This window comes from Agelaius phoeniceus, chromosome 8, assembly GCF_051311805.1.
Source record: "Agelaius phoeniceus isolate bAgePho1 chromosome 8, bAgePho1.hap1, whole genome shotgun sequence".
Classification (NCBI taxonomy): Eukaryota; Metazoa; Chordata; class Aves; order Passeriformes; family Icteridae; genus Agelaius; species Agelaius phoeniceus.
Genome location: NC_135272.1, coordinates 18,122,325 through 18,185,956, shown reverse-complemented (window position 1 = coordinate 18,185,956; position 63,632 = coordinate 18,122,325). Strand labels below are relative to the sequence as shown.

At 37.0% G+C, this 63,632-nt stretch overlaps 1 long non-coding RNA gene across 1 annotated transcript; it reads right to left on the bottom strand.

The window, feature by feature from the left end:
* Window positions 1–29,147: 29,147 nt before the first annotated feature.
* Window positions 29,148–60,647, bottom strand: LOC143694612 (uncharacterized). The gene is made up of 4 exons (XR_013183182.1): window positions 60,551–60,647; window positions 44,388–44,522; window positions 41,441–41,504; window positions 29,148–29,204 (listed from the first exon to the last, which is right to left on the bottom strand). It is a non-coding gene; the product is annotated as an uncharacterized LOC143694612 (long non-coding RNA).
* Between the last annotated feature and the right edge of the window lie 2,985 nt (window positions 60,648–63,632).

Below are 63,632 nucleotides of genomic sequence, written 5' to 3'. Positions count from 1 at the left end.
GCTGTTTGCTGGAAGGTTATCTAGAGACAGTTTGGAACATTTCATTTGGAGAGTAGCTCTTTCTCATAAAGACACATCTCAGAAATATTATAGCAGTTCCAAAATTATCAAATCAGACTCTTAGTAAACAAAAAGAACAAATCAGAAATAGTAAACAAAAAGAACTGGTTTTATCATATTAAAAACTATTAAATATGATATGTATATGTAGAGTTTTGATATTTCTATAAGTGAGATTTTCTTTTAAAATACCTTTTTAAATTTTGTCGACTGCATATATATTTGAGCCATTAACTTCTGCTTCCTCCTGCCAAACTTTCCAGCCTCATTATTTTCCAAGATTTTTCTGAAAAACATGATTCTCTGACATACCATAGTAAAATGAAGAAGACAGCCCATAGTGAACTGAGTAAGATTACATAGTTCCTTTTCTAACTTCTATTTCATAATCCTACTCAATACACTAAAACAAAATTGAAAAAATCTTGATACACTTGTATATATGTGATTCTTAAAAAATTAGCAAAAAAATCAAACTGTTCATACTATTATTGAGCAAAATTAGCTGGAAAGGTGAAATAAACTTTAAAAATACTGATTTTAAATATTATTCAGTAAGTACTGTAATTCTACCAGTGTACTAAGCATTTTGGCTTTCAAAACTACAGATTTGTGGTTCTTTTTTTCTCCCCAAACTTTTCTTACCCTATTGATTGTGCTGAAATAACAATATTTTTGAGAAGTCTGCATCCAGTTTTAAATAGAGAAAAGACCTATCATAAATAAAATATGCTGAACAAAGACATTTGTGGCAAGACCGTCTTGAATCCTTATAAACCCCAGAAAACACCAGAATTAGTATGGAAAAACTGCTACTAGAATGTACAGTTATTGCATCCCAACCATAGTGTGTATACATTTATGTTCTATTAGCAAGTGTAAATGAGTATAATTTCACATTTATACATCTTTAACTTCACTAATATTAAGAGCAACAAAATTTAAAAAGGCTTTAAAACATGCTAAATTTGGAGTTTGAGCACACAAGGAAAATTGAACAAACACTTTAATTTAATTTATTCCACTTTACCAACAGAGTTTAATGGTTCTAATAATATTGTCAGTAATGCACATGCTTGTAATAACCAGAGCCCTATCTTCTACTTAATCATCAGTATATGAATATTAACGTTACAAAATATTACATTTAAATATTTCTAAGTACGGTTTTATTAATTTATCTAACCTTAATTGCACCCAAAACCACACAAAACTCATCCTGAGATGGTAGTATATTGCAGACATCAGTACAGTCCTAAAAACACAATTCTGATAAATTTAAAACATTAAAGGTGAAATGTAAGGGAGGAATTAAAAAAAATAACCACACAACTTTCATTTACATGTATCTCACTACCAGACCTCACAGGTACCCATGGATCCTCCTATCCCAGGTGCATAGCACATTGTCTTTATGGTTTATCTGTCTCTAACTACAGGTGGCTGATTGGCTGTATGGGCTTTGAAATATCTTCAGTCATGAACATCATTATTATTGTCTGTCCCAGCACATGTCACAGTTGAGATGGCCACAGTGCACAGAGTGTCACCATACAATATCAGAAAACTTGAACTCAAACAGAGTAACACCTTACCTCATCAGAAGGCTTCAGGCATCTGCCCATACAGAACAACACCAAACCACTTCAGAAGGCTGCAAACTCTGCCCTTATTCTTTGTCCCAGCCTTTTATCCCCTCCTGTTGATGCCCTGCACCTGTGTGCCCTCTGCTCCCTTTGGTGGTTGCTCAGTGCCCCTGGGCACTCCATGGCTCATTGCTGTCAGTGCTGCTCACCTGCTGCTCACAGCTGCACCCACTGGGGATGAGGCTGGGCCAGCCCCACTCTCAGTCACCACACACCGTGTGCCTACAATTGTCTATTGTCACTAAATAATAATGAGCAACCAACAATTTTGCCTGAATAACTTTCAGGATAGTGGGTCTTTTTTCCCCTCAAATTCAAAACCTACTGAACTAGACTTCTTTAGAGTCACTCAAGTGATTCAGGTTCTCAAAGTGTTGCAGAACTACTGGACACAAGAATTAAATAGCACGTCTCTGAAAGAAATAAAAGCAAATTTCTGTACTGGCAGTAGCCAATATAGGGTTCATTGTTCAGAGTGGAGGTTGTTCTGCATCTGTGGATGTTCCTGTGATTCAAAGACAATGACAAGTGTAAATCATTACAAAATGAGCTATGAGCAAAGACCTAACTCTGATGCATGTCTATACTACATGATGAAAATAAACAAAGGATTACCTGAGCTGCTGCCAGCCACAGCAGCCTGCCAAAGCTGTGCACTCAGACACAGCTTCCTTGCTCTTGGATCTGAGCTCCTGCTTCTGGACACCACCCAGGCACTGCCCAGTGCTTGCCTGGTGTTTTGTACCTGTTTCCCTGCCACAGAAGAGGTTTGGTGATTACCACAAGCAGATAAGACACCAAACAAAGGTCAAAGAGCTCTCTGTATATTTTTAATTATGGAGGCAATGACTAATTTCTAGGCATTGCTGTACATGGACATTGATTTGAAATTGCAGCCTAGTGTTTTTAGCATAAAATTAGACTTCAGTCAGGTAATCTTGGTTCTGAGGAAATGCCTGAGCCAGAATACACTGCTATACAAAGAAAGATACTGGATTCTCCTTTTTCCCTCTTTAATATTTCTTCTCTTCTTTGGAATTCATCTGTCAAAGAAATTACAATAAATTTCTTCAATAATTTGCACTTCCCACCAGCAGTTCTGACATTTTTGCTAGGCAACACCATACCTTAACACGTAATTTTCACTAGAACATCATTCACATCAGTATAACAAAAAAAGATTGTTTTTAGAATCATTCTCCCCTGAACTGTATGCCATAATCAGGGAAAGGGGGAAAAAAAGATATTAGGAGAAGATTCAAAAAGATTCTTTTTTCTGTATCTATTCAAACATCAAATCTTTTTCCTAACATTTTCTACTATTAATTACAGTAGCTATTATTTTTTTCTTAGCAGTATGGTTCCAGATTTAGACTTTGAGATGCTACAGAGAGGGTCAACAGTCTGCATAATGTTTTTTAATAATTTTTGACCTTGTGAATCTGTACCTCTCCAACATGAACTAGTTTACCTGAATATGATCCAGTGAAACAGTGAATCCAGTGGGTTCTGGATTCTATTCAGTTACTTCTGATATCTAGGTTTCATTTGAGTCACATCTGGTTGTGATTGTGCTCCAATAAAGGGTCAGCTCCTGGGCTGACAAACAGCCATTTGGGAAATAAATTGTGAAATGCCTCATTAAATTAGAAGTTTCAATGGAAAACTGGTATGGAACTCTGTATTTGTTTCAGAGACAAGTCATTAAATGTTTGTGTCCATAGAAATTGCCATGAATACTCACAAATGCAGAAATCATCTGCTGGAAGAGTCTCATGAAAGATTAACACTGAGTAGGACCAGAAAAACCCTGTGAGAATATCTTGCACAATTGGAAGTTAGCATTTTAGTGCCCACAGCAGTATGCAGAATGAAAAAAAAAATCATGGCATAAGCTCTTTAATCATAAATCCTGTGAGTTTTCCATAGAAATCTTGCATATTGTCAATTTATATTGGTCTGTTTCTGCTTCTTCAGTCTGTGAAGCCAAGAAACAGCTAAGCTTTTTACTTATCTCAGAAGAACCCATGGATTTCTTTTGTAATCAGAAATGCATCCGAAAGGAAAAGCTCAAAGTGCACCTCAGTAATTATCTAGGATTCCCCTTTATCAAGGTTATATAAATCCATCCATTTTACTAGATAAACTAACCTCCAGTAGCATCATGCCTCAAACAGTACTATTAGTAACTTTTTGTTCTAATAAGCCTATATCCCAAATAGTTCATTGGGACTGGAAAAATCTGATCAAATGATAAAGTGATACTGCATTTGCAAGGAAATGTTTTATGATTACTGATTTACAAAGTCAAGTTTCATATATACAAGAATGCTCAAACTTCAGAAAATACAGGGACTTATGTACAAACCAGACATTCCTAGTGATCTTTTATTCATTACACTCAAAATTAATCTCATGAAACTTTACATGCAATACTGCTTCTACTCCAGATGGCTACCATCTAATAACCATTTATTTGCATTAATTTGAAGAATTATACTCCTTACTGACACTTACTTCCTGCAAGACAGAAGATTATCTTGTTTTGTCAAGTGTCCATCCATCATGAAATTCTGCTTTCTAAATTTTGCGTGCTCCGGGTTAGCTAAATAATGGTATTTAATTTTTTTTCTATTCCAGAAGAATAGCACCAGTTTTAATATAACAGTGACATTAAACAATACTCTTCTGTTTCCCAAAAACCTTCTTCACAAACTATGGAATACAATTGATTCACCTGAGAAACACAGCTTTTAAGTTGCATATGATGTTAAAGAACTTTTCAAAACACTGGCCAAAGACTACATCAGTCTATAGAACCAGAAGCAGAAAAAAGAAATTGTTTAACTTGTGTTTTGGCCAAACTATCAGGTGAAGATTTCTCTTGTTAAGAAGTGCTGTAGGATGCCTTACAAGCAAGCATGTTAAGAACTTGAGCTCCTAAATTTCCAAGGCTATACCTAAATTTCCAAGGCTATAGTTATGATTCACCTAGATATGGCAATGCAATTTCACCCAGAAAACCCAGCCAAACAGAAATGACAAACAAATAAGCCAACAAACCACCAAACCATGCAAGAACAACAACAGCAACAAACACACACGTGCACAAAAAAAAAAAAAAAAAAAAGAAACCACAAATCTTCCACCCTTAAACAAACCATATAACCAGTGCACACCACCAGGCTGGATGGCCTCTAGCACACACCAAACCCCAGCCCTGTGCAGGCAGCCACAGGCTCAGGCCAAGGCTGTCAAGGAAATGTTTTTGTAGCACACACACCACCTTGCTCCATAGTGGAAGCATTGCCTGCAGGAGCTTCACACAGACAGCAGAGCAGACACACACCCCACCAAATCCAGCCTGCACATCCCTGGCACTGCAACAAATGAGAGTGTGGATATCACCTGTCAGAGCACCACACCATATACAACTTCTGAACTTTTGTTTGGCCTCTTCACTCAGGAAAATCCCTATGAATTTCCAACCCTTTTTTTCTCTAAAAAATTACTCAGGGTCAGTGGGTCTCAATGTACTAGAAATCCAAGGTAATAGGCTAGACACTTCTACTTATGGTTTAAAATATTGAGGTTCCCAAGTCTGTTGTTTGATCTCATATCTACTCATTTCCAATCAAAGTCTGTGCCTCATATAATCCAGCCCTTATTAGAAAACTTTCCTAGGGTCACCCCTTTGCCAATTAAGCTATTTGGCCTTAGAAGAACTTCCCAGTCAACCTCACACACCACCACTTCCCATTGCCCTTCCAATCCTGCATTGTTTTGACTCTGTATCTTCTGTTCTTGATTTTGCTGAAGGATTTTGCTCAAAGAACAGAAGAAAAACACTTTTCATAAGAGCGCTAATCTTATTTAGCAATACAAAAGGATTTGCACCTATACTCTGCTGAAGCCATTCAGACATTTTTATTCCAAACCCCTTATCTAACTTCCTTCTTGACTGTATTTTGAAACACAAAACAAGAGAGATTCACTGAAAACAAGAGCCAAACATAATGAAGTCTGAGAAAAAATATCAACCATATTAGAGCTCTGCAGTTTGGCATGACAGGTAAGTATTTCTTTTCTTCAAAGACCTCAGTAAATCAGAGCAATGGTGCTGATGGCATGGGATAATTGTCTCTGATATGCTGCAGTGAGTGTTATTTATGGTTGTTTATAAAATATGCTGTCAGAATGGCAGGCTGCCTAGAACCTCAGCCTTATTTATGGATTCTCCTGTCTTCACATGCCCTTTTGTATGCCAAATTAAAAAATCCCAAAAAGTTTCAACTCTATACTCTTGGAACAAGAGCTCTTCCTTCAGAACACAAGATTTGTTATACTACAAAGCTGTTATTCTTAAGTTATTCTGTGAATAACTATTGTGGAAAATATATGCAGCTCCAGTAAAATACTTCCCACATTCTCTCTCATCACAAGTCCAAATTCTGCGCTGAGTGATGATACAAATAATGATATTTATGCCATCAGCATTATACTTGATATAATTCAGGAGTCTGGGCTTTTGCTTGGGGTGTTCACAGATGCCCCAATTTTGCCCAAAATTTTAAAAATATGGCTCTAAATACCCAGTACCTATAAGACATCTTCGAAAACTACATGAACATTTTGTACAATTTTCTACTTAAGTATAGCAAATATCTACTTTACCAAGTATGACTTTCATTTAAATTGGAAAAAAAGCCCCAAACCTACCAAGTTTACTTTTTCTTTGGTAAAGCTCTTCAAAAATTACCATTTAGCATCAGAGCATGGCCTGTAGAAAAGATGTAGGAGAGGTGGAGTTGTTTGTTTAAGTGTTAAATTGCAGAGCACAGGCATTCAGACAAGATAGATCTGCAATCATCAGGGTAGATTTTTTTGATTGTTCTGACCCCTAAAAACCTGCAATAATGGCAGACACTGAAATCAGAATCTAAGAGTGATAAAAGTAAGCAGGCTGATATATTCATAGATATTTTTATATACTTTTAGCACATTGAAGATTACAGATATTGTCTAATAAGATGTAATTATTCAATGATACAATAATAATGAAAGTAATTAATTACAATACAATAAATTATTTCAATATTAATATTATAGAGTGATCTAAAATATAAAATATAAAATGAAATATATATATATATATATATATATATATATGATCAAGAATAAAATATAAAACAAACAAAAAATGTCCCAATGCTTGAACTCCAATCTTTAGTTGCAGCTTGGCATTTCTTGGCTTCATTAGGGAAGCGAGTTACACAGTTACAGTGTGAAAACACCTCTAGCAGTTTACTAAGACTACTTCCCAAAATATAATGAACTGAGCTCCTGAGTTTGATTTTAATTGTACTATTTCTGGCCATGTTTTCAAAATACTACATGAATAATACACTTTAAGAATGTTTTAACTGATTCCTACTATAAAATAAACTGGTCCCAAAATTCTCAAGGAAGTTGAATAACAGGAGAGATTACATTCTTTCTTTCCCAAGAAACATCTACTTTCCCAAGAAACTTTTCTGTCTTTAGGATTACTTGTTTATATCACAAAGAATTAAGTATTCCCTGGCTGTTGGACAGAAATCCAAGGAGCAGATTTTCTTACACAACATAACACCTGTAACTTCAATGAGTTAATCCAATTTGCAGTTGAAATTGGAAAGAACTCATCTCCTGAAGTTTCCTTCCTGTTGTTATAGAAGTAGCAGATATTTGGAGCAGACTGGTCTTTGCAAAACAAGACATTTCCCTCATCATGAGACCACACAAATTAATTCATAGAAAAAGGGAATCTAGGTTAAACAAGCTGTCAGCTACATGGCATTTGCTTAACTTTTAACAGAACACAGCACAGCCATGGCATACAATCGGGTACATTTATCCCAGGCTTTTTGCCACTATTTCTGCCAGGTGTTGTCTTCCTTGAATCATTTCTTGCTGATCACAAGCACTATGTGGGGAGGATATTTCAACTCTAACCATTTGGGAAAGGCAAACCAAACTACTGCCCCTAGGAACAGTAAGAGGCTGTAAATTCTACTAACCCAACAGATCTCCTTAGGATCCTCCCTTGTGAAATCCTACTGGGAGAAACTGATGTTTAAAATGGTTGAATTGCATCAAAATTATCAAAAACTAGATGAAACACATCATTTAAACTATAGAAATCAAGTGCTGGCACTGGCAATCACACAAAAATTCAGGTCCAAAGAATGCCTGTCCACACAAGCAGTGCCTAGAGCAGGAGCTCTCTTGGCTGAGTGGTCGTTAGAATATTGAACATCCAGACACTGCTGGAGCAGTACAGAGCTCTGGCAGCTTCCAACTCTCAAAAAAGGGAGCAAACAATTCTGATTTCTTTCTGTAAATGCAGACATGGTCGGTTTTTGTAGAGAAAAAGGTGGAGAAAAAAGAGAAGACAAACAGAGGTAAAATTCTGCGTGGCATTCACATAAAAGATACCAAGGTCTTGAATTGAGGAGGGGAAAGGCATCCGCAGGGGGAGAGAAAGGAAAATAATTAGAAAACAATTTGGTTTTGGCAGGTCAAAATTCCTCAGCTCAGAAATCAAGTTCTTCATTCACTAAAGCAGTAGGAAGTAGAATAAAATGGGATTCAAAGGAGAAGTTGTACACATATACTCATCCCTCTTCAGTGATTAGTAAAGGGATAGAAGTTCTATGGCAGTTTTAGTTAATGAGCAAAGCAGACACACGCATAACGATGGGAAAGAATTAAATTTTTTCTGCTCATTTGTGATATGACCAAGAACATGCAATACAACTTGATCAATCTGAACATCAAGAACTGCAGAGTATTAACCAGAAGATAAAAGACTTATTTTATATAACAAGAGAATCAAATAATTCTAGTTCATTGACTAAGATCCAGAAGTTGCCCGGAATCTTGCCTGAACTTCCCCTTATCCACTGATTGTACATCATCTAGTAATCATGTGGTTTTTGCTGCTGGCTAGCTTTCAGCACAAAGACAGATGCCATGAGCTTCCTATTAGCACGACACAGACGGCAGCAGCACTTGTAAATCAACGTGATGGATTTCTCCAGGAAACGAGATCCTTCTGATCCTTCTGATGGCAGCATTAGCAAGGCAGAAAGAATAGAATGGTTTGGGTTCAAAGGGACCTTAAAGATCATCCAATTCCAATCTCCCCACCATGGGTAGGGATATCTTCCACTTGACCAGGTTGCTCCAAGCCCCATCCAACCCTGTCTCGAACATGTCCAATTAACACCACACACAACCACTCACAAAATGTTATGGAGGAATCAAACTACATAAAGTAGGTTCAAACTTCCTAATCCCTACAACTGCATTACCCTGCTGCTTGTTTCTTTCATTTGTAACTGAAAGGCTGCAGAATGAAAAGAAAGGTGTAGGTGCCAATCCTTGCTGCCTTGTGCTGCATTACTCCTTAGCAGAGAGAACATATTGAGTTGCAAAACACATTCCTCTGTTTCTTCTGAGGAAGGGTTTTATTGTACTAAAATCCTGACCTATTTTGTGATTAATGGTCTAGTTTTAGCAGAAAAAATGGCTCCAGTCACCTTCACTGTATCTTTAGACATTTTTATATTATTACCTGCATTGCAGTTTTCTGTAAGATCAAAACAAAATAAAGTATCCTTAAATCCAGTCTATTTATATACAGATGGTGCCTCACACTGAGCATGGCATGAATAGCTTCTAAACCATCCAAGCTGACTGATTAAACTGTAAGTGAACCACTTGATGAAGTGCAGCAACGTAAGGAATCCATCCTGCACACTTCCTTCACTCCAGAAAGGTGTTTCACCAATGACAGCTTAAGGGCCTTTTCTGAGCACTTTTAAATACTGGCTTTGGTAAACAAACTAGGAAGTGAGCAATGTGCTTCATTTCCTGCATCTATTCTCTCCACCTCTTCAGTGCCACATGGGTTCCACCTTGGTTACACAAACATCAAGTGCATCAACAGCCTATCACTGACCCAAAGGATTACACACAGCCCCAAACAAGCACCACTGCAAGGTGCCACAGCACTGTGCTTCCAGCCCTTTGGCACAGCTGCTCTGCCTGTCAACTAAGTAGCAAGGAAAAACTTACAGGAAAACCCCATGTGGTTCCCAAAAATATCCTCGACAGTTCCTAGCCACAAGAGAACTAATTCCCAACAAGTGGGTTTGTCCAGTTGGTTGATTGGTTGGGAGTTTTTTCATCTGCTAAAGATTTGCTGATTCAAAGATTTAAAGGGATGAAAAGGAAAACCTCTTCACCTTTAGAGAGCATGAAACTTCCTGCCAGACTAAGAACAGTTACAGAAAATAAATATTACTGAAAGAGGCCAATACTTTTCTTCATGAAACCACATTAAAGTCTTCCACCAACAAAGGAATACTTGAGCATTTGGCATCATGCGCTACAAAAACCTCAAGGTGAAGCATTTCCTTAATAAAAAGCAATAATAAAAATATTAGGTACTTACAATTCAATCAAATTTATACCTTGTGTCAAATTGTCATGTGCCTCTTTGATTTCAAAAATCAGCTGTGGCACCTCCTAACAACAGAAGCTGTAGTGTCCTACGTTTTGGAGATATTTTCTTTGATTTACTCAATGTAAATAACATTAACATTCCATAAATACCTGTCTCCTTGAGTGAAGTCTTTATGAATGGTTCTGTAAATGCAACCTTTTCAAAAACTTGAAGCTTGATTTTTAAGATATGCAAAATTTTTAATAGTTGATAGTTTCAGAAACATCACCATGAATCCTGCAAATGTGACTCAGCACTCCAGCATTTTACTATGCCAAGCCAAGGCAGCTGGACCAAAATGAATACACACTGACAAATTGCTGAAGATGGATGCACATATTCCTGTAAGTTTTCTTCAGGTTACTTGTCTATAAACACACATGGAATTTTATCAAGGGCTGAGGACATGCAAATTACCATAAACCCAGCTGAAATTGCTATTGTGGAAATCAAGATTTTTTGACATAGGACCAGTTTTACCACTTCTGTTGCCATATTCTCCAAAGAACCTACATTAAAAATTAGCTTTCAGCACAAAGAAAGGTTTGCTTGCTTCTCTTTTATGATTCCCAAGTTAAAAAGTTCCCAAGAGCTCCCTCCTAGAAGACTGCATCTGTTATTATGGCAAATTTTAATACTTCAACTCCAACTCCAGGCTAGAAAGAAGGAAAAACTACTTTATCTATACTACAGAAAAACGTTCTCCAATGACAAACCTAGGAGGTTTGATGTTGTACAAGGCACTTTTTAAACTGCCTTGGAGGTGAATTTCTGGCAGCTGCCATCCTTACAGCCAGTAAGGACAGATTGTTTAAATCTACATTATTTTGCTAAGCTATTGAAAGAAAAAAGTAAATTTATTCAAAGGATCCAGATTTGTGTCTTCCTTTTCCTGCAAAACATAAGTAAGAGGGATTGAAAGATACTTGATAAATAATTTGAGTGATATATAATTGCAAACTAGAATATTCCAGTAAGAAAACAGCATTGCAAATTCTTATAAGATCAGTATCTTATTTTACCATTCACAGGCCTCAGATAAGCTCCAGAAGGAAGCCTGTCCCGCAAGATATGGCCACATTCAGCAGTGCAGAGGAAGAAACAGCACATTTATAGAAAGCTTCCAGAAATTTCCTTTATCTTCAGGAGGACCATGTGCACTGCCAAGAAACTTCAGAATCAGCTGAAGATTCAACTACCCCAGAGCTCCCACCTCAGTGCACCTGATCCAGCGACATTTGTGGTAACACCCATGGAAACCTGAGTTGCATTTCTGGAAGTGCACACTTGGCTATGAAGGCTGAGTGCCACTGTAGAGCTGGGTCTTCATGGTCTCAGCACAGCCCCAGTGGCTGCTCCTGGCTCCACCCTGCCAAAGGGCATCTGGAGAAAGGCAGGATAATTCCTTCACCAGTCACCCATCCTGCCTGGGCAGCTGCAGCTTGGGCAAACTGAAAGGCAGAAATACAAAGAAATGTTTTCTAACAAAAGGAGCGCAGCATGGCAGAATCAGACCTCACATTTCTCCTTTGGCAGGTACAGAGAAACAGATAAAAGTTTTTTGTACTTTATTAACTGAGCAGTGAAACAACTTTACTGTATTTTTTCAATTTCCTCAAACGTTATTAGTAGAATATTCTTGACAAGTTGTTTCAATACAGGACTTTAAGAGGCACCATGACTTGCTGACACTCGGCAGGGAACGTTTTATCTTTCACTAGGAAATATTGGCATGTTTTACATCGCTGTCATGGCTTTATGAACCTGTCTCAATTTACTTGCATCTTTTAGAGCTGGTGGCTCCAGAACTAAATACACTATTCTATTTTGATTATCAAGGTGACAGACGCAATGAAAAGAATATCTCGAATGCATTTTGGTTGTTTTTTTTTTCAACACCAAAACATATTGGTGTTGAAAACATGTTGTCCTATGAAAAACATCATAATTTTGTAATCATTATTCATCATTCTTCCATACCTCTTCACTGCACTGTCACTTTTGATAATTTAATATTTTCTCCCTGGTCAATAAAACAGGTGTTTCAACTACTAGCCTGCACACAACTATTAATACCCCAAATACTGTTAAAACTATTAATTTAAGAATTCCCTTTATTCAAAGGCCACCACTTAGCTTAGCACCCTTACATTTTCTCATCTGAACAAGTGCCTACAAGAGTCTGTCATATAAAACACCATGACTTGCATCAGCCAATCTAAATCACATTAAAAATTATACCAAGTCAGCTTGGTGAGATTTATCTTCTATCAAGCCTATTCAGGAGTTAATTGTACTTCCCAATTGTAATTCTATTATTCAAGCCTTTTTTCAATCACTCAATTATTTTTCATGGACTGAAGATGAAGATCCTAAGTTGTAACAAATGGAATGAATGTTACTTTTCTTTTGAACTTTTGAAGGAAATATTTTTCATTTTTTTGAAACAGAGCCAACAAAATATCACTTTCCAAGTTCTTCTTAAAGAAATCTTTGGAAAGAAATCTTTGACAATTAGGTTGGTTTTCTGAATGTTTTTCCAATTTTGGTAAATTTTTTTGTGCTCATTCAGTTATTTGCCATACAATGTTTTCTGTATAATTTTCTTAGTTTATTTAAATTTCATGCATTATTAACTACATCATCATCATCACAAGAGTGATACAGATGTGTAATTTAATTCATCCTCACCTGGGTTGTGGTAGTTGTACACATCTATTCCACTTCTGTGTAACAGATCATGTTAGTTATTCTAAGTACATTAATTCAACTCAATACCATTATCAAACTATACCCATTTAACCAAAACCTTCAAGTCTTAGATATTTTTAACATCTTTTTCTTTTCCATCATCTTACTTTCTGTAATTATTAACTCTTACATTGTAATTGCTCTAGTTTTGTACTGTATTTGGAAGGAAGTATCATTTTCCTCCCCTTCTGCCACGTAAGTCTTCCCCAATATATTGAGTCATGAGAGTCATGCCAATGGCTTCTGTTTTGCCCTACTGGTATTTTTTGTATGGACTGGTTTTCTCTGAGGCTGCTGAGCAACTTTTAGAACACCCTCTAAATACAGTCTCCTGTGATAATGTCATAGAAGCTTGTCCTAATTGCATGAACCATGTTTGTTCAATTCACTTTTTAACTTTACAGCCCTCACTCTAGTCTTGTTTACAGGAAGGAATATGTCAGAATCATTGGGATGGGCTTGAAAATTGTTCTGCTCTGTGCCCCTACTGCAGCATTCCTTCTGATAGCTATTGTGCTAAAAGTATGCTGCTCTCTCAGTGAGACTGAATTTACATCCCTTGTCCTTCTGCCCCTAAAGGGCAGTTCCCCAACCACAAATAAAGTCTCCTCTTCCAAACTGATGACTAGGCTGGAAAGGAGTTAAACTCTTTTTGACATAATTTTTTCCTTAAGAAGCTTTGATTTTATGCAATGGAATATCTTTACTCTCGGGAATAATTTCCCTGTTAGACCTTTACACATATCTGTTTAAAGATTTGATTCAATCTTAGATGATTTCCTTCTTTGAACAATTTTGCATATTATATTTTAAGACTTTCTTGTGTCAATGAGTATACTTTGTTTGCAGAGAATTTCATTAGTATTTAAAAAAAGCAAATTCAGAGCCTTTTCCCTCAATGCATTTGCAGTTTCCAACTCACATCTTCAAGATATTCTCCAAACAGGATCCAGATGTCTCTGTCTGTACATGTTAGCAACATGTGAATATCAAAAAAGTCAAATCACTATTGATTTACAACACAGATAATTAGGGATGAATGTGTAGTAAAGCTTTTTAATAGAATCCTGTCAATCATTTCCAAGCACTACTTTCTCATTATGTATTTGCTGAAACCATATGATGGAATTCTGCTGGTGACATTTGAGTGATAGTGACTTTGATTTCAAAGGAAATGTTTCAGGTTCATTTCATTACCTTGGAAAAGTAAAAGCAAATTTGCCTTATAAAAAGCAATTACTTCTTAGCTGACCAGTGCACAATAGCAATATAAAAAAAGATTTCTCATTCCACTATTCAAATCCTAAACTAGCAAACTAGTGTTTGATTTTGCTTTAAACCAATTTTACCTTGTTTGAATTGCAAAACCATTTAATCTTCATAAAGTAGGTTATTATAATGGAGATCATATTTTATTGGTACAGTACACCAGCCTGGGAAAAACAGGGGTTTTTTGTGGTTTGGGTTTTTTGGTGGTTTTTGTCTGTTTGCTTGTTTTTATCTTTGGAAGGAATGCTTAAAACTGTAATATCCACACCCTTGAGGTATGCAACATTTTGAAACTCTGTAAAAATACCCGCAATAAAAAGTATTCAATAATACACAAATATAGGTATTCAGGTTGTATGTGTCATATAGCCCTCATCACCTCAGATGATATATCAAATATAACCTCTCTCCCCATAATTGTTTCACTCATGACCCAGTATTTCCTATTTATTGTTGATCCACAAAAAGCAGGAGCTGAATTCTTCACTTGTATTGTTTCTATAATGAGTTGTCTAAACTGATCCTTTGTTTTCATGCTTAATAACCATAACTTGCAATTATATACATGGTAACAAAGGTATAACATTGGAAGAGGATTCAGCATAAAGAACTATAACTGCAACCATTTCAGGTAATTCTAGTACCAAAAATTCTCTTATCTTCCACATTTAAACACAAATTGAGAATATTGTATCTTATATTACTTACTAGTCATGTCTACCCATTTAATTACAATTTCCTTGGAGTTGTCAACATAAGGTTACTGAGCATCATCACAATATTCCTCAGCATCTTCAATTATAAAGTCATAGTGAAAAACAAATAGATCGATATGCAATTATAAGCATCAGCAACAAGCATATCATTCAGCAGATCTACACAGCTCATTAGGAAAAAAATGAAAGAAAATCACAAGAATTTGCCATATTTTCTGACCATATTTAAAAAGTGACTAAAATAAAATCCCTACTTATTTCTGCAATACAGCATGTCTAAATGTATGATAGGTAAGAAGCACAATTCCAGGGCTTTTTAAATCTGTTCATTTGAAATAATCTAAAATTAAGATGCATAAATTGAAACTAAAATTAAGTGGAGAAACCATTAAATCAATAGTATTACAAAGCAGAAATCCAAGAAAAAGCTTTAGAGAAGAAGGAACATGAATCATTTTAAAAGCAGAGCACTTTCTCTCTGCATTTGAGTGCAAGGTGTGAACTGACATGTGTTAGCAACTGGAAGATTTTAGGAGGTAGTCCCAAACTAATTTCTACCTTTAAAAGGTAATGAAGAATGGATCTGCAGCTTTGACTTTAGGAATAAAGAGGCATTCCACACAAGTACACTCTCCATGGCTGAGGACTGTGCAAAGTTGGAGATTAACTCGGAATTGTGGCACTTGTGGAAAAGGTTAAGGAGAGACTGCACTTGAGCACAAACAGTGAAAGTATTTCAGGCAGTCCCATGAACCCACTGTTTTCTGCGTGCCTTTTGTGCATGATGCATACAGAGGGGCCACGTTAGGACTGAGTTTCTGATCTGATAACAGATAGAGTTAAGAGTTATCTTGAACTTTAAGTGGTGCAATATGTCTTTGTTACCAAGCTGGAGTCATTTCCTGGCCACACAGCAACCTTCCTATTAAGCAGAGTTCAGATTATGCTGATACTTTGCACATAACCCAATTAATTTCTCCCTTTGCACACATGTAAACTTAAAATATTCTGGGACCAACAGATATAATAAGAACCTGCAGAACAATGGAGAAAGAGCAAGCAAATAGACTGTGCTAGTGATCATGGAAAACTAACTTCAATTGTGTACCTAAATTTGAAAGGGAAATCATCAATGCCATGGCCTTCCAGCAAAGGACTTGAAGAATTTTCATCAGCATATACAATAAACATATGAATGTATAGACATATAAACATATAAAAATACTTTTCCCTGACAAAAAGTATGTCTACACTTCTGCATACTAAAACCTAGACTTAGCTGTAATAGAAAACTTGAATTTTAGATCATCAGAAAGCGAAAGGAGAAAACAAACATCACAAATGTTTTGTAAACAAAGACAACTTCTGAACTTGCCTGCTACTAAACCAGCAGAGCATAACCCAGAATCTAAAGCAAAATTATCAACAACATAGTGTCACGTAAAGGAAAGCTGAAAATCCTTCCATTTAAAAGAGCGTTATATTGCACGCCAACAAGTGATTTTTGCAAAGAGGTGCAGACAATCCTTTCCACTGAATAACAGACATTACAAGGCCAAGCAGAAACGAATTAACACTGTCCTTGAATCAAGATAAATGTCAAATGAAATTGTACATCATTCTCAGGAAAAGAAAAAACAAATTATGATTCTCAGATATAAATATTAAATGAGGGGAACCAGATATTTCTGAAAGAGTGCTGTGTTTAAATCACTGTGTAAAACAAAATTAGTACTGTAAGATTCAAAGGGATTAAAACCACTTAGCTGCAAAAATATATCAAAGAAACAGTTAACATAATATGCTGGCTGCATAGAAAGTGACAAAGATACTTCAAATAGAAAAGCGATTTCATTACTTCATTGAAGGACTTAAATCTCCCCATAAAAATAATCAAATCTTTTTCCACTCCTCTTTATTCAATGGTATTCTTGTTTCAAATGAATGCCACTGCATTTTCCAGATTTTTTTGTGAGAAATGTAAACATTTTCATAATAATATCTTGATTTTCCAAAATGTTATCCCCTCCTCTTAAACAAATTGTCAAAATTTTACTAAAACAAAAATAGAAAATTGAGGGTTTTTTCTATATTGAAAGGTATTTTAATTTGTGCTACATAACATCTTCCTTCTATTACTTCCCAAGAACAACAGCAAATAATTTTAACTGGGCTATCAGAAGACTCCGTAATATGCTGTTGCTTTTTCTGTATTATGCCTATGACCACTTCTATCTCATAATTTAATTCTTCATAATGCAAGCATTGATTTGAAGCCTTTAGTAATTTCGTGGGGAAAAAAACCTCAACAAAACACACACCACAGATATGTAAAAGGAAATTAATATAAATGGAAATCATAGTCAGACTTTATTGTAATAGAACAGCAAAAGTGATTTCAGCAGTAACAGGAACTCTTTCTCTCAAATTCTTGTCAATAAAGGAGCCTTAAGAGCAATTCCTCCTTAGCAAATATATGTGGTTTTCAGCTATGCAAATCGTGGCACTTCCAGCAGTAAAAATGCTGCAATAATGTTGGCTGTCAAAAGAGATGATACCAGTTAAAATAAATCAAGGGGGAGAGGTTACAAACACCTAATAAAATTCAACCTCAAAGATGCCAGTGAGGACAAATCCTCTGACGTGTTACCACGAGCAGGTCTCTGTAACACTGCAGCTGAAATTCTGCCACCAATGGATCAGGGAGGCCACAAATGTTCATTGCCTCCCAATGCTCCTTTTCACTTCTATAATTTCAGCCTGAATTACAAAACATTTTCCTTACCTCTGAGGGAAATATATAACTCACACAATTTTTAAACATTCACTACATCAAAGTGGTTACAGAGATTCCAGGAATCTCAGCATAGTAACAGAGTAACACAATTAAATCCGTATCACAGCAGACATAATAACCTGCTGCCACTTGAGTAGAATCAGATGCTCATTAAAATCTAGAGCTGGAAGTTAAAAGGAAGAATTTGGAGAAGTCAAGCTGTCCTCAGGTCTGACACACTTTTTGATGTGACATAGAGGTGATCAAGTCAAATTCAATCATAGGAAAAAATGAATAATCAAATTATTAAAAAAAAAAATACAAGGGGGAAAAAATCACCACATCATAACGGTAAAGATTAAGGTAAAGCACACCACAAAACTTTTTATTTTTGATTGAATTTAGTGCTTCTGAAAAGGAGTCAGATTGACATCAGCAGAAACCAAACCCCTTTTGTTCCCAGAACGAGCTCAGTACAATCAGCATTAGAAAGCACAAACTCCTGCCACTGACCAGCCACACAGCTAAACCCAGACCTGGCAGGGGCAACCTTCCTGCAGGGATAAAACAGAAATTCATTTTCTGTCTTCATCCTAACCTTGTTCTCTCCTGCAAGTCTGTCACAGTGAAACAGCTAGTAGGGGTTGGTTTGACCTAGTTTATAGATATCTGTATCACAGAGGAAAAAGACCAGCAGCTGATTTACACAGGATATTAAATAAGCATCAAACCCATTTACAGCCAAAGGCATGAATTTTTGTTATATTTACAAACTTTGAGAGAAATGCGGATTCAGTCAGTGACCACTAAATCTTACACACTCCTGTATTTTCTGATGAAGTATATGTTACCTGCCAATTTTGGCCTACTTGTGGCCAGATACTTATAAAAACCCAAGTAACCCCATTGTTTGATGGCACAAAGGAAGCCTCTCTGTCTGCAATGTGGAAATAGCTACCCATAAACTATACATGGCCTGAGCAGGGAGTTTTCCATGCTGCAGAGACCACAGTTTTCTCAGTCCTCCTGCAATTGCAGAGCTGCCCCCTCACCTTGGCATGGCACTGCTCTCCCTCCCCCTGGTGACTCCAGAGGGATCCCACAGGCACACCCTCACACACCAGGATGTGGCCTCAGAAAGCCAGCCCTTTGTCTGTGTCACCTCCCTTCACAAAGGGATAAAATTGCAGAGTACTGTGTCAAAACCTGTGGCAGCAAATGCAGAAACATGTTCTCATCATTATATGATAAACAAAGCACAGGATCACCCAGACACAACCTACTTGGTCCCAGAATGCCAGAAAACGATGCCACTCACTCTCATGCAGCTCGCTCTCCCTCTCAGTGTGATAACCACTGCTTGTGTTGAGGGTTACATGGGAGCACCTGCTGTCAATGAAATAGTCTGCCCTGGCAATCATTGGGCAGCTTTGTGCTGCTTCAAATGGTCACCATCTCCAGTGACCTAGCGAGAAAATAAAATGCATTTTCTCCTCTTTCTTGGTTGTTCAGACAGAATATCAATAAAATTTGAGAAGAATTTACACATGCTTCAGGTCAACGAATCCACTTGCCTCGGAGCAGGCTTTACAAGCACTGACAGAAGCAAGATCCAAGTAATTAGCAGTCTTGACAGAAAAGCCCTGATTGGGCTTTGTTAGCATTATATTGCAGCTTACAAAGGCATGAGAGCTGCCAAGACCCTGCCACATCCCCACTGATGGAAGCAGACTTTACAAATTTACTAGTCAACATGTGGCTCTCCAACCTTCCAGTATAAACATTTCATTCACAGTTTGCAGCTTTTACTGATTTTGCAAAGAGGTCTTACAGAGCCTGCAATCAAAGCAGCACTTGCCAGGAAAACCTAAGTCATTAAGAAGTGTTATATAAACACACAGAGCCAGGCTCCAAATGTCAGAGATCAGAATTAGCCTCTTATGTAAACTCTTGAGTATTTTGCAACAAATGCATGATTACCAAACTATGGCAGATTACTGAGTCATGGATACATATCACACACTTATAAATTGTCTTACTTTCAAGACCAGATTATTTTGATTAACTGAGTTATATTATTACTCATGGATATGCTATAGAACAGAAAATTTAAAGTAAAAAAGGGACAAACAGGATTTCTTTTCATACTTAGCTCATTTTCACTTTGACAAATGTTTAAAACAATATCCACCTTCTGCAAACAAATCTTCCATTCTTGCTTCCTGCACTTATTTGTTTATTACCATTGAAAATAAATAGTGATTCTAAAATGCAAGGTTTTAACTCTATAAATAGTCAGCTCCAAATGTTGAACAGTCAAGCAGAAAAAAAAGATCTTTTGTAATATACAAAGTGTTTTACTATCAGTTTTTTCCCTCCTTTTTGCAAAGGAAATACTAACTTAACCTTGCATGAATCCACAGTATTCATGTTATTATTTGTAAAAGTACGCATCTGAACTTAGAACCTGAATATGCTTAAATCCATTTACTCTTTGTTTTCTTTAGCAGTGTACAGACAATTGGCTTAGTTTCCCTTAAGTTTCTGCTAGATATCCATGCTCATTAAGCCTTTTGTATCTCACACTGTGTAACTAACTCCTTTGCATTTATCTGGCTCTCGTTCATGCCCCTCTCCAGCTCCAGGTGCAGCTCTCCACAGCAATGTGCCACTGCTGAAGCAAAGAGCCCAGGGCCTGAGCTGTGTAATAAGGCCCAAAGAGACCCAGAGAGCCAAGGAACATTCTCTTACCTTCAGGTCTTTGGGCACTACAAAGGCTCCTTGCCACAGATCTCAGTGTAAAAATTCTGACTTCTTCCCTATCCTTCCACACAGAAACATTTGTCTTTTCTCCCAGTAGCCCAGTGCAAGGCAGGAGGGACTGCCTTCAATAGGGGGTGTAGGGCTGGGCAGAAGGGAAAAGCCTCATACAAAAAAAATTGTATGCAGGCTTAATTGTTATTATTTCCCTTTGTGTTGCTGTTAATGAAAAGCAAATATGCACCATCATGAACATTAAGAGGCCTGGGAGACACCAACCACAGCCTTAAGATAGTTTTCAAGGTCTAGAAAAGAAACTGCAAAGTACAGCTACAAAGGGGGAACTCATTAAAGTTAAACCTGTTTAAGGTAGCAAGAATTTCAATAAAAGAAATACCCCTACAAATTATTTGCTTCATAAACAGGTTGTGCTTGGGCAAAACAACTCCCCTTGTTCTCCTCTGAGGAACCACATGTCAAACTCTAGGCTGAGAGCTCTTCCAAGCAGTTGACAGCATGAGCAATTCAGATTGTCAGCAGCAGTATGTTTCATGTTACAGCATTTGCAAATATATAAATTAAATTCATTGCAAAAACTTTTAGTGGTGAGCTGAAGGAAAATAATTCATAAAATCAGACACTGTTTTGCCTGGTATTGACAGCTCTACCAAGCTTTTCTTACTCCTGAAAAGGACCAGAGCTCAGAGCATACAAAGCTGACAACACTGCTGTGTAGGGCACAGACAGACCTGTTTCTGTTCCTGGATCTGAGCTGTCTGAGGGGCTACCATCACATCCCCTGAAACAGAGACTCCCCACAAGAGGAAGAAGCCCTAATTACCACCAAAGGGATTGTAAGCAAATTCATGGTCTGCCTTGGACTAGAAGCATTATGAAGGATTACTGTGTTTCAGCTGAAGGGAAAACTGAACAGCAGAAATTCAGACAACTTTCTAGTCAGTTGTAAGAGCAGATTTCACAGCACTCCTTCTGCAATCATTGATTCATATATTAGGATTTCCCTTGGACTCCAAAGTGTTTGGTGACTAAGATGGATGAAGTTCAGTGAACAAGAGTATTTTATTTCATTCTATCTCCATTATTCAACATGATGCCTCAGGTCTTTAATGTCACCTCAAAATCATGCCATTTTACCCCATTTTTAATTTCTCATAAGTTTTTTCTGTGAAGTTTTCTGCTGTACCATGTGAATGATCAACAGCCACCAATTAATTTACCATCAGGATGTAAAGCTGTGTTCCCTTAACTCTACTGGAGAATTAAGGTACAGAGAGTACCTGTTCCCTGTTTTCACAGGGTGGCACCAATGTGTCATAGAGGCATTAACAGCATTTGAACAAGCCAGGAGCAGTTTGTCTATGACACATGTGAATTCACTTTGGACTATTAATCCTGATGCCCAAAGCTAGCTATGCTCTATTTGCTGGTGTTTTGGTTGTCCTCATAACTCAGTGTCCCCACAAAGGGTTTATACACACTTGAGGAATCTGCTTTAAAGTAGTTCCTTTTTTCAGAGTATTTGGCATTCCATGGCACTTTGAAAGATGCCATTGATATCATGCTATGTGGCAATTCTGCAAAAACAGCCTTTGGATTCAACAAGGAGAAGTTTAAGGTCTGACCCCACTCTTGAAGAAAATAGGTGCGCAAAAAAAAGTTACTGAGAGATGACAAGTCATCTAATTCACAGGAACTTGGCTATATAATTGTATTAATTTCTTTAAGCAGATTTCTATTAGTAGGTTAAATTTATCATGTGGCTTCATGTGACAAAGCAGAGAATTTCCAAAGTTACATTTAACTGCAGTGGCTTGCCTTTTCATTATAAGATTCTCCAATAGATAGAGAAAACACCCTACTTGCAATACCACCCTGATATTTTTCACCATATATCCTCATAAGGAATAAGGAACATTCCTTTGAGGGTTTGGAAATGATGTTACTCTCTTCATTTAAGATCATGCCATCATTTCAATGCGCAAATAAAGGATTTGCCAAACTCTTCATATTAATTTGACTGTGACCTACCCAAGTCACAAGTCTGCACAGTTAAGACCTCTTTCAAAAGAAGCCATCATCAGCCTGCTACTAGAATTCTTATAAATCATAAATGCTGTTTGTAGGGTTTACCATCTGTATAAAGCACAAGAGCAGGTGTTTGAAAGCTGCTAGCCCTGTGAGATACACAATGTTGAAACAATGCAGGGCAGAACAGAGAAGGGGTAAAAGAAATGCAAGTTCAGTCTGGGTTTCTTTACACCAATCAGTAGTCCCTGAAAGCCTTTTGGGATGCGTGGCACCCCATGGAACAATCATAAGAGACAATCCATGGGTAATGGAACCCCAGGCAAGCTCTGACAGAAAGGTGCTGTTTCAAATAATCTAATACTTTTTAAAACCAAATATTTTTTCCTCTAATAACTTTTCATCTGTGAAGTAAGTCTTAAATACAAAAACAATATATTCAGGTCACTTGGGACGATATAAGGGAGTGTTCCCTATATTATGATGAAACAAAGGTGATGACTCACTGTCAGCTTCTGTAAGTACTTTTTGAAATTGGTTCTACTGATTACAGGGAAAACAAATTCCCTTCAGCCATCTGCTTTTCCTTCTATTGAATAAGATAAAACATTTGGCATATATTTGGGATGCATAACTGCATTTATTACAGTTTCAAAGTTTATTATGCAACCGATTTGTAAAAGGCTCAAAATTATGGAAAATGCTCTGATGTATTCTCCTCTTTTGAAAAGATACAGATTACATATATATGTAGACTACTGCTGCAATTGAATCTCTTTTCCTAATGACAATACAGTGATAAAGGTCAAATTAACTTCCATTCTTGTATGCTTTGTTATTTGTAAAATCATTTTTGTCCTAGGGTTTTCTGAATAATGGCTTAAAAACACTCTTTTAATATTAAACATACCAAAATATTGATGGATTAAATGAGACCTAGTTTTATAATCATAATGCACTGTGTTTAGTGCACAATGTTTTCTTTGAGTGTGCTTAGTACTGGCTTTCAAGAGGATCCCTTGCATTTTAAAATAGACTCAGTTTCATTATCATAGATGTTTCCTTCTTTTGAAAACATTTATTCATTCAATTTTTTTTAATTTCCTGGATTTCTAAACCCCTGGTGGGATAATCCCTTACCAATCCATATGGGGAAGGCAGTTTTGCAGATCAACAAATCCTACCATTATTTGATTTGATCTAAGAACAACTTAATTGAAACAACACAAAGTCATTAAGAAAGGTTCTTAGGCATATCCTAGTGAATGTAAAAGACAGACAGCTTAAAATAATGAAAATTTTGTTATGACCAGTAGGTGACCCCATTCTCATAATAAGTAAATCCAGGATTTTCAAATATATATATATAAAGAACATTCTGACTGGCCACAGTTAATGGTTGGTTTTGTACCAAAGAAATGGACTGGTTACAGTGATACTGCATGAAATACAACACAAATCTATGGAGCAGGAAAGAATGCTGCTACAAAACAGGCATGTGACATAAGCCAGGAAAAGGATTGAGGCAATGGAATTTATATTTTATATTGAGATTTTATATTGAAGGAGTTTTTCATTTCAATATATGCATCAAAAATAATTATTTTAGGTTATAAAAATAAAAACAATGAAACTGCAGTAACTCATCTAAGAGAAAAACTCTGTACAAACATGAGGCTTTTATTGCCTTTGCAACTAAAGCAAGTATTTAGCATTCAGCCAGCATAAGAGAGACTTATGACAGAGAAATTAATATGCTACTGAAATATACTCAGGACCACAAAAAAGTCTGTCAGATTCAGAGACCTTCTTGTCTCCAAATGTGCAAATATCTTACTGAAGCTACTTCATGTTTTGATTCTTCTGAACAAACTGTTTGTGAAAAAGTCATTTCCTACCTACAAAAAGAGTATAAATTTTAGTACTAGTCTTTAGGCAGCCAAGGCTCCTAAAATCTCATTATGGACTTGTGGATATTTCTTAGTGGAAGGCAAGTTTTTTTGGAGTAGAGAGAGAAAAAATAAGGTTTTCTAATGCGCTTTTACTTAAATCCTTCAAGGTAGAAGGAATTGCACATTTTTTAACCTTATTTCAGAAAGAAGAGAAAACCTGCATTTTAAAGGAGGGAAAACCTGTACCCTGAAAAATCTGCCAGTCAAAAAATCCGGTAGCTGTTCACTCTGCAATACAGTGAATGATTTCACTCACAAAAGAGTGTCAATACCCATTGCAATTCACTCGTTGTCTTGAAACAGCTTTGTTGATACTTCTCTGACAACATTCATACAATTAAGGTTTTCTTCAGGAATGCCTACAGAAGGAGAATTTCAGTATTCTATTAACAGAAGCTCATGACAAAAAATACTTGCATAGCATATAGCATTTGCATACTCAAGGAGGAGGAGGAACAGGATCCCACAGCGTATCCAAGCAACTGTACCTAAGAGGATATGGACCACAGCTACAAATTATCCCTGAATATCTAGAAATGAAATTCCAGAGTGAGAATTTCAAACCTTTGAACTGACATATTCAACTCAAAAAGCAAATAAAGCCAAGGACTAAAATAACCAACTTATTTGCTGTAAATTATCCCCTCTGTCCAGGTACTTTTCACATATCTGCAAATCCCGTGGTAACACAGGTAAGGTGTTTTGTGAGTTAGAGAAACTGATTGCTGCTCCCAGATAGTGAGTTTTTGTTCTTGAGATTGTAAAGTCTTTCTAATATGCCACAAGCTGGTGTGTTCCATGTGTGGAAATGATGAACCAACCCCTCACATCTTCACTGGCAGATTTTCTACACAACAAGCATCATGCTTACCAGCATTTCCCTGAAATGTCTCCTTAATTAACAAAATCAGTTTGCCATTTATTCTAGTTTATTCTCTGGTCTCCTGGACCAAACCACATCCTTGATACAGACCAAAATAACCTGTGTTCAATGTCAAACACAAACTATCATATTTTGTATGTATTTTAAAACTATTGTTTATACTTCAAATTATTGAAGTAGTATTATTGTGATTACCTGACCTGGTCCATACATTTTTTAACTGGCATATCATACATACTGTGTTTTTGTAGTCTTCCATGAAATCCAATAGTTACCCTAAAGTAATCCAAAAATTACCATAAAGAAAAACATAGCCAAAGATTGTTTGATTGCTCATCAATTGAAGCAATTGTACTTATTCTAGAGAAACAGTATTTGGCACCAAATCTGTCAGAACATCTCCCATGGAGTGTGACTCAGGGAGCAGATCACTTTCTGGGCAGTAAATATACAAATTTAAGAAGGCTTCAGAAAAGTAAACACTACTGTGGCTTGTTTTCTTTACTCTTATTTATGCCTCAATTATTACGGTTCTTTGTTTTCAAATTCATTTAGAATGGGTTAAGGTTTTAAATCACTCCAATCTTTCTGAAAAGATATCAGAAAGTAAGTTCTTAAAAGAAAAACAGAGCTGTGCTCCTAACTCTAGGACAGACAACTGCATGTTGTGTTGACACAACTCACTGCAGTTACTGAAAACAAATTACTGCAAAATTGAAATGGTACACAATTAGCTTTTCCATACTCTACATTATTTTCTCTTCTTTGAAGCAATACAGTTTCTTATTTGGCATCTTTGTTATCCACCCTATATATCTATTAAAATCAGAGCCTAATTATAGCACAAGAATAGTTATTCATTGGAGTAAGTGAGAATACAGTCTTGTCAACAATACATTGCTCACACAATGGGAAGTGTACCATGACATTCAAAGCCACTGATTTTACTTTTGTTATCTAGATGAACAAAAAAAACTAGTTTCTCATTAAAATGTACATTGGGTCGTGAAAATATGCTGGATTTAAAATATATATTTTATATATTCTTTAATAGAAATCACGATCCACTGCTGCCTGTGAGATCACAGCTGGTTACTGTGAGGATGCTGACAGTGCTGCAAATAGAGGATTATTACTCCAGGTGAGGGGAAAAAACTGCAGGGAGAGATAAGCTGTAATAAGGGGCAAAAATCCTGTTATTTGTGAAAAGGCTGTAGAAAAAAACAAACTAGAAGAAAATAGGCTGCAGGTAATACATACAGAGAGAATTGTTTAATCACACTGTTTTCTACAAGGCTCATGCAAACAAAAGAGTATCTGTATTATGTTAAAGCATCTGGGGGTTTAGAGTTAGTGACAAAGGGTCAAACTCTGACTGTCATGGATAAAAACTCTTACATTTCAGTTTATCCTGAAGGGTCTCAAGATTTCATGGCAAGAAATCACTTCTCAAGTTCAAAGAAAAATTAATTAGATTTAAGACCATGTTTAACACTGAGAACAAAATGCAACCATACCTATAATTGAGACTGTAACAGGATTTCTGCAAAAGAAACATCTGGATAGATTTACCATTTAATTATCTGTCTTATTTCTCTATCTGTATTCACCATTTTATGTATGTGTATGTAATCATAAAGGAAATCTTTAAAGGACTAATTTCTACCTTGCTCTATTACAGCCAATGCTTGGAAAAACTCAACAAAATTTTTCTTACCCTCTTTGAGTAGAACAGAGTTACAGATCACCTGCACTGACTCCTGATTATATCATCCAATCTGATGATCCACCAATCTAGAGAGATTGTAAAGGTGGTACTTTAAATTCAGTGTCACTTCTGAGCAGATGATTATCACACAGAAGAACCTAAACTTCCCCAAGGGCAATGCAACAGATCATCTGCATCCATGTAATGCATCATTTTCCCTAGGGACACAGAGTGATTGATCGATTGATTAACTGTAGTTATTAAACCAGAAGATCCACCCTCTGCCTTGTCACATCTCATTTACAACCTAGTTGTTGTCATAGGCAAAGCCATTTTATATAAATCTTTGTTTCAAACACGTATTTTTGTTGTGGATGGGAGAATAAAAGCCAAAAGATAAATCACAGCAGCAGAATCCCAAGCTAAACAAATGGAAGGAATTTTAGATGTAATTAACTGTGTTCATAGCATCAGTCACAAATTATATGGGTAATCATTGCTATTGAAATCAGTGACAGCAGAATGAAATCACCATTTTCTGGAAATGTGATAACACAAAAGATCAAGCTATCTTCAACAAGGTGTTGCAGTTGTGTCCTGCATGGCCACTAACAGATGTTATCTCCCCATCAGTGCAGTGTGACCAGCTGAGGTCTCGGTGCACTTCCTCCCTTTTAATAAATGTTCTGAGGCTCAAAGGATCAGTACCAAAAACTATATTGAGAAGCAGCTAAAGAACAAACTTGTTTCTGCTCTTACTTCATTTCCCCTGTTCCGATTTTCCCAATTTTTTCTTTCTCCTTGGCTTCTTACATCCATCACAATTCACTGCCTCTTGTCCCACTTTTCATACAAATCCTTACTTAAAAATTTTCTCCATGAAGCTCAGAAACAGAAATCCTTTTCAGCACATCCATAAACAGTTATTTGTGATAATTACTCAATATGGGTTTCCTTTAGGTCTGTCATCAGGGTGTCATTCTGTTGTATTTGTGTTCTTATCTGTTCACACGTAGTCTTGGCAGTCAAACTCACTTTTCATTCAATAAAACCAGTGAGAAATATTTCCTTGAACTTTTAAGACTGTTCAAGGCTTGATTGCTTTTTTTGTTGAACACAGCAATATCAGAAAAAGGTGGGCCCAAAACTCACTGAGGACTGAGAAATTTTGAATAATGTCAAATAACCTTTACATCAATCTCTGTTTAACTGGCCTTCCTACCACACAGTGCCTAAAGTGATTTGGATCTGTACCATGTGTTTGACAGGCTCACAAGATCTGTGAGACATTATGGAGGTGACATTGTTTAATGCATATTGTTTACTTTGAAATTTTGACAACAAATTCCAATGTGCCATGCATATATTCTAACTATCCTAACAGACAAAAATAAACAAATTTACACCGAATCCACGAGTTGGAGTCCTTCCCCATGATGAGAGGCTGAGATTCTTTTTAGTGTCTATCAAATAAAATCACCCTTTTCACACAATTAGGCATGTAAGAGTCAATGTGTGAATTACTACCAGCAGCCTAAAAAGCCTCAATTAGAAGGACAGCCCTCTTCTGCTGGCCATTAGTGGTGAGAGCATCACGGCAAAATGAAATTATTTGAAAGACTAGTATCAAACACAGTCCAGATATTTTAACATTAGTCAAAGCCCATATAAAGTAAACCTAAAATCCAAATTCATCATTACTTTATGTTACATTCTCTGACATGGCAAAGCCCACCGTAACCACTCCTCCTTTCTTTCAGAAAAAGATGCAAAAATATTTAAGTCTTAAAAAACCAAACAACTCACCTTATTTTCTGAGTCTTTATAAGCAGACACAAACACTACTGGGGCACAGAACTCTCGTTTTACATTCTCCCAGTATCACCAACCACTTAAAAACAAACTGACAGTTTCCTTTTCCATCTGATCACAGGAAATAGTCCCACACAGGCCACATTACAATGTTCTCATCATACAATGATTTTTAAAAGAGTTAAAAATTGCATACCACCAGAACTACCCAAGCTGCATCATTGCTCCAGGACAGAACCAGTTTACTTCAGCTTCACCAGCAGAATGTAGTAGCCTGAAAGAAGAAGAAAATACTTTGTCTTTGAAATTTCCTTTTTCATTCAGGCTCAGAAAATAAAAACAAACAAAACCAAAAAAGATTAAATATTCCAGACTATTTTACACAAGCTCCAAGCAATACTATAAGCAAAGAGTCTCTAGAGAGATTAGGATGCTTATACTAATTGTATTTAACACTTTAATGCTTTATAAATAAGCCATGGGGCAACTGAATCATCTTGTGAAATTACAGTGCTTAGGAAAAATTCCCAAAAGAATAAACATTTGAGTTTGGCAAGTCCTTTACTTGCATTGCCTAAGGCACCAATAGGTTTATCCTTCACATGGCTGGAGTTGGGATTTCTCAATATCCTGTAAAGCTCATGATGCCCTTCAAGAAACAAAAATCAACCTACTCTTGCAAAGTAAATTTGTCTAATGCAAAAAAATGAAATGAAAAAGATGTTTTTCTTCTTCTTTTGAAATTGTAGGGAGTAAAATTGGTGTTCAGATTGGGGTAAAAATCCAGGCTATGAGAGAGGAGGTGGCTGAGTTAAAAACTTATTAACTTACAGACTTGTTTCACCTTTGTGGACAGAAATCCTTTAGGTGATGCAGAGCTTTATCAAGGAAGAGCATATTAACCAAGGGGAAAGATTAAAACAGAATTATGCAAATAAGATGGCAAACAGTTTCTTTGGAATTAGAAGAGGTCTCAGAAACAGTAATAAGACAAAACAACGAACATTAACAAATAAGCATAAAACTTATTATCAGCCACAACCTACAGCCTGTAAGTGTCTGGTGAGGAGAGAATGAGTTAAAGATATATGGTGGATGAAGGATTTGGGAAAGACCAAGGCTATGTCTTCATCACCAATCTGGGAACTTGTAATTAAGGGGATCATTTCCCTGGAAAGATCTAATAAAGATTTTATTTTTATCATATTCCATTTTGTGAGGGAACAAAACGATTAACAGTTGGGCAGAACAGTTACACAGCTTCTTCACTGACCAGATGAATACCCTGGAGCAAGTAATATCATCTGTGCACTTATCAATAAACAAAATAGTTTATTGCAAGTCCCTTGAAGCAGAAGCTGTGCTGTGTGTGCCTGGACAGCAGTCTCACACTGTAATGTGGTTCACCAGTAGCAGTAAAGACAGAACATGTGGAAACTGACTGGGAGCCCAAGGCTTTCAAGTCACTCCAGCAGTGAGAGGTCACAATTTTAGCAGGTCTCTTTCTTTTTTCTTTTTCCCTACATAACTTAAGAGGTTACAATTCAAGAGATGCTAAAAGATCCTTTCAGACAGAGCAGTTTGGGAGATTTTGTTCAATTCCAAAATGTTCATAATACCACAGGCTGCTAAAAAGATATGAGATGTTTCATGTCAGCAGAAGTATGTCCCTCAGAAATTTGAGTTACTGGAAAAAGAAAAACAAGGAAAGAACTTCAGATGCCTTTCCTCAGCATAAGTCTTTTCATTATCAGTATTAACGAATATCCCAAAAATAAAGAATTTCTGGCCCATTGCCTGGTTATTTCCCCATCTCCCCCCATCCCTATTTCAGTAGGGTTGATTCTGCATTTCTCAAGCCAAACCAGGGACAATGACAAGATAAGAAATGTGCAGTATGGAATGTCACTTACTTCTGAGGGTTGCTTTCAGCTCAAGGAATAGGGCAGAATGGTGAGAGATGCTTTGAAGCAAACAGGGCTTTTCTTTACTCCACTGGGCCAAGAATTCACTCACTGTTTGGCTGTGCTTTCAAGAAAGGATCCTCTAAAGAGAAGGATCCTATTAGAAACAATGGAAATTTAAAATAATTAAAAGCAAGAAGGCACCTCACTGTATTCATGAACATGTTAAAGAGTCCTTATGCAAAGTCCAGTTGCTTGGTTTTACAAAGCAAGAAAAGAAAAATGGATATTCCATGTTTATTTACCTATTTTATGACAATGGATTTGGTGTTAAGTACCCAACAGAGTAAATGATCTATAAGAGGTAATACTTCCCTATAATTCTTCTTCTCAGAATAAATTTTAGCTGGAAGAGAACAGAAATAGAAGCAGAATCACAGATGGGGGATTGTATTTTTCAGAGTCAATGGTCCAAGCTGATTCGGAGTCAATTATTTTGTTATGTTGAGGCTCTGGACAGAATTCAGATTTGAGCAAAACATGCCTACCTCACATTCCCTATCTTACTGATTGCTGGAAAAAGATTCAGAGTGGAAATAGCATGACCTCATAAATTCCTGAGTGGAATAAGGGGGAAGGACAATATCCAGTAGAACTGAAAAACATCTGTGAAAATTAAGGCAATGGCTGGGGCATGTTTAAAAAGTGGTTGGCCCTAATGCACAGATAAGTAATCAGTGAAATAAACTGGAACTTTGTCACAAATAATTACAGAAACGTGTAACATGTTTCAGTACAATCTTATTCTGAGCTTCAGCAACTGTTAACTGTTGAAGAAATTTGACAAGTTGACTTTATTTTGGCCTTTGGAGGCTTTTGGGGTTTTTTTTGCCACAGCAGGTACCTTCTCAGAATTACTTGGAAAGACAGCTTTTCCACAAATCACTGGACAGGCATGCCAATGGTCCTCTGAGACTACAGAAATGAGATACCTAACCTGTCTCATTCCATTCAAATTTTATTCTAAGATTTCACACATACTCACCTCTCTAAAACTGCCTTCAAACCATCACAGGTCCACATAGTGTGAAGCAGTCACATTTCTCTAACATAAACTAACAATCACCTACGAAAACATCATGAACAATGAGAACAGAAATGGTATTCATGGAGTTCCTGCTTGGAGCATCAGGACTTTATGTGCTCAGTGTCCAAAACTTGTCTTCTTTTGCTGTCAGATATTGAGAATACAGCATAACACTACCTTGTAATAACAGTATTTAAGGCAGTTCTGTTTGATGAGCTTCTTTCATTCAAACTAAATTAATTGGATATCAAAGCTTACAATGCAATATTTTCCTTTTGGAAAGACTTCCTGCTCTCTTCTGGTTATGTGTTATCCACAGTTTGAAATAAGCTTTCTTGAACATCTCAGGTCTGTAGACAATTCAATAGGTGAAAAGAGTTACAGTAGCTGCAGTGTTATAGTTTTACTATCTGCAACCAAAAAATTTTTTTTTAATTACTTTTGTGAAATTTTAACTCTTTAAAGATGGACTTAGAACTATTACAAATACCTAATTTGAATGAATGGCTGCAGAAGAATGCTGGATTAGCAGAGAGCAGTGCAAGTAAATGCTCCCACACCTGGCTCAGTCCTCCTCCCTACTCACCTTCTCACTGCTGCTTGTCAAAGGCAACAACAACAGTAAATAGCTTTCCAAAATCAGCTTCCCTGATGCCTGAATTGGAGAAAAATGGTCCTTACAAGAAAAACACAGTGCAACACATATCAGTAACCCACAAGTTTCTGCAGAAGTTCTGGGAGAAGGGGAAGGAGCAGCTGGGAAATGTTGGATGGGCTGATGCCCTTATTTATGAGGGTGACTCACACCTATGGAAAGCTCTATATACCCTCATCAAAATCATTCTCTGAAGAAGCACATGCAAAATGGAGCTTCAGATGACTTCCTCAGTGCCTTGAAAAGCACTTTTCCTACATTACTGTTCATTTAAGTGCATCCAGACATGCTGGTAACAAATACATTGTGTACATGTTTCAAGTAAATGACACAGCCAGACCATACATAGCTTGACAATAGATCTGTTTTAAGAAGCACTTGGTAAACTGCTGCTTTCCCAGAGCATTTGATTGTTACAGACATGCTCCCTGCTTCCTAAAATATTAATAAAGGCCACAATTGATATTAAAATGGAACACTACTTGCTTTCTATAGCTGTCCCTGTCAACACTAGTGGTTTTAACATTATAACAAAACTCTTTTATCACTGAGGTAAATGCCTTTCTAATTACACATGCCAGGATTTCCCTATTAAAACACATAGTTTAGGATGATTTCTGTTTGCAGGGGTGCCTGAAAATAACCTCTCCTTTTTTTTTTTTCTTTCCTTTGGTGGAATGGGCTGCTCTTTGCTAACAATTCGTGAGAGAGCAGCAATTACTACCTATAGGGCTTTTTGTTCTCCCCAAACCAAAATATCTCTTCTGATGCATCACAGATAAACTACTGCTGAGAATCTATTTAAGTATGATTTAAAAAAGGAACTGTAAAAGGAAAAACTGGGTAAACATGGCAGATTGTGCATTTATGGTATTTATAAGATGATCTTATCCTCACTGCAATACAGCCATTACATGGATTATGCCTGAAGTGTGGAAACAAGGTCTGTTTCAGAACTGCATTATCTAAAGTACCATAAGGCATTTTCCTCCTTTTACAGCTGGTGATGAAAATGGCTGAAATTAATTTTTCTCTACACATACACCCAGATAATGTGTCATTTATCTGCATGTACTCTAATATTCCAAGAAGATGGTAACTTCAGTTTAATATATGATGATGTTTTAATCTACATTAAATATTTTAATAAACCCACAGTCTTAAACAGATCTGTGGGACAGACAAATCAGCATTTAATCACACAGTAACCCAACAAGGCATTCTGTCTTAAAACATACAGATAGAGCGGGCTAAGATTTAACCAAGTATGTGTTATATATTAAAAAATCAAAATTAAAACCTGATTTGGATATTAAAAGTATCAAAATTAAAAACTAAAATACAAAGCTGGGGTATAATATGCAACCTCCAACTGCATCAGAGACAGAAAAAAAATTTACTAAAGATAAGCATGGAAATAAATTAAACAAATTATTCTAAATATCTGGCATATTGGCACCATTGATTTTTTTCATATGTTTATATTTTTAACCATATTTGTTAAAAAATTGAAAATCATTTGTTTATATTTTAATAGCAGTTAAGAGTATGGATATTTCTAGCACTGAAATTAAATTTTATGGCTATATATTAAAAATGTGAGATCAAATGTAAAACTTCTATGTATTACAGCCCTTGGTGAACAATCAGGTTCATAATATGGCCCACTGGTTCTGGGCATTTTATGTTCTATAATTTTGATACATAGAAGTAAGGAATAGATATTCACAGCACTTCAACCTGGTCTCCAAAACTGTAAGAAAGCCATTCCAGCACACATCACACCAAGCCTTAGCATGTCTTAACTCCTCTGAAAACTCTCAAGTCATGCAAGCATTTTACAGTAAGTCTTAGATGAAGAGAGGGAGAAATGAACAATTAGGTGAAACTGTTCAGCACATGGAATGCATTCTGGGGCAGTGGCATTCTGGCTTCTTCCTGAATTTACCTCTGCAGCTCTTCCTGGGTTTCCTGAGCCATACAACTCAGCCATTATCATGGTTTAGAGAAAGGAAAACAAACTGAATAGAGGAGCTGACTGAAGCAGCATAACCAGAGAGAGATTACCACGTAGGAAAAAAAAAAAAAACAAACACAAAAACCAAACAAACAAAAACAAAACAAAACAAAAAAACCCAAACAATTTTGCTCTCTTCTATTAAAAATACAGTCTAAAAACCTCCTTAGTGGAAAATCGCTATTTTTTGTGAGCAAAAGAAAAAAGTAACTATAAACAGAATTCTCAACTTTGTGAGCTGATGTTCTGTTTTCTGGAATGTTCACTTGACAGTGGATTTAAGTCAGCCCTCATTATCAGATGGCCTGTGAGTCAGGATGTGCAGCATGTAGGGCAGCACAGCAATAGGTTCAAAAAACCCAACTCAAAACAAACAATAATACAACAATAATGGCACCAAGAGAAAAAAAAAACAAACACAGCATTACAATAGCATGCAGTACACAGCCTGAGGACAGCTAAAATCAAAATGGATTGAGAAACCAGTATTTTCATACCCAGGAGTTGCTCCACTTTCTGTTATACTGCTTCTATAGATAAAATAACCTCCAGTATAGTACAATTGATACACTGCAGAAAAACCAATATATTTGTAAATATTTGCTGAAATGGAAGATTCATGTTGAGGTGAGAAGATAATAATTTAAACAGAGTCAGTTGGAGGTCAGGCAGAGGTAATCCAGTAGGAGGATGATGCTACATTCCCCTTCTATTGCATAAAGTCCACAGTGCCATAACACTTTCACCTGATGGACCAAGGCATTCTCTCACTCTGATAAAGTACCTTTATTGTGCATGCTCTTCATGGTTGAGAAAGAAAACTCCAACTTCTTCAAATTGTTTCAGGATGATTAAGACCATGAAAACCAGAAACAAGAATAGAACATGAAACATCACTAGAGATGCAATAGGTGTTGACATTACTGATGGTTGAGACAACTAAGCCTTCAGGAACTGGGGAAACCCAACTCATCTAAAAACCCCTCTTCTCACATAGGCTACAGCAAAATTATCAAAAGAAACTCACACACAATCTATGATGCTTTCCCTGCTGACAAAGTAGATGATAATTTATTTTGAAAGAGGGACAACTGTATTCAGAGCTAAACCTTCTGCATCACAGAAAAGTATGGAGAGGGGGCAAGAGAGTCAAGGGAATCTGCTCTTTTCCTTTTGTACTCTAAACTAAGTTTTGTAGACTAAGAATAAACCAAGGGGAAAGGACAATAACTTGCCGATGAATTTACTGCTCGTTAGCTGGAGTTTTTAGAAATGCCTATATTTTATTCCCTAAAGAGTACAGGCTTACATACACAGCCCAAAATATCTGCAGTCTCAGCCTCACAAAAGATGAAGAAGTCACCTAATCATATCTGCAAAGAACAAGTGTCCTTGCCATATAATGCTATACTGAAAAAGAACAAAAAACCATAAAAATAAATTCTGTGACTATTAACTGGTAAGTGCCATTCCCATCATTAAATCCAAACCTAGCCTGTGACAATGGCCCACACCAAGCACAAAAGCACAGTGCAGCACACTGAGCAGAGCTGCCTGCAGCAGACATGGGAAACCTGGCAAAAAGGCTGGAACCAGGTGGCTGCTCAGCCACTCTTCACTCAGGGATGAGGAGAGGCTTCACTTGCAGCACCCTGTCTGAAAACAGCCTCTCTCCAAAAAGATAAGCAAAACTTACACTATTCTTTAAAAATACAAACAAACAATAGCCCCAAACAAAAACCAAACCAAACAAAAAAGACCCCCAGCCAGATGAGACAAAAGTTTATTGAGCATACTTCTGGTCAATACTTCTATAGAGAAAATGACCATGCAGATGAGTACAGAAAATTAAAATACACTTTCTCTGCTGAAGGAAACAGTTGTACCACCATCATCCTACTGGCACAACCGAGAAATTTAAGACATAGACTACAGGAAGGTAGTCATGGATTTTATCTGCATGTTTGAGCACCTCAGTCTCTATAAATTAATTTTCTTCAAACAGCCATTGGAAGAGGCATAGTGCCCCTACTGTTTCTCCTTAGTTGGAGGAAGAGACACAACCCCTTTGATGTGGGACACTCACTCCTGGCTACTGTCACAACCCCTCCTGAATGTGCTTGGCATGTAGGGCCCTACACACTTCAGCCTTTCCTTCCAAGTGCTGCTGGAAGGAATGTGGTTTATAAACACGAAACAGATCTCACTTTAGCAATAGCAAGAGGTCAGAGGGGTGCTGGGGATTGAAGAGACTACATACGAAGGAGATTTTTCTCTTATTTCATTTCACAGTTGAATTGAATTTTCTGATTAATTACAGAATACTTGAAGGAAATGAAAAACAAAAAATTCCTGTCTCAAGTTCATTTTTAGATAACAATGTTGCTTGACTCTAGCAATGCAACTCTGATTTTTTTTGTCTGCATTGTACGTGGCAACAGTGACCAACCAAAACTCAAATAGCCAGATACTCTCACATCATTTTTCCAAAGGCACTGAAAATTGTTTTGCATAAATTTCAGCAATGTGGAGATAACCTGGTAATGCTTGAGTAATAATGCACTATATTTATAGGCAGTTCCTGAACAATGGGATCCCAGATATGCTATTATCTTTACTTTCCAATAATTTGGCTCCATTATTCCTCTACTGCAAGTGGATCATTTTCATAAACTCATTTGCATCACAAATCTAAATCTTTTCTAGTTAAAGCTTTCATATCACTTTTGATTTGTTCTGATATTTCCTAAAACAAAGCAAAACAAATTTCCCTAGTGTTCTGAATTACAAAAACAATATATTCAGTCTACAAATCTCAAATTAAGGTAGTTGTCAATGAACTGAGATAGGCATTTCAAAAATCTCTTTAAAGATTTTCATGTTTAAAAGCATTTCACAATCAAATCTAATTGTTCCTGTTCACCAAAGATAGCAGTGGCAAAATCCATGCTGCCTCTGCAAATTCCTGAAGGCTGCTCCTCATGCTGCCACTGCTACCCTTTGATAGGGCCTTCTGCAACAGAGAAAGGTGTTTGCTAAAGCTACTGCAACCATTCCAGATCAATGAGTATAATGGTTATATAGGAGTTAATTCTGTACTGTAAACATGGAGAAAACAGCATAACCAGGAGTGATATCCACAGCATTTTACCAAGTATACAAATTACTACACATTTAGCTGCTCATTCTCAGGAGATAATGACAAATGATGAGCTCACACTGGGGACACTGAAGATCTGAGCTGCAGGGTACTAAAGCAAGAGTAAAGACAGACAGTGATTCTGTCATATTCTCATGAAGAGGGGAAAATGCACCAGTGTCCCAGCATTCACTCCAAATGCTCATCTGTCCCACAAGAGAACTGCACTGACTGCTCACTGAGCCCCAGCTGCTTCTGCTCCTCTGACCTGTCTTTTCCCAAGTTCTGAGTTCTTACAGTAGGTGCAGAAGAAAAAGCCTTGAGAGCCCAGTAGCCCTCCATGCACAAACAAAGGCACTTTCCAAACACCAAGTTTAAAAGGAAGCACCACCACTCCCTGGTGGCTCCCCAAATAAAACACATTAACAAATAACAGGAGGTTATTTGTTACAGCGCTGAGGCTGGCAGAACTGACTGATATTTTCACTACAGCATATTTCTGCTAAGCTGCCTGACAGCAAAGACACTGCTTAGAACACAAACTCAAAAGCCAGGAGAACTCAACAAACAGGTCAGGTCCATTGTCATAAGAAACAAGGAAGGGCAAAGCCTGGACCCTTGCAAGGAAAGAAGACAAGGAGGGCAGGGAAGGGAGCTCAGCCCTCTGATTTGCCGGCTCATTCAGCTTCCAGCTCCTGTTTGTGAAAAGATGCCCTCAGAATCAGGGAAAGGAGGAGCTGCAGATAGCATCTTCAACAGCCAGGGTCTTTGCAGCCTGACTCACAGGCGAGAGGGCAGAAATCAGAGCTGAGCAGGTGAACACTGCTGGGTTGTGACACAGAAATGCAACCAAAAATGGATGGATGCAACATTAGAACTTTTCAGAAAATTCCAATATATGTGGTTGTTTTCATCAAACTTACCTTGCAGCTATTGCATCTTAAATATGGTGGTACTAATGACCCGAGAGTGAAAATGATTACAAGCCCACTGAAACTAACTTCATCCATTTCCCTGTCTAAACAAAGTGCAATTCAAAAAAGGTAATCAAACAAACAACCTTACTGTGAAAACAAAATTGGATTTTTAAAATACTGTCATTTTTATTAATCTGAGGTGATATTACTGAGCTGAAGATTGCCCTTTCATTTACAATAAATGTGTTTTTTCAAGTTAACATTCACTGTTTAAATGAAAAAAGAATTGTTAAAAAAAAAATCTGCTGTATTTCAGACAAAAGCTATTTTTTACCATGAAGTCATAAAACCCCATGAAGGAAGTTTACAATGGGTGCATTGAGATCCCCTTAACTGCAGCAGCACCAGCTAAGGCAAATGTAATGGGGAAAAATTTTCAAAGATAAGAATCAAAGCGTTTTATCAAGGTTGTTCATCCTATTACAATCTCCACTTCTACAAACCTTTTAATGCAGAAAGTCACCTGCTGGACAGAAAGCTGTTGGTATGAATCTGTATATAAAAGCATTTTTCAGTTACTGTCTGTACATGAAATGCCAATAGGATGTCTTCTGTGGAAATCCATTTTAATGAATTTTGGCTTAAATGATGGTTGTAAAGTAGGTTGAGCTTGTCAATTTTTCTCTGGGTTTTTGACATACAAAGCTGTGTTCTATGTAATAATTAAAGACACATTCTGCTCTCAAAAATACCATCAAAGTAAAACCACTGAAATGTCATATCTTAGCACAGGTTTACACTGCTGAGGCCAAATTAGAATCTGATTATTGAGCCCTTGAATGTTGCTGCTGGTATGACCTTGGAAATACTGAGAATAAGCCAAATGAAGCCAAGAGTACTTTTATCTGAACAAACACACATTTTCACAACTACTTTCAAGAAGAAAAGGGAAAGCTATTTTAATGCAAGGCTAAACTGAAAAATAATTCTGAGAATTCAAAATTATCTGAATAAATTAAAAATTTTACTGTTATCTCCTTTCAATTCTGTTTGAGTTTGCTGATATGTAGCATAATCTCACAAGAGTTAATAGTGTCAGCAAGATCCCACTGGATTTGTTTTTACGGAGATATAGACATATTAATTAAAAAACAGATTAAACCACTGTAGGTCTCATTTCACTGAGCTACAGAACAGCTACTGAAATATTTCTGAGAATTACTGCATGCTTCTTATTTGTAAAATAGAAGTAAAATATTCCAGCAGATCCCATTAACAAATGCCACACAAAGAGCACCAGTGGTTTATTTGTATTTGGTTATACTCACTTGTTTCTCAGCATAAAGCAACAGTTTCTGGAAAAATATATGTACAATGTGAAATTATCTCTTCACCTAGTTGTCCTTTAAAGGAAATAACTTGAATTTCTAGGTTTGCTATATATCCGCTAAAGGAAATGGATGAGCCAAACATTTGTGCTCAAACAAGCCCTCTAAGTTAAATCTATTCAGGAGTGAATAATTTTTAAAGCTTCTCCAGCAAAATACAAAAGATTTTACTGAAAGATCTTCACCTCTATAATTTTGTTATGAAAAGGGTGTTCTCTCGCTCTTTTATCATTTGTGAATATAGAAGCCTAAAAGCACTGTTTCTTCATTTATGTCAGCATATCTAAGTCAATGTTTAAAGAGTCAAATTTTTGCTTGGATAAAGAGACAGTTTTAGCCAAGGATATTAATCCAAATTTGCAGATACTAAGCTGAGCATTTTTCTGTTAAACAAATTACTAAAAAATGCAGTTTCAGGATTCTATGGGAAAGAATGGTTCACTCAACTTTTTTTTTCCCCCATGGGGAAAATTAAAATTATATCTAAATTTCAAGCAGAATTAGCCCATCTTGAAATACAATTTGCAATTACAATATTGCAAAACACTAATTTTGAGTGAATGCAGCATTTTGTTTAAGACCTAGTAGAGCTGGAGTGTCCTCCAGAAGCTCTGAGAAGCACAGCCCACCATCCTGTTCTGGCTCTCCTCTGATACCCCCTGGCACCTGGACCATTGCTATGGTGCCAAGGAGTGCTGATGCTTGTGAGAGCCCAGGGATGCTTCACAGATATTTCAGGGCTCTTTTTGTGCTCTGGTCCTCATGGCTGATTTTTAATCTGGTTTAAATCTTTGAGCACAGAGCAACGAGGAGTCCTGTGGGGCTTGGCAAGAGGCATGTCTGGATGCTACCACACCAAGTGGCAGGTGACTGGCAGAAATTCCAGGAGATGTGTGAATGCAGTCACAGGCAGAATGCCCAAAGCTTTGCAAACCCAAAGCAAAGGCCAGATTTTCCAAATTTTATCTCTGCATGTCATTATCTATTTTAAAAGCACTTCATTCTCCAAAGAACTTGTTTTCCCTGACCAGTGCTCTCTGAAGCTGTCCCTGACATGGAATATTCTCTGCAACATCACACCTCTTCCAAGGACATGGTAGCACATAATGAAGGAGGCTTTAATTAAGATTTCCCCTTAGCATCAAACTAGCCAGGAACCAGCTGCACCATTCTGGCTTTCCATGAACTTTGCTGTGAGGAAGACATGCCAGCAATGTCAAATTTAGGCCAAAGTAGAAAGGAGAGGCTTAAGGGAATTAGAGTGCAACCTGTATTTCTGAAATATGTATCTTGCCCATTCTGTACCCAAAAAAACTTTCTAGAAATTGCTGACAATACTTTTTCTCACATGGGCTATTTCAAAATTCCATTGATTTTTTTTTTCCTCCTTCTGTTTGTTTTACCTTATTTCTTGCTTAGCCCATTTTCTTCCATTCCGTGAGACATTTTTTGATACAAAAAGGAATCCTGAAAACAGAGAAACCTGACATGCATCCACAAACTTGTATCATTTACCATAAATAAATAGAACTTCTATTATGGATCACAAAAGCAAAGAACAAAAAATAAAAACCTTATAATGATTACTTGGTCGTGAAATTGATAAGAAAAATTATTAAACACCACACCACACCAAAATTGCTAGCAGCAAATGCATTGCAAACTCATTTACATTGATTCTTCACAGGAAAGGAAGGAAAAAAACATGGGTGAACACAACAGGGTCCATTTCAGTGCCTGTTTGAGGACTGAACTGCAGCTTAATAACAGAATGCAGAAAAGGGTACAAGACCCCAAACTGGAAGAGGGAAGCCCCATGCCACTGTCTCTTTGGGTTTGATTCCCCTAAATATAAAACTGTTAGCTCTAAGTTCAGGACCCCAGCTGATGCAGCTCTGTTGTCTGAAACAAACCCTCTGAGCAAACCCAAGAGCAAGCACAGAGCAGGAGATGCCCATCCCTAAATGTGCGCCTGCCCTTTTGTCCCCATCACCACCCAGGACTGCAGCAGAGCTCCTGTGCAGGGCACCCTGGGCAAGCAGGACTGAGGGAGAGCTCTCTCCAAGCACATTCCAGTAGGGATGTCTTGCAGGTGCACTTCACAAGATTAAAGTGTGAACATATGCAGGCATTTAATATCACTTCATAGAGAAACTGTTGTACTGGTAAAATTAATCCTGTTTTCAAATATCTGAAGATCATAAGAACAGCCATATTTTGCTTTGAAAAAAGGTCCACAATTGGAAAATACTGTAAGAAACCAGGAAAATACAGAATGGCATGTCCCTCCAGCAGGACATTTTGTCACAAAATAATCAAATCCTATTTGAACCTATTCCTGTTTCATATCTTCACCATACCCTCTGACAGGGAATTCCAAAATTTAATTACCTGTTTGTGAAGAAAATTTTTGTTGGTTTTAAAACTGTTGCATGATTTTATTCAGTACATCATCATCCATACATTACAAGAACAAATAAAAATGCTACCTTTCCTACACTATTTGTCAATTATTAGACCTTTAGCACAACCCCAGTCTTCTTTCTTCCAAGGAGAAATTACAGAGCACTTTAATTGGTCCTCAACAAGAAACCCTTCTCTGTCTACTCTTGTTCTTTGTAGCCCTTCTACTTCCTCTGGGAACTTTTACCTCTCTTGTCTCAATATTCAAGATAACAATGCAACTTAGATTTCAAAAGGATTGCATTCACTATTTTGTCTTATTTTTTCCCAGGATGTTTAATAGAACTGTATTTTCCTCTTTAGCTGGTGCTGAGGTGACAGTTTTATTGAACTAATCACAATAATGCCAATATCTCCCTCCTGAATAGTAACTACTGAATCAAAATTCATATTTAAATACATTAGTTCCTTTCCATTTACCACAATTGAATTTCATCTGCCATTCAGTTTCATGAAAAACATGTTTTACCTGTTTAGAATCAGCTTTGCTTTTGAGCATTCAAACAAATTTAATCAACCTACAGCCTGTATCTCATACCTAATCAGCCCTTTCCAAGGTTATTTACAAGCCTGTTGAATACAACCAACATCTGAGAAGCCAGATTCAAAATTCTCCCTTCAAAATTCAGATTTCCAAATATCAGTAACACCCTTACAGCAAAGGTACAAAGCTTGGTTTGGGGTGTCTTGACTATGATTGCAAATGTTTCACACTTTCTAGAGATTTTTTTCTGCATGGGATTTTAAATGTGAAACATGGGAAATGTTTTCAGAACAACTCACTCCAGCAGAACCAATTTGGATTTGAGCTGTTTATGATTTATTATTGATTTTGTGAATTTTTAAACATATTCACAAATACTGAATTTTTCTTGTTATTAGTAATTTCTTTCTTTATTTTATCAAATAAAAGTACATTTTATAAGAAATTAACTCATAAGTGAACAAATTTCCTAGAAAATGTCATATAATCTAATTATAGCAACCAAACCACTGACATACCAGAACTCTATAGCTCAATCACAGATTTTAATATTCAAATCACACACAGAGTAGACATCACTGATTCTCTGTCCCTATGTTTGCAAAGCGAGTTAATTTTTTTTTAGTTCACCATAAAGTATTTAATAATTAATTTAATTATTCTTAAATAAACAGTATGTGTTGTTGAAAATTTTATTTTAAATGAATCTGGCCAATTTCAACCACTATTCAGCTCTTTGGCTGCTTCATTGGCCTGTGTAACCCGCTCAGCGGCAGACAATTTCTGCAAATACAGAATAATATCCATTATACTAGTTTGGGAGAGAAGAATGAAAAGAGATGTGGAAAAGAAGAGAGCTTCATTTCCAGTCACAGGTTTCAAAGTGGAGTCCTTCTGGTCAGTCTCTGTGCAGACTGCAATAACAAGCAGCCACCTCACAGAGATTAAGGCTGACATTAGATGCTCCTTCTCAGAAACAACTGGGGATAATCACATCCTGCTCCAAAAAACGGGAAACTAGCTGGTGATGAGGGTAACAATCACAAGTGGTCATTTCTATCCATGTGGCCACTTAGAAAATCCTGTCTTTACAGCAAGCCCTACCCAGAATAAATGTATTTTATTGTTAACAGTAATTAATTTTCACCTTACAGTCTTTATTTTATTATCTCTGCAGTAGTTATGTTGGCTTGCTCAATGCCCTAATTTTTCCTCACTCACAGCCATTTAAAATAAGCTTTGTGAAATTTGTGAGCTTGCTGAGTGGAGGAGTTCTTTTTCTTTTGAATGTGTGTGCTTGTCTGGCATTTCTATCCAAGCTTCTACAGCTCTGCTTAAGAGTTAAAAACTGTAATAAAATTGAAATATGTTAATATAAAAATGAAGAATGGGATTTGTCTTACCATATTAAGAAGATTAAGCAATGGCTAGATAGTCCTGGACCATCTAGGGTTTAACTTCTGCTTGTCAAAGCTGCTTCCTCATCTCTATAAAGACACTGGATTATAGCCCTTTTCCAAGGTCAGACTACCCTGTCTCTGCAAGTGGAAAACATGAAAGAGATTTATTAGGCAGCAATATACATCTATGCATTTTATCTTTCTGCAGCCTAAACACCTAGGAGATGCTTGAGGCAGAGTTTAAGAGAAAATCAAATGAATTATAAATGATGATTAAATCCAAATTGATTCAAAACTGATGGGGTTGCATCATTTACCTTGCCAGTAATGTTGAGTGTCATTCTTAAATGTTACCTCTTTTTTGAACATGTGTCATACAACATCTATTAGCAAGATATCAGTATACACCAGACTACCTTTCAGTTGGAAGGTGATCACAAGCAGGCCTGATATTACAATGAGCTTTTAAAATTGTAATCAGTCTATAGGAAGTAGCTGAAGTGGGAACGAGCATCTCCACAGCTCTCATGGGCCACATAAATGCAGACACAGTGTTTCTTCCTGTACAAATGTATACACGTATCTCTCATAGGTCATTTTGAATAACAAAAAAAGCAAAAGTAAGGAATCTTCTTTCAGAGAGTACTTTGCAGGTAGATAATGGACTGACAGCTAAATAAAGAACATTTACACAGATAACAAAGTGAAACATTGGTATGCAGCCCTGCTAAACAAAGCACTGGCACAAAACTAAACCAGAGAGTCTCCCCAGGATAGGTCACTTCAGAGTACATCCATGGGCATTAAAAACAACACAACATCATTGCCAGTATTGCCATGCACAGTATTTCTCCTATGGTATCCCAAAAGCAGAGTCACTGTTACATCATCTTTTATATCCCTGGAGCACTAAGTAAAAATTTCCATTTGCTAACAAAAACTGTATCTTAAAGGTTAGTATTGACCAACCCATTTTTGTCCATTTATTAAAAGAGAGCAAATATTTTTAAGCAAAGAATTTTAAAAAAACTTTGCAGATAAAGAATACAGACTGAAACATCTGTTCCTCAGTCTTTGAAATCAATTTTGTAACAAAAATAAAATATTCAAAGCTTTAAGACAAATTTTGTAGGCACACTTCCCACAATGAACAACTTCAGTTCCTCTTGGTGTCTGTTTTCTTCTTTCCTTGCAAGCACTCAGAGCTAGTTTTGGAAAAAAAGGGGGAAAAGCACCAAACCCACTCAGCAGATGACATAGAAACTGTCCCCGTGAATAAAACGAACCAAACATATAAGATTGTTTTCAGATGAACCCAAGCAGCCTGTGTTTATTATGAAAGTGTCACACTTACACAATTGAGAGTTAAGCTATACTTTATCACACCCTTGGTATTCTAAAAATCAATCTAGAGACTGCAGCTTCTGATACCCAAAGTTGAATTCTCCCTCTCGACTCGCCCCTGCTTGGCTCTGGTGGGCACTGGCACTCCTCCAGCCCTGTGCTCGCAGCTCCCTGCAGCCCAGCACTGCAGGAGCAGCTTGCAAGCCTTCTTCATCCCTGCCTAACATTTCAAGTGCAAGATTATAACTCTCAGAGCTCCTAGGACCTTGGTTTTTTTCAGGCTTTTCTTTATTTATAACATGAATTTTTCTGCAGGTTCTCATAATAACCTACTGAGGATTTCTAAGTAAAGAAATAAATAAATAAAGTCAAAAATTACAATTTTCCCTAATCCTCAGTCCTGAAAATTCTTCCTAAACACTATCCTTAATGAGTTATTTAGGTGTGTACCCGTGAACAAATGTATGATATTTACAGATCAAGGAACTCAGAAGTCAGGATTTTTAGAGATATTCTCCCTGCACTACTGACACAGTGTCCTGGTGCAGCTAGAATGAAAAACCTACCTGTCCCTTAAATTTGGTCCTAATAGAAGTGGACCTATTCAAATAGGCTGCAGAAAATTGGAAGCAGCTTGGGAAGATGAGATTCTGCTGATGAATGTCACAATACAGTCCTGTACATGGTAGAGAAAATTGTTTAAAGTGCTTTCCATCTATTTGTAATTTCTTGCTCCTTCCTTGCAGTTTGGGATGCAGTTTTGCCTATCATCCTTTCCTTGAGATCTGTGTTCACCCCAGCCCAGAATAACTCCATAATGTGTCATTTTGGATCACGTACTTATCATACCGTAAAGATCCTTGGAATCAAATTCCCACAAAAAATGTCATCCAAACCCTTGTGTATTGTTTAGGTTGACACAGGCTATTTAAATGGTAATAGTTGCAAATGCTGGCCTGTGGTATTTCTCCTGAATATGCTATTGCTCCATCTCTCTGAAACCACCACCACCAGTTATCTCAAGCTGAAGGTTAAACAAAAACTCTAAGCATCCTTAAATTGGATTAACCAATATGATCAAAGCTTGACAGTTTCATAAATGTCAGCATATCTGCAAAGCAGGACTTGAACTTCTAAATAAAGCCAGGTCCACACCTTTTTCTACTTAGGGATCTTAAATGCTACTTGACCTTCAGGTTTAGAGTGGTAAAAATTAATACAGTATTGATTAACTGGAAAAAAAAATATGAGTTTAGGTAGACCTTCAAAAGAATATTTTTGAAATTAATTACATCTACCTATTTAACCTTAAACATTTTTATATCACTTAGTTCTTTAAACCAGATTTTGGAGCAATACAATAACATTAAGAATAGACAAAACTGAAAAGTTTTCACTCTTCCTGTTGATACTGGATTTTTAAAAATCTCATTATTTCTCTCTATATACAAATTTATTTCTAAACAGCTGTAGTCCCTCATATACTCACTAAAAAAAATTGAGAGGAAAGCTTTGTAGTAAACCTTTCACTGAAGTGCCCTCATGTCTATATCTCAATGGAATGAAAACACCATCAGAGACAGCAAATCATTGACAGATTATGGCCCACCCCACTGGAAAACTGATTTACTCAAAGAAAAACTTGCCCTGCTACCTGCAGCAGTTCTGTATTTCAGTGATTCCATCCCATACACACTGAAAGGTTGGCTGTATTTAGTTTTCAGAATTCATATAACTGGAATGTATTTTTATAGGCCTCACATGCACTGCATCATTAAGAAAGAGACGTGTACATAAATAGGAATCTAAGGAACTTGGAGTCAGGAGGCAAAGAGATTACCAGAAGCAAGCAGCCAAGGGCCTCACTTGAATTTCTGAAAGCCATCAGCCTGTGGCCATGCAACCACTGCCCTTGCCAATGCCACGTGCTCACCTCCTCAGGCATGGAGCTTGCACATCTCTTGGTTTGCAGTCACCACCTGGCTCTGCCTGGCAGTGATTTACTCATGGACATTGGTCCAGCTGCACACTTGATCACAGAATTTGTTATGAAAGCAAAAAGTTGTGAACTTTAAAGCACCACTGTGTAGCACCTGGATCCACCTCATTATAAACACTTTTTGTGGTTGCTGTAATCTGTGCCACAGGGCAACTACTTCTCCATTAACAATTTTTTTTAAAAAGTATTTTTAATATATTAATAGATAACCAATATGGATCAAAAGTCACATTAACAAATTTCCTCTCAAATCCTTCTGGGTCAAGCCATCATATCTCTACTGACTCAGATAACTACACTATTTTGTACCAGTTGAGAGACCAGTCACATCTCACAATTTGCTTCATGGTTAGATATGATTAAATTGCTCATAACAACTATGGCATTCAATATTTCTATTCTATAGCTACTTTTTATAGAGCATAGGTGCCCCAGTATCACAGATATTAAATGGCACTTGTGCTCTTATGTTATCAGAGTTACAGATTTATTTGAAGCAATCACATGAGGAATTAAGATTTAGCACCTTGAATTGTCAGTATCTAAAGCAAATTTCTAATAAAGTGGAGCAGGTAACTAAAACACTACAAGAAAGTGTCAAAACTATCTTTCTGTTTCTACTGAGGTTTGAACACTGGCTGATACACATAAACACAGAAATACCTCCTTCCAGCCAAGAATGGCAGTAATTCTAAGATCCTCTCCAAATGATAAAAGAGATTCCCATAGACTCAAAGATTTTGGTTTTCTTTCCAAATAATCAGTTATATTCCAGGTCTTCAAATAGGGCTTGCATGGTTCCCAAAACTTGCTGCTGGTACCTGCAAGGAGACAATCTCCTTTCATTAATAGTCTCTGATGAAAAATATTAAACTATTGCAGCTCCAAAATTTTTATTTTCCATTTCCCCACCCAAAATTTTTATTTTCCATTTCCCCACTAATCAAAGGCCACATCAGTGGTAATCTGCTTTACATGTAGCCTTGTAATATTCAATCAGACTCTCAAACACATACTGTAACACAGCTGTAGTTAAACAAAGATGCTAAGCCTCCAAGAGCATTGCTTTACATCTTAAAATTTGACAAACAGCATGCAGAATCTTAACCTGTATCCTACAGGATATAAAGACAATGCATACAGAGTCAGTTGAAACATTTAACAAGACAAATGAGATCAAAACAGATTTTGCTGCTATGCTGCAAAACGAAAACACATGGGTATTCATCTTTGACTGCATGTCTCTTTCACCACAGGGTATAGCTTTAATTTCCCATAAAATGCTTCAGCATTTACTTTTTTCCCTGACAATCAGTTCCATAAAGTTGTTCCACCTTTCTTGTTCACCAGATATTGTGCATGTAACAAATCTTTTTTCCTTGTGCTCCTTGTTTAGGTACGTAATAATCATCTTTCTTGCTGGTCAGTTTTCTGATGCCTTCTAGCCAAGCTTTGCACACCACAGGCATCATTACTAAAATGACCTGCAAGAACTGCAGGGGCTTGAGGTTTTTTCCCCCATTTTTTTTTCTGCAAAAAGGTAAGATGTCTGCACAGTACTACAGGCCACATACCTGACACACCCCTATTCTGATCCAGCATCTTCCACGCCAGCCATAGCAGAATAAAGCCTGTGTCAGTCACTCAGAGCAATTCAGCTTCCCTCTCTCAATAGTCCTAATCTTCCCCCTATGCTGAGAATCCCAAATGAATCATCCCAGATGATTATATTGGTCTGGCTGAGCTGGAGCTCATTTCCCCAGGAAACCCTCCCAGGGCTGTGCTTTGCAGCAGGAGCTGGAAAGGAGTTGGTAACGCCCCAGAGTTTTGGCTGCTGCTGAGCAGGGCTGGCTCAGCACCAGTGCTGTCTCTCAGCACCCCAGCCTGAGGCAGCAGGCTGGCACTTGGCAAGACCACAGGAGGGGACACTAATAGGAGAGTGGACCCACATTGACCAGTAGCATTTCCAGACCATATATCAGCAGCTCAGACACAAAAGATAAAAGGAGTTGGAAGTGGGGGCATTCTTTGTTTACAACATTTCCCTTCTGGAGCCACTACTATGAGAGCTGAAGCCTTGCTTCCTGGGAACTGTCCAGACAGCACCTGCTAATGAGAAGCAGAAAGTTAAACCTTTGGGGTTTTATTTTCCTTTGCTTGTGTGCACATAACCTTTTGCTTTAGTAACCTGCTGTATCTCAACCTGTGAATTGTCTCCCTTCTAATTTTCTTCCTCTGTTCAGCTGAAAAGGAGTAGTGCTAGAGCAGCTTGGTGAGGGCCTAGCATGCAGCCAAGGTCAGCCCACCAGAGTCCTCTTTGGTGCCCAGTCTGGGTGAGACCACGGCAGTCTCACGTTAATCATGCTGCAGTTATAGCAGTTATTGGGTAGCAGGACAGAGAGCTGGCAGCTGAGCTGCTTATCTCCTTATTTGCCAAGTTTGGGAATGGACTAACACAGCCAGTGGCTCTGTGCTTTACCCTGGCACTGAGGCCTTGCTGTGCTGGGCAAGGTGTTCATTTAAGGAAGATCTTGTCACCTCCCCAGGAAAGCAGACCACTGCAGATGAAGGAATCCAGCACCTGAGAGATTTAGCAGTGTGGAAAGTCCTCTATAATGACAGCTATTAAAAAAGTTAGAGTAGAAAAGAATGTATTGGAGAAAGATTCTCCAGCTCCTTGAGTTTGTATCACAGAGCACTGTGGTCAGCAGTGGTGTAGCAAACACAAGAGAGCTCTTCCCACCATTGTCACCAGATATGAGTAAATGGAAGTATAAAATGCATGAAGGCAGAACAGGGTAATCCTTTTAGGCTTAAAAAGTTATTTCCTACAGGACTTCTCTAGAGAAATTGATATGTTAAGGTAACTCTTGAAATTAAAATACTGAAAGGAAAGTACACCAGTCAAAGTTTAACTAAAGGACTCAGCATATGAATTAAAACATTTGTCTTGCCAAAAGAAATGTCATCAGATTGCCTTTCTTTCAAAAAAAACAAATAAACTATAGAATAAAGCATGCCTTTTGGGGTTTTTTGTAGTTTCATACCAACACCTCAATATTTCTGATCTCATTTGTGACATAGTAGAATATATGAATGTAACATGATAAGCTTTAAAACTGCTGACATAAAATTCAAAATCCATTTTACACTTTTGAACCAAATAACTTTGGAAGAAGAGCATGTTTGCTGGGTGAATTTCAATGACTTCTTCCAATTTTAATACAACTGCATTACAATTACCATATTTGCAAAACAAAGAGCACAAACCAGAAAAGCATAAAAAGAAATGGATGATGACATTTGCATTTGCAGAGTACATGGAATGTAAGTTTGATTTTTTTTCTACTCAGCATCACAAATGTGTTTTGAAACCTCAGTGTAGTAAGCATTATGCGTTCATTTGGGGAGTTTCATTTGCATTTAATTTGCTTTCAATGGCTGGATAGGATATTAATTTTGAAGGCTTATAATAATTTCTCATGAAATAATACTATGACCTAGACATGAAAAATCAACATATTTTTACCTTTTTCACTCAACACAATCCTGCTTTTATTACATGCCCAAAAGTAGAAATTTTTAGGACAAAGTAATTTCATTTTTTTTTAAATCATGCTCTATTTTTCAGAATTTCCCCTTGAAACCAAGAAGATCACAGAGAACTTTTCATAAGTGTTTTTTTAATACATATTACTAATATTTCATTCTAGATCTTCTTTGATGCTGAGAGTCTTCAAAGCTCTCCAGGTGTCTAAGGCTCATCAGGTATGAGAAACCTTCATCTGAATCTTAGTGATTAGAAAAATAAACCTAAGAAATTTTATTATGCCATGGCAGCCTTACTAGGGTTAGGATATCAGGTTCTGGAGGGAAGAACAGTCACTAGTGGTATAACACCACTGATTTGATGACTGACTCGGCAGAGAGTCCTTAAGACTTGTCCATTTTAATAACTAAGACAAAACAAAGGGTGAAGATGGAAAAAATTAATTTTAGTAGACTTGAAGGTGGGAGAGAAATGGATACACAGAAATGGAAGGTTATTCCAAGTATTAGTACAGCTGTAAAGCTCGTTGTGACAAAAACTAGGACCTTATTCTACAGAGAAGGATTCAGCTCAAGCAGTGCTGTGTGAGCAGAGCATCACCTCTGACCAAAGCCTTACAGAACTAGCTCTGCAGACACTGACAGCCAGCACAGTGCACCTAATTTTTGTCATTAAATTTGATTTCCTTTTTTTTTTTTTTTAAACTTACCTTTCCCGTCATAATGGAAATGGTACCAGATAGGAAATAGGAGCAGTGGGGAGAAACCTAGGTTAGATGAAACTTAATTTTTTATTGCAACCAAGTTGGAAAACTTGAAGTTGCCCAGATATCACAGGGACACATGATATGAAAATAAATAAGTAGTTAGCTATGTTAGGTTTAATAAAAGAAGAGTGAAATTTGGGTTGCATGGGTAAAACAAGAGCAAACAGGGAAGGGAGACCACATAGTGCTGTACAGCCAGGAGTTTACAGACAAGCAGAGAAATATTTTGTCAAAACAGCAGCAAAAGCAAAATTGTCCTTCTATAGTAATAGGAAAAAAAATGAGCACAAAGGCATGGTTGAAAAGCTCCTTGCTCATGTCCTGTGAGTGGTTCCCCCCCAAGTGGAGCAATCCTCACATTCAAACTCCTAGGAGCCTCTTATTCCAAACACAGTAGATGCTGTACACAAACAACACAAAATCCCAGCATCTTCCATCCAGTTTAAATGGGGGTCAAGCATCTCTTTCAATATCTGCAAGTCCTTTAAAAACTTTTTAAAGCAAGTATTTAATGGACAACTGTGGGATGGAATTCTTGTAAAGACTGCATTGGGAAGTCTCCCTAGATATATGGTAATTATTTAATTAATTAGTAATTAATTTCTCCTTTTGGGAGAAATTGAAGAGTTTAATCATGTATGTAAAACTGTAAGTGTTCCTGAAGAATCAACACTCTTCCTGGATTCTCTGTCATCATGCCAACTGCACCAGTGCTAGTTCCTCATGACAGAGAAAGAAACAGAGCTGGTATTCAAGCTGGTCACAATTTAAAATATTGGCCACGGGGAGTCATGTTCAGTTAAGAGATTTGTGGTCTCACAGACTTCAACAGTTAAGAGAGGAAAATTAGTTCATGTCATTTAGGTATCAAAGGAGGCTGGTGAACAGCTGGCTGAATTCAAAGGATCACTCAATTCAGTTTTTAGGGTGAGAAATAGATAAAAGTTCAGTACTACTCAGAAAACATTCAGGCAGAGTAGGTACTAGTTTTGATAGCAAATTCATCAGTGTGGGAGATCTCACCATAATGAATCCATAGATTCATTAAAAGGAAATTCTAAACTTTTGGCCATCTGTTAGCAATGGGTAGGGAATATATACAGAAGCCATTTCTGACAGATCTACAATGCAGTTTATAACCATGCAGCATCATGACTTAAACCTCTCTACACAAAAAGAATTAATGCCAACCACTCTTGTTCCTTTTTTTTTTTTTAAGAGAGAATTCATTACTTCTTAAACACCACTTGAAAGACGTGGGAAGGAAAACCCACATAATTTTAAGGGGCTGCCATTAGGAGTGGGAATGATTGCATTGATAAAGTTGTTCTGATCCTACAGCTGACTCCAGTGACGCTCCTTTGTGAGTTCAGAGCTCCACCCACGCTGCCATACACCCACTGAGTTGTAAAACTGCTGGCTTATATAACTCCCTAATTCAAGGTCTAATGAATGTTGGCAGTTTTTATTCCCAAGTGCATTTTTTCTTTCCTGATTAAAATTCAATTCCTATGAGGAACAGAACTGTATACTATCAGACTGTTCTAGGCAGAATACATAGCACCTTCCCAGCTGAGTAGAATAACACACAAAAACAGGGAGAATTTTGAAAACCCATGTGCATCTCTCTTTTTGTATTCAACATTAAAACAAAATTATCCACTCTCAACATTACAGAAAGCTGGACCTACACAAACTGCAGCAAAATCCTTAGTCAGGTCAGTCAGGTCTTAACCACAGTAAGATCATACAGTCATTGCTTTTATAACAGTAGTGTGGTCACATATGATTACAAAAACCCATTCAATGCTCATGGCAGAGACAACTCTTGCACAAATTTCCAGGCACTTGGATTACTTGGTGGTAGATGTGCAGAGTCAAGCACAGCTCAGCTACTCCCACCCACTCCAAGTGAATTCCTCATCCCAATGTATTAAGCACAGCCTTGAACTGACTGGTTGCATTACCTGTGACAGAATGTGCAATGATAGGAAAACCCATGTTAACACTCCAGCTTTCTTACACTAACAACTTCATTTGAATAAAATACTTATGAACAATTAATAAGCAAAATTATTAAGACTAGAATAAATGGAATAATCACAAGTTAAAAGTCCAAGTACTATTGCTCAGTGATCAAATGCTTTGCTTCATCTCAAGCATTATTACACACTCTTACATATATATTAACCCCTGTGTTTTCTTGTGGACAAAGATACACAAGAACAAATTCTGACAAGACTAGCTGTGAGATTACTGCGTTGAATAGGGTTAGGCCAGTGATTTGTAAATTCCTAACTGCCATCCTATTTGTTCCCTCTTTGGATTGGGGTTTTGCTTTTTTGTTTTAATGTGATTTTGTTCTGCTGTGAGATTTTGACATGTTTGGTAAAATCTGAAGCATGACTTAATTTGGGCACTAAAGAAAATCATCAAACTCATGCACTGTTTGAAGACTTCAGTGCCTAAAAAATCCTATTTTATCATTAGAGCTACTTTTCCAAATACATCTGGATTTTTGAGCACTTGTCATAGTATATAGCACCTAATTTATCACCTGAATAGGCATCACTTTTCTAAGCAGTTTGTTCTGGGAAGCCACAAAAATCTGTTTGTTCCCTCTGAATGAAAACTACATTATAGAAACTTTCCTACAGCTGCTCTACACTTGAAGTTTGCTTACAACAGAGGTACAGTGGAGTGTTAAAAAATATAAATTAGTCCCTACAGATGTTTATGTTAAAGTATTATTCACATTAATAAGTCAAATGTTCAAGGTTAAATATCTGTATTCATGGATACAGCTAAAAATACTATTTGCATGCAAACAGTATGAATGCTAAAGCCTGTACAGGGCTGAGAACTGCCTGTCTTTTATATTTAAAAAAAAATTAAATAACCTGTGCAAGGTAATAAAGAGCAAAATTAACAGATGCTGCTGGTCTGTGTTTGGAATATTTGTTTAACTTGACATAAATGAGAGGAGAAAATCTGGAATAGAATATTTAACACCAGGTTTTTCCTCCCCTGGAGTGGAAGATCTTCTCCATTATTTCTCTTGTATCCAAGAACAGGCACAGTCTTGCAGCACAGTAACTGAGGTTACTTGGAAGGAAACTATTGCTCTTCAAAACTCTTTTTTTTTGTTTTGTTTTGTGATCGCAAGTGTGCCAGGAAGGATATAGCACAGGAAGGATACATTTTGCTTCTGAGAAATTTTGCAGCCATGAATTTAGACAATCTTTACTTTTACTAGGCAAAGCACACTGGTGCAACATCAGTAGAACCCAGCATATTTAAATCAGTTTGTGGAGTGGTTAGGACAGGATAGAAGTTTTGAATGTGTGAGTCAAATATTGATACAATTTGGTTTCCCAAGATTATGTTTTGGGAGGTAGCAAATTTATAATGCTCCAGAAAACGAAATGGGCTATGACAGGTATGCTAAATTCTGCTTAGATAGCATTCAGTGGGAACTGGCCCTTCTTCATAATTTAAATTCCCACAGTGTCACATTTTAATGCAAGAAACATGGCCTTTACTCACACAATTTCCCCAGTTTTTAACTGCAGGGGACCAGTAGGTCCTAGTTTGGGGTTTTATGATTAAGATTTCTCTTATTCCCTTAACAAAAAAAAAAAAAAAAAATTAAATAGTAAAAGAAAAAACCCACAGAAGAAAATACATACACACTCCTGCTTTAAAAAAAATAAAAAGAAAGAAAGAAAGAACTAGTTCCAGCAACCTGTGTATTTTAATAGAGCATAACATAGCTAACACTGAGGCCAACATCACACAGTTCAAGTGCTTCTGCATTTTATGTGTATTTGTTGTAACATTTATGTTTGAAAAGCATAGTCTTATTAATGATTCTTTTTAAGTGACAAATAGTATTTTATGTTTTTGTTGGCTAATCTAAGCTTGTTTTCTGTGGATTATTCCTAATTTTCTATGGACTGTCTCCAAGACCTAACCAGAGCAACACCTTTCCCATCTAGAATCACAAGGCGGTCTACAGTGTGTGCAAATGAAATTATTAAACCAAAAGGAGATTAGTGGTTATCTCAAATATTTATTTTCCTTAAAAAATATCCTTCAAGTCATTCAGATTTCAGGATTTTATAGAAATGTTTTACCTGAGAGTCACTTTTAGGAAGCAATAATAACCAAGAAATTAATTTCTAAATTTTGGGGGGAAAAACCTGCTTTTAAAAAAATCATTGTAATTATTATTCTCTTAACAAAGAAATATTAAATCAAGACAATTTTCTGTCAGACAGTGCATGAGTTTGATGATTTTTTTAGTGCCCAAATTTAGTCATGCTTCAAATTTTACCAAACGTGCCAAAGTCTCACAGTAAAACAATTTTCTGTCAAACATTTTAAATAAATACCTAATGGCAGTGAAATATGTCCCTCCAATGAGTCAAGAAGCCTCTAGTATGCAAATGATCTTAGGAAGATGATACTGGTAGTGTTGATGAGATTAACTGCATCACTTAAGTGGCCATTTATTAGCTCTAAACTAATGAACAAGTTAAAATGTATAATTGCTCAGGCTATTTGTAACATTTGCTACAATTATTAGCTCAGCCAACCACAGCACTTTCCAGCTTTGCCATGAAAAATTATTGTTGCAGGATCTTCAAGACTTTAGTGTAAGCTTTTGTCTCTTGATTTAATTTTTCTTACCTCTTCTGCTCCAATAATTGCAAATTGCAAAAAGAGACAACATTGTAGCTTTACTCAGTCATAAAACACTACACATCTTTACAACAGCACATGAAGGACAGCTTGTACAACTAAAGGGATCTGGGCAGCCAGACTTGAAATTAGCTGATCAACTTTGCAAACTAAAATACCAAGGCCATTACCCTCTATTTCATGGAAAATTGAGGTCCCCAGGGAGCTATCTCTTCATGGTTTTGTTCAAAAATATAATCTCTGGTGAAATTAATTTAATGAGTACGGCAATGTGAGTCTTTACAGTTTGGAAATACGTTGCACCTATATACCAAAATACATTATTTAACTACTGAAACAAATTACTTTACAAGTCTACAGACCACTGCAAAAAAATATTTAAACTTCTATGAAAATTTGCTTCAACTTTGTCCTTTACTGTAGGTCTTAATATTTCTTCAGAGATATTTTAAGATTTACACATGCACCATAATGGTTAAGCCATTGCAGTTTTGTCACAAGCAAAAAATTCCCTTCTGGTCTAAGTCTGAACCTTTCAGAGGCTCTGAACCTGATGTGATCAGCCAAGTGAGAAAGGGACATCTTAAGGGCATACAAAATTGACAGCTGCTTAGACACAATTAAGTGCCTATATCTTTTGGATGAATGGTCAGTCCAACAACTGTAAAATTTTCTAGATGCAATTCACAGCCATTAATAAAATATTATGAATATTGCTTGGCACAATCTATTAAATTTAACATAGCGGTTGTTTTGGATATTTACCACGTATTATGTGAGACATTCTATTGTCCCAAATACAAATATCCACCCAAATTCCAACGTTAATGGACAGGATACGAAACACCAAACCTTTAGCTGCAAACGATGACAGAGTTAAAAAATATCCTTGAAGAACAAAATACTTTGCCACAAGTTTGAAGACCAAAAGTCTGGAAGTGTATGACCTAGATTTTTACATCAACTGGTCATTTTTGAATCTTCAGTATCTGCATGCTTGACTCCAGGCAGCCTGATTTTCAGACACTGCATTATGTTTCTCTATTTGCAATGCAAACTCTTTCACCAGGCAGTAAATTCAGTATCCCAGAATGAAGGCACTCAGTTCCACTAATTCCTTTCTAAGATCCTGGTCAGGTGGTGGACCCCAGATAAAATCAAATCTATTTAGAGATGTGATTTTTTTCGTTAAATTGACACTTCACAGGCATGCAATGTAAAAGGAAAACAACCCAGTAGCTCTCTAAATTTTTTTTTAATTATTTTGACCAGCCTACTTAGCACATATTAAAAAAAAAGAAGTCATCACTTCAAACAGACAGAAACAGCTTGTCTTTTCTCTGGTTGTAATTATTGGGCTGCTCAATCTAATTCTGACATCAATTTCACAAGTGATTTTCTGCTCAGGGTTTACCAACAGAAATAACTTGGATAAGAAAACTAAAGGCAGGTTTTCCCAGCCAATACTTTATTTCCTGCTCCTGCTTGATATATAAACTGTACTTGAAATTTCATCTTTAATAATGATCACTTAATTAAATAACACACCAGTGGTTTAAGTTGTTCTGCTTTTCTGGAATTTGATGAAAACGGGTGTAACAGTTGACAAGCACTTGCACTTAAAAGAGAACATATCTTTGATGTCAAGTATGTCTAAAGGATTCTCAAGTAAGAGTAATATCAAAATGGGCTCACCACCACTCAATCTATTCCCAACAGTTACCTGCTGGTCTAAGTGCCCCTGCACCATAATAAAAACCTGTCAAGCATTCAAAATCAATTACACACAGGATGTCCAAAGCTGCCACGCCAGCTGTCCTTGCGGTGCCCAGCAGCTCTCACTGCCCATTTCCAGTTAAAAACTCATCGAGCTGCGCCGCTGCTTTCTCAGCTGTGATTCACTGCAGTACAGAATCTGACCTCTACATACCTTCATACACAAAGATGAGTGTTTATATACAACAATTCTATTCTTAATATTTGCATAATCACAGCTATAATGAAAAATTAAAGATATTTCAGGACATATTAACATCAAGCTACAATTTTAAGGGGAAAACATTAAGTACTTAAGTTGTTCATGTGTGTTGCCTTTTTCAGTGATTGTATGTGACACTAAAATGGAAAGGCAGGTTTCAAGTCTATCTCCTGCTGTCTCTTCTACACAGCACATGGACTTTAAAGCATTTATTTACCATGACATGCAGTAGGAATGAATATTGCAATTATTGAAAGATGTGAGTCCAAAAAGAATGGCTCCACTTGGCTACAGAAGCAGCCCTCCACATCTCATGAGTCTCACATATTACTCCCAGCGCTAAAAGCTGTTTCATATCCACAAACTTGGAGGGACAAGATGCTCACCTAGGTATTGATAACAATATTTGATGTGAGTAACGCTGAACTACAAAATAAAACGTCCCATCACTAACCTCCATCTACTCACTTTGTGATAACTTATTTTCATTTTACTGTTACTTGTTGAGATAGGTTTTTTTCCCTTTCCAAATGAATTTTGACATTCTCTTTAGTGGAGGAACTTCTGCTTGTGCCATAAAGATTTAATTCTTCTTGAGAAGTAAGCTCTTTTCCCAGGCAAAGCTTTTCAATAGTTTGCAGAATTCATAGAAGATGGTTCTATGGCCTTTCACTGAAACCAAAACTATAATGGAAACATTTTGTTTTCCTATAATGTTTTTCAGTCCAAAAGTTTTAAAAATATTTTGAAACTTTTTGAAGAAAAATCAAGGCTTCTGAATTGAGAGCATCTGTTCTGACACAATTCTATTGCAAGAAAATATTCAAAATACTTTATTTTAAGTCCAGTGTGAAAAAAAGATCAAATCAAAGCTGTTGTGTGGAAGAACTGACATACCCCAAAAAAGCTGAGAAAAGTTTACTGATACTGTCAGGGACACTTTGTAGTAGAAGTGCACGAGGAATTAAACATGAGTTATTTGTCAAAAGCATTTGTAGACACACTTACTGTGTGACTCTGTCTTTGCTGGAGACAGCACAAAATGCCCCTTTGGATGCTAAGGGAGCCCACAGCAAAGCCCACTGTGCCATTTCAAAGGTACCTCTAGTGACAGCTGCGTTCTTCTGGCATTCATCAGATTCACACTTGCTTTGCAAAACCTCTATGAAATAACCCTTAGCATATTTTAAAGGAGCCCAGCTTCCCACAGAGCTGCTTTTGCTGCTCCCTGCAAAGCTGGGTGCCTTGCCAGCCATATGTAGCTGTGAAATGGAGGTTAAGTCACACAGCACAGAGAGGCCCCAGCACTGGGATTTTAGGAGAGTGTGGCTCCACATGTGCTAACGAGCAGCGTGGTGACATTCTGTCTCTGATACACACCATGTATTACAGCTATGGAAAGCTCTAGACACATTTCACTCTTGTTTTAAATCAGCAAGAAAGAGTGCCAAATGTTTGGGGGTTTTTATCATGGAATAATCATATCTTGATGAATATACATAACTACCAGTAACACTGAAAGATGAGGGCAGTCCTCAAAAAGATCAGTGTTTTTTCACATACATACATTTTAAATAAATGCTAAACCTAATGTCCATGTTTAAAATTGAAAGCATGTTCTCTAGAATAATGCAATCAATGTTGTACAATATTAATACTTGTATTTTGAAACAAAAAAGGAAAATAAACTCCCAATTTATCTTTACATTTAGTCACTTGTTAGAGCCTTCTCAAAACAGTTTTAATTGTCCCATGCACTGACTATAAATAAAGCCCTCTTACAAAGCCCTCAGAAAAGCATCAATTTAGCAAGTAACAACTTTACCTGTGTCCATCGGGCCTTTGGCCTCAATCTCTCCCTACAGAGATTAGGACTACACAGAATCCAAGACTTTGTGCTTCACTGTTCAATGAAGTTCTCCAGTGCTACAAAAAAGGAAGTGTTCATTAAATGTACTACTACTATTAATAATAGTTTGAGTGATGATAACAACAGCAGATGAGTCATACAAATACATTTTAACAAATGAAACTGGGCAATTCACTTTCTCTCCAAAATGATTTGACACTGCTGCAATAAATTGATTGTCCCTCAAATGAACATATATTATAGTTTCCAAGGTTACAGAAGGCTGCAGTCCTGAATAGGTTTTGTGCTCATTTGAATGTACTGAAAACTTTGCACTCGTGGCTCAGCACAATGGTACTAACATGGTGATGGCCTATTGCTGTCCATGCTGTCAATTTTGAATCATCTGTGAAAACACAGGAGGATGAGGTTGGATGGCCTGAATAAATTACTGGATGCAGTACTGTTCACATGATCATCTTTAGAAACTTGTCACTGGCAAACTGAGATGTTAATTTGTTTGAAAGTAGAATGATGATTTTGCTAGTTTGAAATGTTTCTTCATGCTTGGAAGCAACTGCCTGTAATGCCCATCTGAAGAGTGAAGAGTGGGACCAATAAAAGAAAAAAAAAAATTAATGTTTGTTTCAATAAAATGTCCCTTTAGTGACCCCACCAACTTAGAAAATGTCACCATCTATCAGGATCATCATCTCAACATGAACTAGCATCTCTGAAAAAGGTCAAAAATCAAAACTAAATGCAAAAAATCCTTACAGAGGAAAACAAATTGGTTGAAATACCAATAGTGCTCTACAGCAAGAATGCTCTACACGCAAAAATGGTTGAAAAACAAGTTTTGGGACTGCTTTCATGATGAAGATTGTAACAATGAGTTTTTGGTGGGGAATGACTCTTATTTAATAGCTGACAGGAAAAATAGTTAACTGCAAGCTAAACCCCTGCTTAAAGAGGGGACTAAATTCAAGATGGTAAAGACATCAATTAAATAAAACTACAATGGCTGCAACCAGATAAACTGAGGCCTTACTTCACATCACCTTTTATACATACACTTTATCAGCACATGTGTGCAGAGTGAGCTAAATCTACCTTAATCAAACTGAACAAAGGTGTTGTGACAGCGAACAAATACAGCTGGGCAAGACCAACAATACAGAAAAAGGATTCTTTGTTCAGCTGACCAGTAAATGTCTGTAGACCTATGAACTGCTGAGTCCAATGTTACAGAATGCTTTGAATACTTGGGAGAAGACTAATAATCCCCACTTCTTTTACTAAAAGAGTTTCAGTTCTGTTTAGAAAAGCTTCATATTAATATTCTTTGAAACCAGTGCTTTCAAGGCTGGTTCATTTAAACCAGGAGAATTTGCTTCCACTCCTGTGGGAGAATGAGTACACTGATGGATTTGGCTGCATCATCAGAGGAGGTTTAAATGCCATATGACCTGCTTATAATGAATATTATTCCTGCTCAGCTCCTCTTCATCTAGTCAGAATGCTTCTGAGTTTGATTCACCAGAGGGCCAAGGGGGAGGTAGGAAACTCACTGCTGGGCATCTGAGAGAAGCACATAAAGAACGATGTTCAGGGCAAGGGGCATTTTATGTCCTTTTTGTGCTGCTAGGCTGAAAAGTGGCAGCTACTGCTAACCTGGTTGTGCATTTGAATGATGAGAGAAAGCCATTTACTTTGGAATTGAGAGGAAAGTCACCAAGCCATGTCAGATAAATTACAGTTTGGCTGCCACTGCTGAGGCAGGGACTGATGGCTGATGCTTCCAGGACACCTGCACAAAGCTCCAATTCAGCCTTGTGAGAACAGTGAGGAATGTGGGAAAACACAACACACCTGGGTGCTGCTTCCCAGCACTCATTTATAAGAAGGAGGTTATAATTTTCTGAATCCTCCTGCAGATTGCATTGGAGAGCACCTAGGGTGGCTTGTGACATAGAGAGCACTGTGGCCCTGGGCCCTGCAGGTTTGCAAAGCCCTTTCCCACGTGTTGGCCATGGTGGCCAGATGTGAAGGGCTGCCCAAATGCAGGAAAGACTGATGGACCTGTTGCCTCAACAGATCGTTCTGCAGCAATGAAATTACATAAGTAGGAAGACACTAAACTTTTTTTTTTTTCAGAAAAAGAGGCTATATATTTTCAAGTAGGTATAGAACTGGTTGTTTCTGTGTCTTACACAGCCTGACAGGAATGAGGCATCCTTCACTGAGCATTGGCTGTGCATGAAATGACATAGCATGGTAACTATAAGAATTTATTAATTTGTTTAATATTTAGTACAGTTGTTTCATGATGCTCAATTCCACTTCAACTTTCTGTATCTCCCTTTCACATCATGACCGAACCAACACATTAAATGGTTCTTTCTGGGGGAAATAAATCAGCTGGTCCCTATGCCTTGGGTGAAAAGCCCAAAAGGAGAGATTTAGACCACAGCAAGACATCTAAGGGAGAGATTATGATTATTATTTTGGGTGTAATATGAGCAATTAACAATTTCAATTACACCAGGCTGTAGAAAGGCACTCATGAAAGCAAAGACATGGATTTAAGGTTTATCCAGCCCAACATCAAAGCTAAAGAAATCTCATATATAAAGAAGAAAATGCATTTGGCATGTTACAAAGTAGTATATATTGAAATACATAAAATGGACTATTACCAGAATGAATCTCAGAAAAATACATTTTCAGATTTCCTCTTCAGTGATATTCCACCTACTGCAGAATAATAACCTGCTATCCATAGCTGGATAATTTTATCATTGTAAATGGTTTTTACTTTTGACTTACACATTACCGGATGCTAAACTAAAAAGACTTGAATTCAGCTTTTAGGAAATTGCAACATTTACAAGTTTGGCTTCTCTAAAGAATTTTACTAATGCTATAAAGCCAAAACTAGATGTTCACAGCCTGATAGATTGTACCTGTGTTCCTCAAAATTGCTTATCTGTAGATTTCATAACACTTAATAGATTATAGGCAATGATGAGCCTGACTTCAACTGAAATGCATGTTT